The sequence below is a fragment of the Cyprinus carpio genome, chromosome B1 (assembly GCF_018340385.1).
Source record: "Cyprinus carpio isolate SPL01 chromosome B1, ASM1834038v1, whole genome shotgun sequence".
NCBI lineage: Eukaryota > Metazoa > Chordata > Actinopteri > Cypriniformes > Cyprinidae > Cyprinus > Cyprinus carpio.
In genome coordinates this window covers 32,728,134-32,783,133 of record NC_056597.1, presented here as the reverse complement: position 1 = coordinate 32,783,133, position 55,000 = coordinate 32,728,134, and the positions used below count along the sequence as shown (strand labels likewise).

Here is a 55,000-nt window from a genome sequence, read left to right as displayed (position 1 = left end):
TGAAAGGCAGTATATAGCACAGATTTATTCTGTTCATGATAAACACACCTGACAGGTAAGCTCGGTGATTTCTCTTTATGTAGAGTGTTCTGAGGTTAGCTGCACTGAGGCTGATGTTTTACCTGTGTGGTGTGCTGTTATTGATATAACAGTGATTAAAATTGACTGATTTAAGTACCAACGTTTAATATGATTTGTTTATTTTTAATGATTGTCACAGATTTTGGTTGAAAATCATGTGTGGGTTTAGCCTCGCAAAGATCAAGTCAAACATTAGCAGATTTTTCCATCATGAGCCGATCGTGATTTAGATCTTGAATTGAGACGTGACTGAGATGTCTCTGAAGTGTTTTGTAATCTTTCTCATGTCATATATGAAGCAAATGAAAATGATATTTGAATCATGAGCACTTTTGAAACTTGCATATTATTACAGTAGTTTACAGATTTACAGAAGTAGAAAACAGATGATTTAAGGTGAAATAAGTATGTGGGGCAGAGTGTGTACATTTACAGAATTACACTCATCAAAATGATCATTTCCAAGTTTAAGTCCAAGTTTAAAGTGATTTCTAGACATTGTTTCATGTTGTCAAAGTACATTGCTGAAAATCATTTTGTGTTCATATGTCACTCTCCGTTCCATCACATAGTTTATATACCAGAATATATGGATATGATTTATCCACATATGTGACCCTGGAGCACAAAAGCCATCTTAAGTCACTGGGGTATATTTGTAGCAATAGACAACAATACATTGTATGGGTCAAAATGATTGATTTCTCTTTTATGCCAAAAATCATTAGGATATTAAGTAAAGATCATGTTCCATGAAGATATTTAGTAAATACCCTACCATAAATATATCAAAACTTAATTTTTGATTAGTAATATGCATTGCTAAGAACTTCATTTGAACAACTTTAAAGATGATTTTCTCAATATTTAGATTTTTTTGCTCCCTCAGATTCCAGATTTTCAAATAGTTGTATCTCAGACAAATATTGTCCTCCTCACAAACCACACATCAATGGAGAGATTATTTATTCAGCTTTCAGATATAATTGAACATTCTAACTGGTTTTGTGGTCCTGGGTCACATATTATCTGGTTGGCTGATAGTTCAATCATAGTTCATTAAAAATGTGGTAGAATATTTTTCCAGCATCTGATGAAGTGGTTACACTTTATTTTGATGGTCCCTTTTAAGCATTGTGTTGACAGTAAGTAACTTTGCACCTACATGTCAACTAACTCTCATTAGAGTATAAGTAGGCTGTCTGATTAATATCTGCTAAATATTTATTATGACGATCTCCCAGCAGACTTTCTACAGACTATAAGTAACTTTGCAAGCAGATGTCAACTTATTCTAACCCTAACTCTACCAGTATACTAATACACTACTAACACTCTAATGAGAGCTAGATATGTGAGAGAAATATTACTTACAGTCAACAGAATGTATTAAAGGGACCATCAAAATAAGGTGAAACCGAAGTTTTATATAAAATCATGTGTTTCCATCAGATCAAATCTATTATTACTCTAAATTTACTGTTTACTAGTCAGTTTTTGAGACTGATATAGTTGTAGGAATGGCTTAAAAAAAAAGAAAAAGAAATATAGGCTATAGGCCTACCTATAACCTGCAAAGTTTCATATTATCTTCATGATTTCCTTCCTTCCCGATACACACAGACACTTATTCGCACTTCATGTTTCATAAGTCAGTCATAAGCACGAGAGGCAGAATGCCATTATTTTTGGGTTTGATTGTTCATTTGTCTTAAAGAGTGAGTGAGTGAGTGTGACTCAGGAGTGTGATGTTAAGCCTTTTTGGCATGAATAGCTGCAGCGATCTCCTCACTCAACCGGTTTAACCAGCTGTGGCTCTGTTGTGTTCAGTGTGGTACCACAGAGATGTGTGTGAGAATGTGCTGCGCTTCTGTGTTTGTAATCCAACACATGACGCCACACCACCCACAGATTATATTATATTATATTATATTATATTATATTATATTATATTTAGTATGTGATGTGATTCTGTGTTTGTAATTATATTATATTATATTATATTATATTATATTATATTTTAAGCATCATTACTTCAGTCTTCAGTGTCACATGATCTTCAGAAATCATTCTAATATGATGATTTGCTGCTCAAGAAACATTTCTGATTATTATCTATGTTGACAATAGTTGTTAATTTTATATAAAAAAAAATGTAATAAAAAAAATTATTTCAAAAGATAAAAGTATTAAAATGTGTTTGTGTGTGTGTCATTTCAGGGTTGTTTTTATCTCTTCTTCAAGCAGCTGTAAAATCTTTCTTGTAATGTATGTCATAACAAGCTGAAAGCTTGAGACTTCATTAAATTTAACAATCATCTGAGAAATAAGCATTCCATTAATCTGGCGTTGTGTCTGTTTCCCTAAGAGCTGAATTTCACAGGAGCGTCTTAGGGAAGCATATCAGGCCTCATGAGAACGCCTCTTATTTTCCTGCTCCTGTATGTGGGAGCGATGGCTTTCGGTGAGTCCACAATTATCACTTATATTTGAACACATTAATAAAAAAAAGCACACTAATCAGCAAACAGGTGCATAATGTCCATGCTATAAGTGTCTGGGAAAATGCACAGGTTGGTTATTTCATTTAAACAGCTTATTGATTGGCCAGTGTTGTCTTTTAAATACTTGATAATAATGACGTTAATAATTTCATTTATAATGTGCTCTCTCAAGTGTTTTCCTCCATAGCTGTGCTACTGTAGTTACATGTCTGACTGTCCTTCCCACAGAATTAAATCGTCCAGACTCTGATTAATATATGTGGAATCCATTTGGTAGTAGCTGTTTAATACACAGATTAAATGCAGGCTTGATCTCTCTGTCAGAGTTTATTTTGAGTTTATGTCCAGCTAAGTGTACATTATGACAGATGTAAGATATGACTCTCTGTCTCTCTCTGTTTTCAGGCACCTTGTGTTCAGTGGTGCAGAGGTGGGTGAAACACTTCAAATATTTCCATTATGTAACCTATAGAAACTTTTGAGACAAAAGGACCCATCCAGAATGCAGTCTTTCTTGTGTTTTATGTTATTGTTGTGAAATGACTTAACATTTCTGACTTTCATTCATCATGACCTATTGATCACTTTCCATTCAGCTCCATCTCCTCCCTCTGCCCACATTAATCTCATCTCATTTCATGATTTACAGTCAAACCTGTGGAACGAGTGCTGGGCTTACAGCAGAACAATGCACTGATGTGAGTTCAGACACACGCACATAAGATATTTTTAGATTGTTCTTTGTTGGAGAGTTTTGTCTGTTTGGACCAGCAGAGCTAAACAAGCACTCACCATGAACTAAACAATAATGCAAGATGAGTGAAGTTATCTAAAGAAATTGAATGCCTTTTTTAGCATTGGAATTAATAAAATGACAGAGTTCTCGGAGGTGATACAATGACTAACCAAATCCATTAACAAGACAATAGCTGAACATAACTGGAGATAGACACAAATGATAGGGGTCAATAAGATTAATATAAGAAAACACGATTCAATCTGTTTATATTGCATTGTTTTGATAAATGAAGCATTTTCTTGAAAATGTGTTTTTGTTTGTCCCCCTCCTGTTGATGTATGACTCAAGGAATATTCTGTTTAATGATACACAATAGTATACTAATATAAGTGTTGAGGTCATAAAAACAATGTTTATTACAATGTGTGTAATGTCTTTAGCAATCATTTAGCTAAACTTAACTAACCACCCTTTACACAAATGTTGTTAAAGTAGCTAAAAGTCCAGTGCCATTGTTTATAAACATTTACAAATGATGAATAGTTTCCACTTTAGATTGGGTTCTGCAAAAACATGAACAGATGATTAATAAATGATTTGTTAAGATGTGAAAATATGGTGAATTACGGTCACTTGGGACACTTTTTGCCATCAAATGACTGCTCATAAAGGTACTAATGATTAGTAAATGTTCATAAACCTTTACAATTGATGAATAGTTTCCACTTTAGATTGGGTACTGCAAAAACATGAACAAATTATCAATAAATGATTTAAGATGTGCAAATAGTAGAAGTCAACACAACAAACAAAGACCAAATATATGATCTTTACAGACTGTGATTATGAGGTAATGAATATATTAATGGGAATAGTTTGTGAAGTGCCTATAAGCTATATTTTCACAACATTTGTAAATGTAAAAATGAGCATTAGCTAATATGTGAACTGAAGTTTAATGACATCTGTAAGCATTCGACAGTACATTAAATAAATATTGTAGATATTGTATATATTGTAACCCCATCTCCTGTTGAGCTCTGAACAGTAGGATAGAGGCAAAATCTAAAATCAAGTCGTCAGATTTATTCATATAGCACTTTATATCAGGGGTTTTAAACCTTTTAGGACATGTGCCCCCCCAAGTTTGTCTAATTTCACCCCCCCCCCATTATTCACCCCGAATTACTTTTTTTAACAATGACATAAATGCAAATATCCATTAAAGCTATTAAGGCAGCGAACAATTTTTCTTTTGCTCTTTTTGATTAACATTATTTACAAAAGAAATGCACAGATCCATACATATTGATGTAAATTTGATATTTTCTTTACTGTATACTTTCACTTAAAACAACCGATCGTGCTTACAAGGATACTTGTCAAGACAACTATTGGTATTCACCTGCTGTCTGAGAAGGCTATTTGTTTGTGCACTTCACATGTGTGCGCGCGGTGCGCATATAAACGCTTTATCACAGCGCGGGAGTACTGCATTGAGATGTCTTGGGCTTAAATGGCTTAACATTACTTTAGTGTTTAAACTGACAAGACTTAAAACACGTGACACTTTCTTGAGGAAGCAGCACTGGCCTGATCGTTAAGATAGTTTTGGGGGGCTAAGGTGACAGATGGGGGGCTGAAACCCACCTAAAAAGGGTTTAGAACTGCCTCTTGGTATAGCGTGCGTAATTATACTGAAACATAAATATATAACCAGTTTACCTGATTCAGTGTGATGGCTGAGCGTGTTTCTGAGATAACAACATGCCTATCCGTGGTTGAATTTCCGACACGGCTAACTGTTAATCAGCTTACACTGTCAATAAGTGTGACTGATACTGGAGCCAACTCTGCTCTAACTGTGCCGACTAGCAGTGGGAGTCAGATTGTTGATTGGTGGATGTTTTATGATTTGTTTTCATATATTCTTTAGTGATTGTGTGTGTGTTTATTGATTATCTGGTGCTCCTTGACAGGTGCCGCACAGGTTGAAAACCCCTGCTTTATATAATAAAAAGCAGCTTTACACAAGGGAAATGTGTTGTTATTCAGATCAATTCAGTTTTGTTCTCTTCTAATAGTGTCAGTGCAGTTGAATCAATAACATGACAGAATATTAAGTATCTTTTAAAAGCCAGAGGTGACAGTAGCAAGGAACCCAAACTCCAGCCTGAAATATAAGCTTTTTTAATGCTGTTTGAGTATAAGTTGCTGTATTTAAATATGTTAAGTTGTTAGGTACGTTAATGAGTTAAACATGACAGTGGCAAGCAGTTTTTGAGATATCAGGATTTTTGAAAGGACTTAGTGTCTGATATAGATGCCCAGGGGCATTGCAAGTATGGTTGCAGAGTGAACTTCCCTTAAATGGGACTCTAACCCACATTTAATGCCGTAAACTCTCATTCTCAATCTGCGCTGTTTTTATTGGTTTCTCAGTTGGACGGTCCCACGCGGAACTTCCTGACATGTGCTGGCGTCCCATCAGAGCCTAATGCAGACCACATCCTTCACCTGAAGGGACTCATCAGCGCCGCTCTGGATGTCTACTCCTTCATGGTACACCAAAACTCACAAATACACACATATCCCATGAGCCTTCAATGCTGCGGCTCCGCCGTGACGATGTCTGTCTCGCAGCGCTCCAGTGTGGCCGGTGTGCCGGTCATGGATCTATCGGGAGGCATCAGTATGAACGAGGATCACGTGATCAGAGCGTGGCTGGACATCAAACTCACTCCTCTGCTGTCGTCCATCTCCAGAAACTTCCTCACATGCCTCAGCAACAGAAACTTCAGCTGCAGCGCCTATCAGATAGTGTATGAAAACACACACAAGTGCATTTAAAACACTAGAAGCAGAATATGAATGAGGGCTTCATTGTGTATGTGTGTGTTTGATTGTGTGTGCTTTGTTGTGTGCATAGTGTAAAGGAGTTGAGTCAGCATTTCTCCGGTCTGGATCCAGTGCGACAGAAGTGGATCTATTCTTTCTTCATGTACCCGTTTCTCTCTAGAAATACATCCTCAGGTAACACTTCATCTCTTGCACTGGAGTTTTGTGTTCTGTGAGGGTTTTTGTGCAGGTTTAAGTAGTCTGATTCTATGTTTTTGTTGTTGTAGGTTGTGTAGATCCAGAGGACAGTACTGAGGACTGGCTCATGAAGAACTTCGGATTGTTCTCGGTCATGGCTCAAGTGCGAGACTTCACATCCATCAACATGTTTTTCAGCGGGGTAGGAACACTCCATCTCACATCGGATGTTATCCTGATGGTCATTCGATGGCATCCTCAGCTCTGTGCTGATGTCCTGGAGATGTTCTGAAGTTCTTCCCTGTCTTTTCAGCTGGAGGTTTTGCACCTCTTGAGTCCAGAACAGAAGGCAGAGCTACTCCTTCATCCGGAGGAGGTGGGCTTGACAGACAGCTCCCTCGGCCTGGTGTTTCAGAGTTTGCTTTCTACTATGTTGCCCTCTGAGGATCCATGGCCTTCAAACAATGGCACAGCATATTATATGAGCACCGTTCCATCTGCCTCACCTCAGGACCCTCTTGGAAAGGCAAGAATCATGCCAGTCACAGTATCCTGGATGTAAATCATGGCTGGGCAACTTTTGATCTCAAGAACCACTTTCCTGCAGATTTCAGGTCCAACCTTAATCAAACCTACTGGAATAAGCTAGCCAAGGTCTTCAGGATTACTAGAAAGTTATACATGGTTTTGTTTGATTATTGGTGAAGATGAACTCTGCAGGAAGGTGTATCCTGAAGGCCAGGGTTGCCCAGCCCTGATGTAGATGAGTAAATAAGTAAATGTTTAAGAGACTGTGATATTGAACGATTAACCTGGTCTGATGTGTGGCTTCAGGCGCTGAATGGATTCATGACGGCATTTAGTCCTGTCAGGAGTTTTGTTAGACAGTTTGTGTCCTTGACGAAGCAGGTAACGCACAAACACACATTCTGTAAGGCATTAAAAACCCAAACCCCATCTCCTGAATTCTGCTGTCTGCTCTCTTCCTTGCAAAACTTTAGCAGCATGCGGAGCACCACTTTGGTGCAGGCCATGATCAACCTGACGCTCGCTGAGCTTGCTGCGCCATTCAAGCAGAATTCCAGCCAACAGCCGGTCACTTTTGACCCCATGAATGTTAACGACTGGTTCACGCATGTGGTTTCTCCCATACTCCGGCGATTCCTTCCTCCCGGCCAGATAGAAATCCACCCCAACCTCACGGCTGTCTTCCATAACCAGTTGTGAGTTTACTACGCTAGTACTGGCATAGTTATATCAGCTTCCTGTGATAAAGTAATGGGAACGTGTTTTCTTTAGCTACATTGAGACGGGGATGGGAACTGGAGCCCAGAATGAAAGTCAGGACATCTGCAGCGTCTTTATTGATAATAGAACTTGTGGGGTAAGCTAAACGCATGCTGGAAACATACATACACATTATTCCAAGCATGTTCTTTGCTGGCATGGCATTACGATTTCATATCATATCTCACACAGTGTGTTTGTCTTCCTAGCTGACGGACCTGGTGGAAAATGTGGCCACTGTCCTGCACTGCGCAGCACGCTCAAACCTCACGCTCAACGAGGAGACGCTCTCAAGTGTCCTCCTGCATCTCTCCCAGAACCTTAACGCTCTACTGCAGCAGCTCTCTATGACCGTAAGAACTTCCAGATCTCACATCAGCTGAGTAGAATCCAGTATTTTATTTAATTCCTGTTTGCATGTTGTTTCTTGCCCAGAACTTCAGTTCCCAGATTTCCCCCTTCAGTGACATCCTGGACCAAATGGTTCATGACACCTTCACAATGAGCAACTTGCAGGAGAGTCGTTTGTGAGATTATGGTTCCAGATCAAGTTAAAGCCTCTTCTCTCCACACTGACTCCAGAATATCTCACTTGCCTCAGTCACAAAGAGTTCAGCTGCCAGACCTTCCAGATACTGTACGTCCACTGCACGCATAAGTGCTAATCCCACCCGATGAACTCTGTTCTCAACTGACCTCCACACTCACCTGACCTACATGCTGTCCTTTCAGTGTTTCAGAACTCAGTGATAACACGCTCCTGGTGTCAGAAGAAGGTGTGCAGGATGTTTATCAGTATTTCATTAGACCCTTCCTGAGCCGACAAAATGTTTCAGGTACATCTATCCATCTATCTGTTTATCCACCCAATGTATCCATCTATCCATCTATAAATATATGTACTCAACATGTTTTCAGGTGGCTGCCCTGCAGAGAACAGCAGCATCTGGATTACTCTGAATTTTGGTGGATTTTCACAGTTTGCCACATTGAGGGAAATGTACCAGCTGAACCAAGACTTCAACGCTGTGAGTTACCCACATTGCCACTGACAAGAACATCTGCTGCATTTCAGCTTGTTCTATTCTGTTTCTAAAACAAAGATTAAGCTCTATTCTCTGTTTAATGTGATTGATAATTCTATTTCTGTTTGTCTGTTAAATGAAATGTTTCTTTGTGTATTTCAGATTGATGCACTGGTGGTTCTCTCCCCCAGACAGACAGCTGAACTCATAGTTGAGGATTTTGCAGGTCTGCCAGAGAAAAGTGTTATCATAAACATAGTTTTTGATCATATCCTTGCTTCTCCTGAAGACCGTGGACTGCTTGAGATGCTTGGATATCTCATCATGCTCGCTGGCCAGGTAAGAGCATCTATGCCAAAGACTGTCTGTCTGTGGACAGATTGCAGCACATTTAATTGCTTTGGAGTAAGGTGAATTTTTTTCCCACATTTTGCTTTTTTGTCAGATGGGTTTGGAGTGCTCATCATACCAGCAGATGTAAGTAAAACTTTTTATACTACATTTACATTTTACATTTAGTCATTTAGCAGATGCTTTTATCCAAAGCGACTTACAAATGAGGACAATGGAAGCAATCAAAATCAACAAAGGAGCAATGATATACAAGTGCTATAACAAGTCTCAGTTAGATTAAATGCAGTACATATAGCAAGGGCTTTTAAATAATATAATCAATAAAAGGCAAGGCAAGGCAATGCAAGTTTTTTTTATATAGCACATTTCGTACACAATGGTAATTCAAAGTACTTTACATAAAAGAAAGTAAAATAATCATGAATAAAAATAATAACAAAAATAAAACAAGCAATTTTAAAACTTTGGAAATGATTTAAAAATTGACTTATTTAAAATGAATTTAAAACAATTAAAAATAAAAAAATTATTTTACATAAAATATAGTGAATATGTAAAATACAGTGCAATCAGTTCGAACATCGCACAGTGCTCATTCAATAAATGCACAGCTAAACAGATGAGTTTTGAGTCTAGATTTAAGCTGTTTTAGCACATCTGATCTCTTCTGGAAGCTGGTTCCAACTGCGTGCGGCATAATAACTAAAAGCAGATTCTCCTTGTTTTGTGTGAACCCTCGGTATTTCTAACTGACTCGATCCTAATGATCTGAGTGCTCTGTTAGGTTTATATTCAGTGAACATATCTGCAATATATTTTGGTCCTAGGTCATTGAGTGATTTATAAACGAGTAAAAGTACTTTAAAATCAATCCTAAATGTAACTGGAAGCCAGTGTAAGGACCTGAGGACTGGTGTGATATGCTCAGATTTTCTGGTTCTAGTCAGAATCCTGGCAGCAGCGTTCTGGATGAGCTGCAGCTGTCTAATGGTCTTTTTGGGAAGGCCGGTAAGGAGACCATTACAGTAGTCCACCCTGCTGGTGATAAAGGCATGAACAAGTTTCTCCAAGTCTTGAGTGGAAACAAAACATCTAATTCTTGCAATGTTTTTTAGATGATAGTATGCTGATTTAGTTACTGCTTTGACATGACTACTGAAACTAAGGTCTGTCTCCAGAATCACACCAAGATTCCTGACTTGATTTTTAGTTTTTTGTCCCCTAGAGTCAAGGTATGCATTCACCTTGAGAAATTCATCTTTGTTTCCAGATGCAATAACTTCAGTTTTTTCCTTGTTTAACTGAAGAAAGTTCTGACACATCCAACTATTAATTTCATCAATACATTGGCAGAGGGAGTCAATGGGGCTGTAGTCATTTTGCTATAAGGCTAGGTAAATCTGTGTATCATCAGCATAGCTGTAATGGGCAATTTGGTTCTTTCTCATTATTTGACTTAGTGGGAGCATATACAGGCTAAACAAGAGCGGTGCAAGAATTGAGCCTTGAGGGACTCCGCATGTCATGGGTGTCCACTTAGACTTATGCTCTCCTATATTCACATAATAACCTCTCCCTTCTAAGTATGACCTGAACCATTTGAGTACCATCCCAGAAAGCCCGACCCAGTTTTCCAGTCTCTCTAGTAGTATGTTATGATCGACCGTGTCAAAAGCAGCACTTAGATCTAGTAATACCAGCACTGAAATTTTGCCAGAGTCAGAATTTAAGCAAATATCATTTATTATCTTAATGAGTGCTGTCTCTGTGCTGTGATGCAGTTGGAAACCAGATTGAAAATTGTCCAGTTATCCATTTGAGTTTAAGTATTTGTTCAGCTGATTAAAAACTACCTTTTCTATAATTTTGCCTATAAAAGGAAGATTAGATATTGGTCTAAAAAGAAAACAGATAGAATAGAAAAAGACTAGAGCAAGCTGGTGTTAGAGGTCTTTTTTTGCTTTTGTTAATTGTATGATAAATGAAAAGAAAACAGATAGATACAAAAGATACAAAAAGATTAGAAAGCTAGTTAGACGTTTTTATATAATATTACTTTTTTTCTTTTACTGTTTCTGCACTGCTTCAGTCAAGGCCCAGTTTCACATGATTTCTCTCTCTTTCAGGGTTCAGAGGCTGCAGGAGTCTGTGGTTCCTCCACACATGATGGAAACCATCAAGAACTACACAAGTCATCTGGAACAGATGGCACCTCCTGGTACAGATACATGCACACAAACAAAACAAATAAAATTATGGCAGACTAACTAAATATATTCTTAGTCAGCAAATTTAGTCTCTAAGCTACAGTTTTGATTGACACATATTTCTATGCTATAACCTTGAGATTTTACTATTGTGTTTTTAACAGGCTGTTTTCCTTCACCTGTTACGGTAAGAAACACAAGATTAAATTTCATGGATTGATATTTTCATAAACATAAAAGAAAGGTACTTAATAATCTATTATTGATTTGTGGTCATGTACTTTGCAGTGTATTTCAACATCAGTCAATGGTAAGTGAAATATTGTTTAAGCTGTAAAGTATCACAAAGAAAAAACAATGCACAGTCAATTAAAAAATGTGCTGTCTGTTTATCTTATTTTCCTTTTTAATTTACTTTTACAGAAACCTCAATTTGTAATGGAATCAGCAGGTACTGTTCATTTTGGAATTTTCACTGAGTAAAAATACAATTCAAAGTAAATAAAAATAATGAAAAGAGATTATCTGCCCCACAGTAACGAGACTCTCCTGTCCGCTGGACTCGTGAGCGCCCCATGTAGTGCGGACCTGCAGCAGTACGCTTGCTCTTCGGTAAGAAGTCCATGAATAGAAAACTCAGTTCACATGAGCTGATGTTGATGATCATCTAAGAACCTGAGTCCCTCCAAATATTCAGCTGTTTCTGGAATCGGCATAATAGTTCCTGAACGTTGATGTCCACTGCTGAAATCTGTGTTTGTAGCTCACAGGCTTCACTGCTGGAAACCTGGCTGGACTCCTGAAGTGTCAACTATCCAGCAGCAGAAGTTACTCCAAGGAGATCTGGAAACTGCTTTTCACCAAAGCAAATGATGTTCTGGACGGAGCCCTCGTCATCTTCTCCAGCGCAGCAGCAAATATGGTAAATGAGTCTTGTACATCTGTCCTCTGTTGTTCACTGGTAGACTGACTGGGAATCTGACAGTAATTCCTTCTCATTACATCATCAGTCTCAGCCAATCAGAGGTGATGTCGTGTCCCAAGTGCTGGATGTGATTGGAGAGCTGAGACTGGAGCGCATCAGTCCTGACCAATGGCGAGACCTCCCTTTCATCAGCATGTTGTTGGGTCAATATCTGAAGCCGTTTTTACCGTTTGCGTCATCGTCCCTACTGCTGTGCACTAGCAGCAAAAACCTCAGCTGCCAAACTTACCAGCACATGTAAGAAAAGATTTCCTCAACAATAGCTCAAGACTGTCATGAGCTGATAAGATGCTTGTTCAACATTATTTTCAACCATTTCTCAGTCTGTCAGAGGTCACACTCGTCAATGAGACTCAAGGAAGAAACATGGTGAACTTCTTCATTCTGCCCTTCCTCAGAAGAAACACAACCAGGTGAGGTGGAGGTTCACAGATGTTTCATATGAAGGTTCTGGAGTTCATGAAGGTGATTTCACTGTGTGTGTTGTGTGTGCCAGATGCGGGCTGTGTGTCGACTGCTAACAACAGTGTTGAGTGGCTGCAGAAGAACTTTGGCCCGTTCTCTCAGTTTGTGCCTCTCACAGATCTGCTCTCCATCAACAGACTCTTTGATCCCGTATGTCTCCACATCTTCACATGTGATTTCATCAAAGAAGGTTTATACAAATAACACTGACATCACTTCACCCGTCACCGATATTCTCTTGTTCTTCTGTGTGTGTTTAGTTGGAGACCCTGGACAATCTCACTCCAAAGCAGGTGGCTGGACTGATGGTTGAAGATCTACCTGGTCTACCAGAGAAGGAAGTCGTCATCAATACAGTGTTCGACTATCTGCTTGTGTCTCCTGTGGAGCGAGGACTTCCTGATGTTCTTCAAAACCTGCTCTCAATCTCACAGATGGTAAAATTTACACAGTTGTTCTCGATGGCTCTTTGCAAACCCTAGTCTGATGCCTCAGGGTTTCGTCTTTGCATGTGGTTTGTCTTAAATGATATTTAAAGTAAATCTGCAGTGGTCAAATACGTGAGTTTGATGAATCATATGTGTGACAACAGCACTGATGCTTGTTTGTGTGTTTCTACAGGCCATTATTCCGTGCAGCTCCTACATACTGATGTAAGTGCATTTGGTACATGATATTGAGTCTCTGGCATCTCTTGCACTGAGATCTGCTGTAATTCTGCTGTTCTTTCTCAGATTCCAGAGGCTGTTTCAGGCTTTACCTTCCCTGCCTACAGAGGTGGAGACTTTGATCTTGCACACAACTGGAGAACTCAAGCAGAATGGAGCAAGAGGTTATCCTTGATCTTCCTCACTTCTTGCTGTTGAATCCTCTAGAAGATCAGCATGTTTCTAATTACTTCAGATGGAATTAATTAATAAATGTTTGTCTTACTTTCAGACTGTTCACTTCCTGAACCTCCAACAGTAAGAGTTTGTTTTTAGCATACGTTCCATCTCTGTCTTGTTCAGTCCTACACATTTCCTCACTATGATTCACTGTTTAAAACTTTTTCACGAAACTCAAAACACACGTTGCTTTTTAAACATTTATTTTTACATTTTGTCTTTGACTTTCTTCTCCCTTTTTCATCTGTTTCAGTGTCTGGTCACTCCTGTGAATGGTAAGAGCTTTTGTAGAACATGTTAGTTTCTAAAATCAAACTAATCAGTGTGTCTAATGGAGCCTTGATGAATGTTGCAATGAACTGAATCTTCATTCCCTCTTACAGTATGTTTCCTGGCTTTACTGTTCGCCCAAATTAACCATATCTTCCTATTTTACCCCAAACTCAATTATAAACTTTGCCGTATAAATCTTGGGATCATATGACCTGGGAATATGCCAATGACTTCCTCTAACCATGAAGTCAACAAGAAAAAGAAGGAATCTGTCCACAAATCTGAACAAGCTTTGTTGGTCAATTTCTTCTACATCTGTTACTTCCTCTTAACCTGGTTGACTATTGCATTGTGATATACGGGTGTTGTACTGAGATAGAAATGAAATCCGGTAGCACTAATTAATGTTTTCTGATGGATTTAACAGCTACCAGAGTTTGTTCAGGAGTCAACAGGTACGAGCAAACACTCTTTTTCTCCACTTTAACACTGTGACATCATCTGTGGGACAGGAAGTGCTCATGAAATTCTGATGTGTTCCACAGTAACGAGACTCTCCTGTCCGCTGGACTCGTGAGCGCCCCCTGTAGTGCGGACCTGCAGCAGTACGCTTGCTCTTCGGTAAGAAGTCCATGAATAGAAAACTCGGTTCACATGAGCTGATGTTGATGATCATCTAAGAACCCGAGTCCCTCCAAATATTCAGCAGTTTCTGGAATCGGCATAATAGTTCCTGAACGTTGATGTCCACTGCTGAAATCTGTGTTTGTAGCTCACAGGCTTCACTGCTGGAAACCTGGCTGGACTCCTGAAGTGTCAACTATCCAGCAGCAGAAGTTACTCCAAGGAGATCTGGAAACTGCTTTTCACCAAAGCAAATGATGTTCTGGACGGAGCCCTCATCATCTTCTCCAGCGCAGCAGCAAATATGGTAAATGAGTCTTGTACATCTGTCCTCTGTTGTTCACTGGTAGACTGACTGGGAATCTGACAGTAATTCCTCCTCATTACATCATCAGTCTCAGCCAATCAGAGGTGATGTCGTGTCCCAAGTGCTGGATGTGATTGGAGAGCTGAGACTGGAGCGCATCAGTCCTGACCAATGGCGAGACCTCCCTTTCATCAGCATGTTGTTGGGTCAATATCTGAAGCCGTTTTTACCGTTTGCGTCATCGTCCCTACTGCTGTGCACTAGCAGCAAAAACCTCAGCTGCCAAACTTACCAGCACATGTAAGAAAAGATATCCTCAACAATAGCTCAAGACTGTCATGAGCTGATAAGATGCTTGTTCAACATTATTTTCAACCATTTCTCAGTCTGTCAGAGGTCACACTCCTCAATGAGACTCAAGGAAGAAACATGGTGAACTTCTTCATTCTGCCCTTCCTCAGAAGAAACACAACAGGTGAGGTGGAGGTTCACAGATGTTTCATATGAAGGTTCTGGAGTTCATGAAGGTGATTTCACTGTGTGTGTTGTGTGTGTCAGATGCGGGCTGTGTGTCGACTGCTAACAACAGTGTTGAGTGGCTGCAGAAGAACTTTGGCCCGTTCTCTCAGTTTGTGCCTCTCACAGATCTGCTCTCCATCAACAGACTCTTTGATCCTGTATGTCTCCACATCTTCACATGTGATTTCATCAAAGAAGGTTTATACAAATAACACTGACATCACTTCACCCATCACCGATATTCTCTTGTTCTTCTGTGTGTCTTTAGTTGGAGACCCTGGACAATCTCACTCCAAAGCAGGTGGCTGGACTGATGGTTGAAGATCTACCTGGCCTACCAGAGAAGGAAGTCGTCATCAATTCAGTGTTCGACTATCTGCTTGTGTCTCCTGTGGAGCGAGGACTTCCTGATGTTCTTCAAAACCTGCTCTCAATCTCACAGATGGTAAAATTTACACAGTTGTTCTCGATGGCTCTTTGCAAACCCTAGTCTGATGCCTCAGGGTTTCGTCTTTGCATGTGGTTTGTCTTAAATGATATTTAAAGTAAATCTGCAGTGGTCAAATACGTGAGTTTGATGAATCATATGTGTGACAACAGCACTGATGCTTGTTTGTGTTTCTACAGGCCATTATTCCGTGCAGCTCCTACATACTGATGTAAGTGTATTTGGTACATGATATTGAGTCTCTGGCGTCTCTTGCACTGAGATCTGCTGTAATTCTGCTGTTCTTTCTCAGATTCCAGAGGCTGTTTCAGGCTTTACCTTCCCTGCCTACAGAGGTGGAGACTTTGATCTTGCACACAACTGGAGAACTCAAGCAGAATGGAGCAAGAGGTTATCCTTGATCTTCCTCACTTCTTGCTGTTGAATCCTCTAGAAGATCAGCATGTTTCTAATTACTTCAGATGGAATTAATTAATAAATGTTTGTCTTACTTTCAGACTGTTCACTTCCTGAACCTCCAACAGTAAGAGTTTGTTTTTAGCATACGTTCCATCTCTGTCTTGTTCAGTCCTACACATTTCCTCACTATGATTCACTGTTTAAAACTTTTTCACGAAACTCAAAACACACGTTGCTTTAAACATTTATTTTTACATTTTGTCTTTGACTTTCTTCTCCCTTTTTCATCTGTTTCAGTGTCTGGTCACTCCTGTGAATGGTAAGAGCTTTTGTAGAACATGTTAGTTTCTAAAATCAAACTAATCAGTGTGTCCAATGGAGCCTTGATGAATGTTGCAATGAACTGAATCTTCATTCCCTCTTATGTTTCCTGGCTTTACTGTCTGTTTGCCCAAATTAACCATATCTTCCTATTTTACCCCAAACTCAATTATAAACTTTGCCGTATAAATCTTGGGATCATATGACCTGGGAATATGCCAATGACTTCCTCTAACCATGTAGTCAACAAGAAAAAGAAGGAATCTGTCCACAAATCTGAACAAGCTTTGTTGGTCAATTTTCTACATCTGTTACTTCCTCTTAACCTGGTTGACTATTGCATTGTGATATACGGGTGTTGTACTGAGATAGAAATGAAATCCGGTAGCACTAATTAATGTTTTCTGATGGATTTAACAGCTACCAGAGTTTGTTCAGGATTCAACAGGTACGAGCAAACACTCTTTGTCTCCACTTTAACACTGTGACATCATCTGTGGGACAGGAAGTGCTCATGAAATTCTGATGTGTTCCACAGTAACGAGACTCTCCTGTCCGCTGGACTCGTGAGCGCCCCCTGTAGTGCGGACCTGCAGCAGTACGCTTGCTCTTCGGTAAGAAGTCCATGAATAGAAAACTCGGTTCACATGAGCTGATGTTGATGATCATCTAAGAACCCGAGTCCCTCCAAATATTCAGCAGTTTCTGGAATCGGCATAATAGTTCCTGAACGTTGATGTCCACTGCTGAAATCTGTGTTTGTAGCTCACAGGCTTCACTGCTGGAAACCTGGCTGGACTCCTGAAGTGTCAACTATCCAGCAGCAGAAGTTACTCCAAGGAGATCTGGAAACTGCTTTTCACCAAAGCAAATGATGTTCTGGACGGAGCCCTCGTCATCTTCTCCAGCGCAGCAGCAAATATGGTAAATGAGTCTTGTACATCTGTCCTCTGTTGTTCACTGGTAGACTGACTGGGAATCTGACAGTAATTCCTCCTCATTACATCATCAGTCTCAGCCAATCAGAGGTGATGTCGTGTCCCAAGTGCTGGATGTGATTGGAGAGCTGAGACTGGAGCGCATCAGTCCTGACCAATGGCGAGACCTCCCTTTCATCAGCATGTTGTTGGTTCAATATCTGAAGCCGTTTTTTACCGTTTGCGTCATCATCCCTACTGCTGTGCACTAGCAGCAAAAACCTCAGCTGCCAAACTTACCAGCACATGTAAGAAAAGATTTCCTCAACAAAGACTGTCATGAGCTGATAAGATGCTTGTTCAACATTATTTTCAACCATTTCTCAGTCTGTCAGAGGTCACACTCGTCAATGAGACTCAAGGAAGAAACATGGTGAACTTCTTCATTCTGCCCTTCCTCAGAAGAAACACAACAGGTGAGGTGGAGGTTCACAGATGTTTCATATGAAGGTTCTGGAGTTCATGAAGGTGATTTCACTGTGTGTGTTGTGTGTGTCAGATGCGGGCTGTGTGTCGACTGCTAACAACAGTGTTGAGTGGCTGCAGAAGAACTTTGGCCCGTTCTCTCAGTTTGTGCCTCTCACAGATCTGCTCTCCATCAACAGACTCTTTGATCCCGTATGTCTCCACATCTTCACATGTGATTTCATCAAAGAAGGTTTATACAAATAACACTGACATCACTTCACCCGTCACCGATATTCTCTTGTTCTTCTGTGTGTCTTTAGTTGGAGACCCTGGACAATCTCACTCCAAAGCAGGTGGCTGGACTGATGGTTGAAGATCTACCTGGCCTACCAGAGAAGGAAGTCGTCATCAATTCAGTGTTCGACTATCTGCTTGTGTCTCCTGTGGAGCGAGGACTTCGTGATGTTCTTCAAAACCTGCTCTCAATCTCACAGATGGTAAAATTTACACAGTTGTTCTCGATGGCTCTTTGCAAACCCTAGTCTGATGCCTCAGGGTTTCGTCTTTGCATGTGGTTTGTCTTAAATGATATTTAAAGTAAATCTGCAGTGGTCAAATACGTGAGTTTGATGAATCATATGTGTGACAACAGCACTGATGCTTGTTTGTGTTTCTACAGGCCATTATTCCGTGCAGCTCCTACATACTGATGTAAGTGTATTTGGTACATGATATTGAGTCTCTGGCATCTCTTGCACTGAGATCTGCTGTAATTCTGCTGTTCTTTCTCAGATTCCAGAGGCTGTTTCAGGCTTTACCTTCCCTGCCTACAGAGGTGGAGACTTTGATCTTGCACACAACTGGAGAACTCAAGCAGAATGGAGCAAGAGGTTATCCTTGATCTTCCTCACTTCTTGCTGTTGAATCCTCTAGAAGATCAGCATGTTTCTAATTACTTCAGATGGAATTAATTAATAAATGTTTGTCTTACTTTCAGACTGTTCACTTCCTGAACCTCCAACAGTAAGAGTTTGTTTTTAGCATACGTTCCATCTCTGTCTTGTTCAGTCCTACACATTTCCTCACTATGATTCACTGTTTAAAACTTTTTCACGAAACTCAAAACACACGTTGCTTTAAACATTTATTTTTACATTTTGTCTTTGACTTTCTTCTCCCTTTTTCATCTGTTTCAGTGTCTGGTCACTCCTGTGAATGGTAAGAGCTTTTGTAGAACATGTTAGTTTCTAAAATCAAACTAATCAGTGTGTCCAATGGAGCCTTGATGAATGTTGCAATGAACTGAATCTTCATTCCCTCCTATGTTTCCTGGCTTTACTGTTCGCCCAAATTAACCATATCTTCCTATTTTACCCCAAACTCAATTATTTCCCTCTTGTGTTTTATGTCTTTGGTTTTTGTGAAATTTGAATATGCCAATGACTTCCTGTATAAATGTTGTCAACAAGAAAAAGAAGGAATCTGTCCACAAATCTGAACAAGATGATTTGTTGGTCAATTTTCTACATCTGTTACTTCCTCTTAACCTGGTTGACTATTGCATTGTGATATACGGGTGTTGTACTGAGATAGAAATGAAATCCGGTAGCACTAATTAATGTTTTCTGATGGATTTAACAGCTACCAGAGTTTGTTCAGGAGTCAACAGGTACGAGCAAACACTCTTTTTTCTCCACTTTAACACTGTGACATCATCTGTGGGACAGGAAGTGCTCATGAAATTCTGATGTGTTCCACAGTAACGAGACTCTCCTGTCCGCTGGACTCGTGAGCGCCCCCTGTAGTGCGGACCTGCAGCAGTATGCTTGCTCTTCGGTAAGAAGTCCATGAATAGAAAACTGCGGACCTGCAGCAGTACGCTTGTTATCATCTAAGAACCTGAGTCCCTCCAAATATTCAGCAGTTTCTGGAATCGGCATAATAGTTCCTGAACGTTGATGTCCACTGCTGAAATCTGTGTTTGTAGCTCACAGGCTTCACTGCTGGAAACCTGGCTGGACTCCTGAAGTGTCAACTATCCAGCAGCAGAAGTTACTCCAAGGAGATCTGGAAACTGCTTTTCACCAAAGCAAATGATGTTCTGGACGGAGCCCTCGTCATCTTCTCCAGCGCAGCAGCAAATATGGTAAATGAGTCTTGTACATCTGTCCTCTGTTGTTCACTGGTAGACTGACTGGGAATCTGACAGTAATTCCTCCTCATTACATCATAAGTCTCAGCCAATCAGAGGTGATGTCGTGTCCCAAGTGCTGGATGTGATTGGAGAGCTGAGACTGGAGCGCATCAGTCCTGACCAATGGCGAGACCTCCCTTTCATCAGCATGTTGTTGGGTCAATATCTGAAGCCGTTTTTTTTACCGTTTGCGTCATCATCCCTACTGCTGTGCACTAGCAGCAAAAACCTCAGCTGCCAAACTTACCAGCACATGTAAGAAAAGATATCCTCAACAATAGCTCAAGACTGTCATGAGCTGATAAGATGCTTGTTCAACATTATTTTCAACCATTTCTCAGTCTGTCAGAGGTCACACTCGTCAATGAGACTCAAGGAAGAAACATGGTGAACTTCTTCATTCTGCCCTTCCTCAGAAGAAACACAACAGGTGAGGTGGAGGTTCACAGATGTTTCATATGAAGGTTCTGGAGTTCATGAAGGTGATTTCACTGTGTGTGTTGTGTGTGCCAGATGCGGGCTGTGTGTCGACTGCTAACAACAGTGTTGAGTGGCTGCAGAAGAACTTTGGCCCGTTCTCTCAGTTTGTGCCTCTAACAGATCTGCTCTCCATCAACAGACTCTTTGATCCTGTATGTCTCCACATCTTCACATGTGATTTCATCAAAGAAGGTTTATACAAATAACACTGACATCACTTCACCCATCACCGATATTCTCTTGTTCTTCTGTGTGTCTTTAGTTGGAGACCCTGGACAATCTCACTCCAAAGCAGGTGGCTGGACTGATGGTTGAAGATCTACCTGGCCTACCAGAGAAGGAAGTCGTCATCAATTCAGTGTTCGACTATCTGCTTGTGTCTCCTGTGGAGCGAGGACTTCGTGATGTTCTTCAAAACCTGCTCTCAATCTCACAGATGGTAAAATTTACACAGTTGTTCTCGATGGCTCTTTGCAAACCCTAGTCTGATGCCTCAGGGTTTCGTCTTTGCATGTGGTTTGTCTTAAATGATATTTAAAGTAAATCTGCAGTGGTCAAATACGTGAGTTTGATGAATCATATGTGTGACAACAGCACTGATGCTTGTTTGTGTTTCTACAGGCCATTATTCCGTGCAGCTCCTACATACTGATGTAAGTGCATTTGGTACATGATATTGAGTCTCTGGCATCTCTTGCACTGAGATCTGCTGTAATTCTGCTGTTCTTTCTCAGATTCCAGAGGCTGTTTCAGGCTTTACCTTCCCTGCCTACAGAGGTGGAGACTTTGATCTTGCACACAACTGGAGAACTCAAGCAGAATGGAGCAAGAGGTTATCCTTGATCTTCCTCACTTCTTGCTGTTGAATCCTCTAGAAGATCAGGCATGTTTCTAATTACTTCAGATGGAATTAATTAATAAATGTTTGTCTTACTTTCAGACTGTTCACTTCCTGAACCTCCAACAGTAAGAGTTTGTTTTTAGCATACGTTCCATCTCTGTCTTGTTCAGTCCTACACATTTCCTCACTATGATTCACTGTTTAAAACTTTTTCATGAAACTCAAAACACACGTTGCTTTAAACATTTATTTTTACTTTTTGTCTTTGACTTTCTTCTCTCTTTTTTTATCTGTTTCAGTGTCTGGTCACTCCTGTGAATGGTAAGAGCTTTTGTAGAACATGTTAGTTTCTGAAATCAAACTAATCAGTGTGTCCAATGGAGCCTTGATGAATGTTGCAATGAACTGAATCTTCATTCCCTCTTATGTTTCCTGGCTTTACTGTTCGCCCAAATTAACCATATCTTCCTATTTTACCCCAAACTCAATTATAAACTTTGCCGTATAAATCTTGGGATCATATGACCTGGGAATATGCCAATGACTTCCTCTAACCATGAAGTCAACAAGAAAAAGAAGGAATCTGTCCACAAATCTGAACAAGCTTTGTTGGTCAATTTTCTACATCTGTTACTTCCTCTTAACCTGGTTGACTATTGCATTGTGATTTACGGGTGTTGTACTGAGATAGAAATGAAATCCGGTAGCACTAATTAATGTTTTCTGATGGATTTAACAGCTACCAGAGTTTGTTCAGGAGTCAACAGGTACGAGCAAACACTCTTTTCTCCACTTTAACACTTTGACATCATCTGTGGGACAGGAAGTGCTCATGAAATTCTGATGTGTTCCACAGTAACGAGACTCTCCTGTCCGCTGGACTCGTGAGCGCCCCCTGTAGTGCGGACCTGCAGCAGTACGCTTGCTCTTCGGTAAGAAGTCCATGAATAGAAAACTCGGTTCACATGAGCTGATGTTGATGATCATCTAAGAACCTGAGTCCCTCCAAATATTCAGCAGTTTCTGGAATCGGCATAATAGTTCCTGAACGTTGATGTCCACTGCTGAAATCTGTGTTTGTAGCTCACAGGCTTCACTGCTGGAAACCTGGCTGGACTCCTGAAGTGTCAACTATCCAGCAGCAGAAGTTACTCCAAGGAGATCTGGAAACTGCTTTTCACCAAAGCAAATGATGTTCTGGACGGAGCCCTCGTCATCTTCTCCAGCGCAGCAGCAAATATGGTAAATGAGTCTTGTACATCTGTCCTCTGTTGTTCACTGGTAGACTGACTGGGAATCTGACAGTAATTCCTCCTCATTACATCATCAGTCTCAGCCAATCAGAGGTGATGTCGTGTCCCAAGTGCTGGATGTGATTGGAGAGCTGAGACTGGAGCGCATCAGTCCTGACCAATGGCGAGACCTCCCTTTCATCAGCATGTTGTTGGGTCAATATCTGAAGCCGCTTTTTTACCGTTTGACGTCATCAGCACTACTGCTGTGCACTAGCAGCAAAAACCTCAGCTGCCAAACTTACCAGCACATGTAAGAAAAGATATCCTCAACAATAGCTCAAGACTGTCATGAGCTGATAAGATGCTTGTTCAACATTATTTTCAACCATTTCTCAGTCTGTCAGAGGTCACACTCGTCAATGAGACTCAAGGAAGAAACATGGTGAACTTCTTCATTCTGCCCTTCCTCAGAAGAAACACAACAGGTGAGGTGGAGGTTCACAGATGTTTCATATGAAGGTTCTGGAGTTCATGAAGGTGATTTCACTGTGTGTGTTGTGTGTGCCAGATGCGGGCTGTGTGTCGACTGCTAACAACAGTGTTGAGTGGCTGCAGAAGAACTTTGGCCCGTTCTCTCAGTTTGTGCCTCTCACAGATCTGCTCTCCATCAACAGACTCTTTGATCCTGTATGTCTCCACATCTTCACATGTGATTTCATCAAAGAAGGTTTATACCAAATAACACTGACATCACTTCACCCGTCACCGATATTCTCTTGTTCTTCTGTGTGTCTTTAGTTGGAGACCCTGGACAATCTCACTCCAAAGCAGGTGGCTGGACTGATGGTTGAAGATCTACCTGGCCTACCAGAGAAGGAAGTCGTCATCAATTCAGTGTTCGACTATCTGCTTGTGTCTCCTGTGGAGCGAGGACTTCGTGATGTTCTTCAAAACCTGCTCTCAATCTCACAGATGGTAAAATTTACACAGTTGTTCTCGATGGCTCTTTGCAAACCCTAGTCTGATGCCTCAGGGTTTCGTCTTTGCATGTGGTTTGTCTTAAATGATATTTAAAGTAAATCTGCAGTGGTCAAATACGTGAGTTTGATGAATCATATGTGTGACAACAGCACTGATGCTTGTTTTGTGTTTCTACAGGCCATTATTCCGTGCAGCTCCTACATACTGATGTAAGTGCATTTGGTACATGATATTGAGTCTCTGGCATCTCTTGCACTGAGATCTGCTGTAATTCTGCTGTTCTTTCTCAGATTCCAGAGGCTGTTTCAGGCTTTACCTTCCCTGCCTACAGAGGTGGAGACTTTGATCTTGCACACAACTGGAGAACTCAAGCAGAATGGAGCAAGAGGTTATCCTTGATCTTCCTCACTTCTTGCTGTTGAATCCTCTAGAAGATCAGCATGTTTCTAATTACTTCGGATGGAATTAATTAATAAATGTTTGTCTTACTTTCAGACTGTTCACTTCCTGAACCTCCAACAGTAAGAGTTTGTTTTTAGCATACGTTCCATCTCTGTCTTGTTCAGTCCTACACATTTCCTCACTATGATTCACTGTTTAAAACTTTTTCACGAAACTCAAAACACACGTTGCTTTAAACATTTATTTTTACATTTTGTCTTTGACTTTCTTCTCCTTTTTTTTATCTGTTTCAGTGTCTGGTCACTCCTGTGAATGGTAAGAGCTTTTGTAGAACATGTTAGTTTCTAAAATCAAACTAATCAGTGTGTCTAATGGAGCCTTGATGAATGTTGCAATGAACTGAATCTTCATTCCCTCCTACGTTTCCTGGCTTTACTGTTCGCCCAAATTAACCATATCTTCCTATTTTACCCCAAACTCAATTATAAACTTTGCCGTATAAATCTTGGGATCATATGACCTGGGAATATGCCAATGACTTCCTCTAACCATGAAGTCAACAAGAAAAAGAAGGAATCTGTCCACAAATCTGAACAAGCTTTGTTGGTCAATTTTCTACATCTGTTACTTCCTCTTAACCTGGTTGACTATTGCATTGTGATATACGGGTGTTGTACTGAGATAGAAATGAAATCCGGTAGCACTAATTAATGTTTTCTGATGGATTTAACAGCTACCAGAGTTTGTTCAGGAGTCAACAGGTACGAGCAAAACACTCTTTTCTCCACTTTAACACTGTGACATCATCTGTGGGACAGGAAGTGCTCATGAAATTCTGATGTGTTCCACAGTAACGAGACTCTCCTGTCCGCTGGACTCGTGAGCGCCCCCTGTAGTGCGGACCTGCAGCAGTATGCTTGCTCTTCGGTAAGAAGTCCATGAATAGAAAACTCAGTTCACATGAGCTGATGTTGATGATCATCTAAGAACCTGAGTCCCTCCAAATATGCAGCAGTTTCTGGAATCGGCATAATAGTTCCTGAACGTTGATGTCCACTGCTGAAATCTGTGTTTGTAGCTCACAGGCTTCACTGCTGGAAACCTGGCTGGACTCCTGAAGTGTCAACTATCCAGCAGCAGAAGTTACTCCAAGGAGATCTGGAAACTGCTTTTCACCAAAGCAAATGATGTTCTGGACGGAGCCCTCGTCATCTTCTCCAGCGCAGCAGCAAATATGGTAAATGAGTCTTGTACATCTGTCCTCTGTTGTTCGCTGGTAGACTGACTGGGAATCTGACAGTAATTCCTCCTCATTACATCATCAGTCTCAGCCAATCAGAGGTGATGTCGTGTCCCAAGTGCTGGATGTGATTGGAGAGCTGAGACTGGAGCGCATCAGTCCTGACCAATGGCGAGACCTCCCTTTCATCAGCATGTTGTTGGGTCAATATATGAAGCCGTTTTTTACCGTTTGCATCATCATCCCTACTGCTGTGCACTAGCAGCAAAAACCTCAGCTGCCAAACTTACCAGCACATGTAAGAAAAGATGTCCTCAACAATAGCTCAAGACTGTCATGAGCTGATAAGATGCTTGTTCAACATTATTTTCAACCATTTCTCAGTCTGTCAGAGGTCACACTCGTCAATGAGACTCAAGGAAGAAACATGGTGAACTTCTTCATTCTGCCCTTCCTCAGAAGAAACACAACAGGTGAGGTGGAGGTTCACAGATGTTTCATATGAAGGTTCTGGAGTTCATGAAGGTGATTTCACTGTGTGTGTTGTGTGTGTCAGATGCGGGCTGTGTGTCGACTGCTAACTACAGTGTTGAGTGGCTGCAGAAGAACTTTGGCCCGTTCTCTCAGTTTGTGCCTCTCACAGATCTGCTCTCCATCAACAGACTCTTTGATCCTGTATGTCTCCACATCTTCACATGTGATTTCATCAAAGAAGGTTTATACAAATAACACTGACATCACTTCACCCATCACCGATATTCTCTTGTTCTTCTGTGTGTCTTTAGTTGGAGACCCTGGACAATCTCACTCCAAAGCAGGTGGCTGGACTGATGGTTGAAGATCTACCTGGCCTACCAGAGAAGGAAGTCATCATCAATTCAGTGTTCGACTATCTGCTTGTGTCTCCTGTGGAGCGAGGACTTCGTGATGTTCTTCAAAACCTGCTCTCAATCTCACAGATGGTAAAATTTACACAGTTGTTCTCGATGGCTCTTTGCAAACCCTAGTCTGATGCCTCAGGGTTTCGTCTTTGCATGTGGTTTGTCTTAAATGATATTTAAAGTAAATCTGCAGTGGTCAAATACGTGAGTTTGATGAATCATATGTGTGACAACAGGCACTGATGCTTGTTTGTGTTTCTACAGGCCATTATTCCGTGCAGCTCCTACATACTGATGTAAGTGTATTTGGTACATGATATTGAGTCTCTGGCGTCTCTTGCACTGAGATCTGCTGTAATTCTGCTGTTCTTTCTCAGATTCCAGAGGCTGTTTCAGGCTTTACCTTCCCTGCCTACAGAGGTGGAGACTTTGATCTTGCACACAACTGGAGAACTCAAGCAGAATGGAGCAAGAGGTTATCCTTGATCTTCCTCACTTCTTGCTGTTGAATCCTCTAGAAGATCAGCATGTTTCTAATTACTTCAGATGGAATTAATTAATAAATGTTTTTCTTACTTTCAGACTGTTCACTTCATGAACCTCCAACAGTAAGAGTTTGTTTTTAGCATACGTTCCATCTCTGTCTTGTTCAGTCCTACACATTTCCTCACTATGATTCACTGTTTAAAACTTTTTCACGAAACTCAAAACACACGTTGCTTTAAACATTTATTTTTACATTTTGTCTTTGACTTTCTTCTCCCTTTTTCATCTGTTTCAGTGTCTGGTCACTCCTGTGAATGGTAAGAGCTTTTGTAGAACATGTTAGTTTCTAAAATCAAACTAATCAGTGTGTCTAATGGAGCCTTGATGAATGTTGCAATGAACTGAATCTTCATTCCCTCCTACGTTTCCTGGCTTTACTGTTCGCCCAAATTAACCATATCTTCCTATTTTACCCCAAACTCAATTATAAACTTTGCCGTATAAATCTTGGGATCATATGACCTGGGAATATGCCAATGACTTCCTCTAACCATGTAGTCAACAAGAAAAAGAAGGAATCTGTCCACAAATCTGAACAAGTTTTGTTGGTCAATTTTCTACATCTGTTACTTCCTCTTAACCTGGTTGACTATTGCATTGTGATTTACGGGTGTTGTACTGAGATAGAAATGAAATCCGGTAGCACTAATTAATGTTTTCTGATGGATTTAACAGCTACCAGAGTTTGTTCAGGAGTCAACAGGTACGAGCAAACACTCTTTTTTCTCCACGTTAACACTGTGACATCATCTGTGGGACAGGAAGTGCTCATGAAATTCTGATGTGTTCCACAGTAACGAGACTCTCCTGTCCGCTGGACTCGTGAGCGCCCCCTGTAGTGCGGACCTGCAGCAGTACGCTTGCTCTTCGGTAAGAAGTCCATGAATAGAAAACTCGGTTCACATGAGCTGATGTTGATGATCATCTAAGAACCTGAGTCCCTCCAAATATTCAGCAGTTTCTGGAATCGGCATAATAGTTCCTGAACGTTGATGTCCACTGCTGAAATCTGTGTTTGTAGCTCACAGGCTTCACTGCTGGAAACCTGGCTGGACTCCTGAAGTGTCAACTATCCAGCAGCAGAAGTTACTCCAAGGAGATCTGGAAACTGCTTTTCACCAAAGCAAATGATGTTCTGGACGGAGCCCTCGTCATCTTCTCCAGCGCAGCAGCAAATATGGTAAATGAGTCTTGTACATCTGTCCTCTGTTGTTCACTGGTAGACTGACTGGGAATCTGACAGTAATTCCTCCTCATTACATCATCAGTCTCAGCCAATCAGAGGTGATGTCGTGTCCCAAGTGCTGGATGTGATTGGAGAGCTGAGACTGGAGCGCATCAGTCCTGACCAATGGCGAGACCTCCCTTTCATCAGCATGTTGTTGGGTCAATATCTGAAGCCGTTTTTACCGTTTGCGTCATCATCCCTACTGCTGTGCACTAGCAGCAAAAACCTCAGCTGCCAAACTTACCAGCACATGTAAGAAAAGATTTCCTCAACACAATAGCTCAAGACCGTCATGAGCTGATAAGATGCTTGTTCAACATTATTTTCAACCATTTCTCAGTCTGTCAGAGGTCACACTCGTCAATGAGACTCAAGGAAGAAACATGGTGAACTTCTTCATTCTGCCCTTCCTCAGAAGAAACACAACAGGTGAGGTGGAGGTTCACAGATGTTTCATATGAAGGTTCTGGAGTTCATGAAGGTGATTTCACTGTGTGTGTTGTGTGTGCCAGATGCGGGCTGTGTGTCGACTGCTAACAACAGTGTTGAGTGGCTGCAGAAGAACTTTGGCCCGTTCTCTCAGTTTGTGCCTCTCACAGATCTGCTCTCCATCAACAGACTTTTTGATCCCGTATGTCTCCACATCTTCACATGTGATTTCATCAAAGAAGGTTTATACAAATAACACTGACATCACTTCACCCGTCACCGATATTCTCTTGTTCTTCTGTGTGTCTTTAGTTGGAGACCCTGGACAATCTCACTCCAAAGCAGGTGGCTGGACTGATGGTTGAAGATCTACCTGGCCTACCAGAGAAGGAAGTCGTCATCAATTCAGTGTTCGACTATCTGCTTGTGTCTCCTGTGGAGCGAGGACTTCCTGATGTTCTTCAAAACCTGCTCTCAATCTCACAGATGGTAAAATTTACACAGTTGTTCTCGATGGCTCTTTGCAAACCCTAGTCTGATGCCTCAGGGTTTCGTCTTTGCATGTGGTTTGTCTTAAATGATATTTAAAGTAAATCTGCAGTGGTCAAATACGTGAGTTTGATGAATCATATGTGTGACAACAGCACTGATGCTTGTTTGTGTTTCTACAGGCCATTATTCCGTGCAGCTCCTACATACTGATGTAAGTGCATTTGGTACATGATATTGAGTCTCTGGCGTCTCTTGCACTGAGATCTGCTGTAATTCTGCTGTTCTTTCTCAGATTCCAGAGGCTGTTTCAGGCTTTACCTTCCCTGCCTACAGAGGTGGAGACTTTGATCTTGCACACAACTGGAGAACTCAAGCAGAATGGAGCAAGAGGTTATCCTTGATCTTCCTCACTTCTTGCTGTTGAATCCTCTAGAAGATCAGCATGTTTCTAATTACTTCAGATGGAATTAATTAATAAATGTTTGTCTTACTTTCAGACTGTTCACTTCCTGAACCTCCAACAGTAAGAGTTTGTTTTTAGCATACGTTCCATCTCTGTCTTGTTCAGTCCTACACATTTCCTCACTATGATTCACTGTTTAAAACTTTTTCATGAAACTCAAAACACACGTTGCTTTAAACATTTATTTTTACATTTTGTCTTTGACTTTCTTCTCCCTTTTTCATCTGTTTCAGTGTCTGGTCACTCCTGTGAATGGTAAGAGCTTTTGTAGAACATGTTAGTTTCTGAAATCAAACTAATCAGTGTGTCCAATGGAGCCTTGATGAATGTTGCAATGAACTGAATCTTCATTCCCTCCTACGTTTCCTGGCTTTACTGTTCGCCCAAATTAACCATATCTTCCTATTTTACCCCAAACTCAATTATAAACTTTGCCGTATAAATCTTGGGATCATATGACCTTGGAATATGCCAATGACTTCCTCTAAACCATGTAGTCAACAAGAAAAAGAAGGAATCTGTCCACAAATCTGAACAAGCTTTTTTGGTCAATTTTCTACATCTGTTACTTCCTCTTAACCTGGTTGACTATTGCATTGTGATTTACGGGGTGTTGTACTGAGATAGAAATGAAATCCGGTAGCACTAATTAATGTTTTCTGATGGATTTAACAGCTACCAGAGTTTGTTCAGGAGTCAACAGGTACGAGCAAACACTCTTTTCTCCACCTTAACACTGTGACATCATCTGTGGGACAGGAAGTGCTCATGATATTCTGATGTGTTCCACAGTAACGAGACTCTCCTGTCTGCTGGACTCGTGAGCGCCCCCTGTAGTGCGGACCTGCAGCAGTACGCTTGCTCTTCGGTAAGAAGTCCATGAATAGAAAACTCAGTTCACATGAGCTGATGTTGATGATCATCTAAGAACCTGAGTCCCTCCAAATATTCAGCAGTTTCTGGAATCGGGTCCATGAATAGAAAACGTTGATGTCCACTGCTGAAATCTGTGTTTGTAGCTCACAGGCTTCACTGCTGGAAACCTGGCTGGACTCCTGAAGTGTCAACTATCCAGCAGCAGAAGTTACTCCAAGGAGATCTGGAAACTGCTTTTCACCAAAGCAAATGATGTTCTGGACGGAGCCCTCGTCATCTTCTCCAGCGCAGCAGCAAATATGGTAAATGAGTCTTGTACATCTGTCCTCTGTTGTTCAATGGTAGACTGAATGGGAATCTGACAGTAATTCCTCCTCATTACATCATCAGTCTCAGCCAATCAGAGGTGATGTCGTGTCCCAAGTGCTGGATGTGATTGGAGAGCTGAGACTGGAGCGCATCAGTCCTGACCAATGGCGAGACCTCCCTTTCATCAGCATGTTGTTGGGTCAATATCTGAAGCCGTTTTTACCGTTTGCGTCATCATCCCTACTGCTGTGCACTAGCAGCAAAAACCTCAGCTGCCAAACTTACCAGCACATGTAAGAAAAGATTTTCCTCAACAATAGCTCAAGACTGTCATGAGCTGATAAGATGCTTGTTCAACATTATTTTCAACCATTTCTCAGTCTGTCAGAGGTCACACTCGTCAATGAGACTCAAGGAAGAAACATGGTGAACTTCTTCATTCTGCCCTTCCTCAGAAGAAACACAACAGGTGAGGTGGAGGTTCACAGATGTTTCATATGAAGGTTCTGGAGTTCATGAAGGTGATTTCACTGTGTGTGTTGTGTGTGCCAGATGCGGGCTGTGTGTCGACTGCTAACAACAGTGTTGAGTGGCTGCAGAAGAACTTTGGCCCGTTCTCTCAGTTTGTGCCTCTCACAGATCTGCTCTCCATCAACAGACTCTTTGATCCTTATGTCTCCACATCTTCACATGTGATTTCATCAAAGAAGAGTTTATACCAATAACACTGACATCACTTCACCCGTCACCGATATTCTCTTGTTCTTCTGTGTGTGTCTTTAGTTGGAGACCCTGGACAATCTCACTCCAAAGCAGGTGGCTGGACTGATGGTTGAAGATCTACCTGGCCTACCAGAGAAGGAAGTCGTCATCGATTCAGTGTTCGACTATCTGCTTGTGTCTCCTGTGGAGCGAGGACTTCCTGATGTTCTTCAAAACCTGCTCTCAATCTCACAGATGGTAAAATTTACACAGTTGTTCTCGATGGCTCTTTGCAAACCCTAGTCTGATGCCTCAGTGTTTCGTCTTTGCATGTGGTTTGTCTTAAATGATATTTAAAGTAAATCTGCAGTGGTCAAATACGTGAGTTTGATGAATCATATGTGTGACAACAGCACTGATGCTTGTTGTGTTTCTACAGGCCATTATTCCGTGCAGCTCCTACATACTGATGTAAGTGCATTTGGTACATGATATTGAGTCTCTGGCATCTCTTGCGCTGAGATCTGCTGTAATTCTGCTGTTCTTTCTCAGATTCCAGAGGCTGTTTCAGGCTTTACCTTCCCTGCCTACAGAGGTGGAGACTTTGATCTTGCACACAACTGGAGAACTCAAGCAGAATGGAGCAAGAGGTTATCCTTGATCTTCCTCACTTCTTGCTGTTGAATCCTCTAGAAGATCAGCATGTTTCTAATTACTTTGGATGGAATTAATTAATAAATGTTTGTCTTACTTTCAGACTGTTCACTTCCTGAACCTCCAACAGTAAGAGTTTGTTTTTAGCATACGTTCCATCTCTGTCTTGTTCAGTCCTACACATTTCCTCACTATGATTCACTGTTTAAAACTTTTTCACGAAACTCAAAACACACGTTGCTTTAAACATTTATTTTTACATTTTGTCTTTGACTTTCTTCTCCCTTTTTCATCTGTTTCAGTGTCTGGTCACTCCTGTGAATGGTAAGAGCTTTTGTAGAACATGTTAGTTTCTAAAATCAAACTAATCAGTGTGTCTAATGGAGCCTTGATGAATGTTGCAATGAACTGAATCTTCATTCCCTCCTACGTTTCCTGGCTTTACTGTTCGCCCAAATTAACCATATCTTCCTATTTTACCCCAAACTCAATTATAAACTTTGCCGTATAAATCTTGGGATCATATGACCTGGGAATATGCCAATGACTTCCTCTAACCATGTAGTCAACAAGAAAAAGAAGGAATCTGTCCACAAATCTGAACAAGTTTTGTTGGTCAATTTTTCTAAATCTGTTACTTCCTCTTAACCTGGTTGACTATTGCATTGTGATATACGGGTGTTGTACTGAGATAGAAATGAAATCCGGTAGCACTAATTAATGTTTTCTGATGGATTTAACAGCTACCAGAGTTTGTTCAGGAGTCAACAGGTACGAGCAAAACACTCTTTTCTCCACTTTAACACTTTGACATCATCTGTGGGACAGGAAGTGCTCATGAAATTCTGATGTGTTCCACAGTAACGAGACTCTCCTGTCCGCTGGACTCGTGAGCGCCCCCTGTAGTGCGGACCTGCAGCAGTACGCTTGCTCTTCGGTAAGAAGTCCATGAATAGAAAACTCGGTTCACATGAGCTGATGTTGATGATCATCTAAGAACCTGAGTCCCTCCAAATATTCAGCAGTTTCTGGAATCGGCATAATAGTTCCTGAACGTTGATGTCCACTGCTGAAATCTGTGTTTGTAGCTCACAGGCTTCACTGCTGGAAACCTGGCTGGACTCCTGAAGTGTCAACTATCCAGCAGCAGAAGTTACTCCAAGGAGATCTGGAAACTGCTTTTCACCAAAGCAAATGATGTTCTGGACGGAGCCCTCGTCATCTTCTCCAGCGCAGCAGCAAATATGGTAAATGAGTCTTGTACATCTGTCCTCTGTTGTTCACTGGTAGACTGACTGGGAATCTGACAGTAATTCCTCCTCATTACATCATCAGTCTCAGCCAATCAGAGGTGATGTCGTGTCCCAAGTGCTGGATGTGATTGGAGAGCTGAGACTGGAGCGCATCAGTCCTGACCAATGGCGAGACCTCCCTTTCATCAGCATGTTGTTGGGTCAATATCTGAAGCCGTTTTTACCGTTTGCGTCATCATCCCTACTGCTGTGCACTAGCAGCAAAAACCTCAGCTGCCAAACTTACCAGCACATGTAAGAAAAGATTTCCTCAACAATAGCTCAAGACTGTCATGAGCTGATAAGATGCTTGTTCAACATTATTTTCAACCATTTCTCAGTCTGTCAGAGGTCACACTCGTCAATGAGACTCAAGGAAGAAACATGGTGAACTTCTTCATTCTGCCCTTCCTCAGAAGAAACACAACAGGTGAGGTGGAGGTTCACAGATGTTTCATATGAAGGTTCTGGAGTTCATGAAGGTGATTTCACTGTGTGTGGTTGTGTGTGTCAGATGCGGGCTGTGTGTCGACTGCTAACAACAGTGTTGAGTGGCTGCAGAAGAACTTTGGCCCGTTCTCTCAGTTTGTGCCTCTCACAGATCTGCTCTCCATCAACAGACTCTTTGATCCCGTATGTCTCCACATCTTCACATGTGATTTCATCAAAGAAGATTTATAAAAATAACACTGACATCACTTCACCCATCACCGATATTCTCTTGTTCTTCTGTGTGTGTTTAGTTGGAGACCCTGGACAATCTCACTCCTAAGCAGGTGGCTGGACTGATGGTTGAAGATCTACCTTGCCTACCAGAGAAGGAAGTCATCATCAATTCAGTGTTCGACTATCTGCTTGTGTCTCCTGTGGAGCGAGGACTTCCTGATGTTCTTCAAAACCTGCTCTCAATCTCACAGATGGTAAAATTTACACAGTTGTTCTCGATGGCTCTTTGCAAACCCTAGTCTGATGCCTCAGGGTTTCGTCTTTGCATGTGGTTTGTCTTAAATGATATTTAAAAGTAAATCTGCAGTGGTCAAATACGTGAGTTTGATGAATCATATGTGTGACAACAGCACTGATGCTTGTTTGTGTTTCTACAGGCCATTATTCCGTGCAGCTCCTACATACTGATGTAAGTGCATTTGGTACATGATATTGAGTCTCTGGCATCTCTTGCACTGAGATCTGCTGTAATTCTGCTGTTCTTTCTCAGATTCCAGAGGCTGTTTCAGGCTTTACCTTCCCTGCCTACAGAGGTGGAGACTTTGATCTTGCACACAACTGGAGAACTCAAGCAGAATGGAGCAAGAGGTTATCCTTGATCTTCCTCACTTCTTGCTGTTGAATCCTCTAGAAGATCAGCATGTTTCTAATTACTTCAGATGGAATTAATTAATAAATGTTTGTCTTACTTTCAGACTGTTCACTTCCTGAACCTCCAACAGTAAGAGTTTGTTTTTAGCATACGTTCCATCTCTGTCTTGTTCAGTCCTACACATTTCCTCACTATGATTCACTGTTTAAAACTTTTTCACGAAACTCAAAACACACGTTGCTTTAAACATTTATTTTTACATTTTGTCTTTGACTTTCTTCTCCCTTTTTCATCTGTTTCAGTGTCTGGTCACTCCTGTGAATGGTAAGAGCTTTTGTAGAACATGTTACTTTCTGAAATCAAACTAATCAGTGTGTCCAATGGAGCCTTGATGAATGTTGCAATGAACTGAATCTTCATTCCCTCTTATGTTTCCTGGCTTTACTGTTCGCCCAAATTAACCATATCTTCCTATTTTACCCCAAACTCAATTATAAACTTTGCCGTATAAATCTTGGGATCATATGACCTTGGAATATGCCAATGACTTCCTCTAACCATGTAGTCAACAAGAAAAAGAAGGAATCTGTCCACAAATCTGAACAAGTTTTTTTGGTCAATTTTCTACATCTGTTACTTCCTCTTAACCTGGTTGACTATTGCATTGTGATTTACGGGTGTTGTACTGAGATAGAAATGAAATCCGGTAGCACTAATTAATGTTTTCTGATGGATTTAACAGCTACCAGAGTTTGTTCAGGAGTCAACAGGTACGAGCAAACACTCTTTTTCTCCACTTTAACACTGTGACATCATCTGTGGGACAGGAAGTGCTCATGATATTCTGATGTGTTCCACAGTAACGAGACTCTCCTGTCTGCTGGACTCGTGAGCGCCCCCTGTAGTGCGGACCTGCAGCAGTACGCTTGCTCTTCGGTAAGAAGTCCATGAATAGAAAACTCAGTTCACATGAGCTGATGTTGATGATCATCTAAGAACCTGAGTCCCTCCAAATATGCAGCAGTTTCTGGAATCGGCATAATAGTTCCTGAACGTTGATGTCCACTGCTGAAATCTGTGTTTGTAGCTCACAGGCTTCACTGCTGGAAACCTGGCTGGACTCCTGAAGTGTCAACTATCCAGCAGCAGAAGTTACTCCAAGGAGATCTGGAAACTGCTTTTCACCAAAGCAAATGATGTTCTGGACGGAGCCCTCGTCATCTTCTCCAGCGCAGCAGCAAAATATGGTAAATGAGTCTTGTACATCTGTCCTCTGTTGTTCACTGGTAGACTGACTGGGAATCTGACAGTAATTCCTCCTCATTACATCATCAGTCTCAGCCAATCAGAGGTGATGTCGTGTCCCAAGTGCTGGATGTGATTGGAGAGCTGAGACTGGAGCGCATCAGTCCTGACCGATGGCGAGACCTCCCTTTCATCAGCATGTTGTTGGGTCAATATCTGAAGCCGTTTTTACCGTTTGCGTCATCATCCCTACTGCTGTGCACTAGCAGCAAAAACCTCAGCTGCCAAACTTACCAGCACATGTAAGAAAAGATTTCCTCAACAATAGCTCAAGACTGTCATGAGCTGATAAGATGCTTGTTCAACATTATTTTCAACCATTTCTCAGTCTGTCAGAGGTCACACTCCTCAATGAGACTCAAGGAAGAAACATGGTGAACTTCTTCATTCTGCCCTTCCTCAGAAGAAACACAACAGGTGAGGTGGAGGTTCACAGATGTTTCATATGAAGGTTCTGGAGTTCATGAAGGTGATTTCACTGTGTGTGTGTTGTGTGTGTCAGATGCGGGCTGTGTGTCGACTGCTAACAACAGTGTTGAGTGGCTGCAGAAGAACTTTGGCCCGTTCTCTCAGTTTGTGCCTCTCACAGATCTGCTCTCCATCAACAGACTCTTTGATCCCGTATGTCTCCACATCTTCACATGTGATTTCATCAAAGAAGGTTTATACAAATAACACTGACATCACTTTCACCCGTCACCGATATTCTCTTGTTCTTCTGTGTGTCTTTAGTTGGAGACCCTGGACAATCTCACTCCAAAGCAGGTGGCTGGACTGATGGTTGAAGATCTACCTGGCCTACCAGAGAAGGAAGTCGTCATCAATTCAGTGTTCGACTATCTGCTTGTGTCTCCTGTGGAGCGAGGACTTCCTGATGTTCTTCAAAACCTGCTCTCAATCTCACAGATGGTAAAATTTACACAGTTGTTCTCGATGGCTCTTTGCAAACCCTAGTCTGATGCCTCAGGGTTTCGTCTTTGCATGTGGTTTGTCTTAAATGATATTTAAAGTAAATCTGCAGTGGTCAAATACGTGAGTTTGATGAATCATATGTGTGACAACAGCACTGATGCTTGTTTGTGTTTCTACAGGCCATTATTCCGTGCAGCTCCTACATACTGATGTAAGTGTATTTGGTACATGATATTGAGTCTCTGGCATCTCTTGCACTGAGATCTGCTGTAATTCTGCTGTTCTTTCTCAGATTCCAGAGGCTGTTTCAGGCTTTTACCTTCCCTGCCTACAGAGGTGGAGACTTTGATCTTGCACACAACTGGAGAACTCAAGCAGAATGGAGCAAGAGGTTATCCTTGATCTTCCTCACTTCTTGCTGTTGAATCCTCTAGAAGATCAGCATGTTTCTAAATACTTCAGATGGAATTAATTAATAAATGTTTGTCTTACTTTCAGACTGTTCACTTCCTGAACCTCCAACAGTAAGAGTTTGTTTTTAGCATACGTTCCATCTCTGTCTTGTTCAGTCCTACACATTTCCTCACTATGATTCACTGTTTAAAACTTTTTCACGAAACTCAAAACACACGTTGCTTTAAACATTTATTTTTACATTTTGTCTTTGACTTTCTTCTCCCTTTTTCATCTGTTTCAGTGTCTGGTCACTCCTGTGAATGGTAAGAGCTTTTGTAGAACATGTTAGTTTCTAAAATCAAACTAATCAGTGTGTCTAATGGAGCCTTGATGAATGTTGCAATGAACTGAATCTTCATTCCCTCCTACGTTTCCTGGCTTTACTGTTCGCCCAAATTAACCATATCTTCCTATTTTACCCCAAACTCAATTATAAACTTTGCCGTATAAATCTTGGGATCATATGACCTGGGAATATGCCAATGACTTCTTATTACCATGTAGTCAACAAGAAAAAGAAGGAATCTGTCCACAAATCTGAACAAGCTTTGTTGGTCAATTTTCTACATCTGTTACTTCCTCTTAACCTGGTTGACTATTGCATTGTGATTTACGGGTGTTGTACTGAGATAGAAATGAAATCCGGTAGCACTAATTAATGTTTTCTGATGGATTTAACAGCTACCAGAGTTTGTTCAGGAGTCAACAGGTACGAGCAAACACTCTTTTCTCCACCTTAACACTGTGACATCATCTGTGGGACAGGAAGTGCTCATGATATTCTGATGTGTTCCACAGTAACGAGACTCTCCTGTCCGCTGGACTCGTGAGCGCCCCCTGTAGTGCGGACCTGCAGCAGTACGCTTGCTCTTCGGTAAGAAGTCCATGAATAGAAAACTCAGTTCACATGAGCTGATGTTGATGATCATCTAAGAACCTGAGTCCCTCCAAATATTCAGCTGTTTCTGGAATCGGCATAATAGTTCCTGAACGTTGATGTCCACTGCTGAAATCTGTGTTTGTAGCTCACAGGCTTCACTGCTGGAAACCTGGCTGGACTCCTGAAGTGTCAACTATCCAGCAGCAGAAGTTACTCCAAGGAGATCTGGAAACTGCTTTTCACCAAAGCAAATGATGTTCTGGACGGAGCCCTCGTTATCTTCTCCAGCGCAGCAGCAAATATGGTAAATGAGTCTTGTACATCTGTCCTCTGTTGTTCACTGGTAGACTGACTGGGAATCTGACAGTAATTCCTCCTCATTACATCATCAGTCTCAGCCAATCAGAGGTGATGTCGTGTCCCAAGTGCTAGATGTGATTGGAGAGCTGAGACTGGAGCGCATCAGTCCTGACCAATGGCGAGACCTCCCTTTCATCAGCATGTTGTTGGGTCAATATCTGAAGCCGTTTTTACCGTTTGCGTCATCATCCCTACTGCTGTGCACTAGCAGCAAAAACCTCAGCTGCCAAACTTACCAGCACATGTAAGAAAAGATATCCTCAACAATAGCTCAAGACTGTCATGAGCTGATAAGATGCTTGTTCAACATTATTTTCAACCATTTCTCAGTCTGTCAGAGGTCACACTCGTCAATGAGACTCAAGGAAGAAACATGGTGAACTTCTTCATTCTGCCCTTCCTCAGAAGAAACACAACAGGTGAGGTGGAGGTTCACAGATGTTTCATATAAAGGTTCTGGAGTTCATGAAGGTGATTTCACTGTGTGTGTGTTGTGTGTGCCAGATGCGGGCTGTGTGTCGACTGCTAACAACAGTGTTGAGTGGCTGCAGAAGAACTTTGGCCCGTTCTCTCAGTTTGTGCCTCTCACAGATCTGCTCTCCATCAACATACTCTTTGATCCCGTATGTCTCCATATCTTGTTCAAAGAACAGAGATGATGAAAAGAAATACATTTACAATACCAACATCATCAGTTTTATATGTAGAACTTTTCCACTCATTGTTATTCTCTTGTTCTTCTGTGTGACTTCAGCTCGAAACCCTGTCCAATCTCACTCCAGAGCAGATGGTTGGACTGATTGTTAATACTCAACCTGGTGTACCACAGAATTTCATCATCAATACAGTGTTTGATCATCTTCTCGTGTCTCCTGTGGAAAGAGGACTTCCAGATGTTCTTGAGCTCCTGTATATTTTCTCCACAATGGTGAGAAGTGTTTCAGAGACAAGGCTGGAGGTCTTTGGCAGTTTCTAGAACTGTGTATTTCATGAGTTCACACTTAGATATAATTAACTGAAGTTTATATAATGCATATTTGGGGTGCTGTCTGGAGGGAGGGCTCCGAGCTCGGAGTTCGGCCCGAACCCAGAGTACTCCCCCCAAAAAGCTGAAGAGCAGAGGACAGCCGCCGAACTAAAGACCAACCAATGACACTTTTTAGCGACTTACCTAAAAATGTATTTGCAACGCGGCCTGTGACGCTGCGGCCGGAAGAGTCACGGTAAAAGGTTGAGTCGAAGCGGGAAGCCAGTGACGCTTTGCTGCGGTGAGATCGGCGGCGCGGCCCAGGCTCGCTGGAGGCCTGCTGCTGCGAGCCAGCGCTTAAGGAGAGCTGGGTTTTGTGCGCCACGGGTCAATGGAGGTGTCGAGCGAGGCGAGTTCAGGGCCTTGCGAGTTTTGCCCGATATATTGGCCGCCCTGTTGTTGTGGATTTAGGAGTGAGGTTTGGCGGATTGCTGGGAGACTAATAACTTATATCGTACAGATCCGCTTTGTTTACCTTTGCGAGGACGGAGCGTCAGAATTAATTGCCGTTTCCCTCAGGATTAAATGCGGGAAGTCCACTTCCCGCTTGTAGGAATTGTAGGCACAGCCTAAAGATAAAAGCCGGGGAAAAATTGGACGGTTAAGCCTCGGCCTCGTGGGGATCGTGTGGCTGGTCGAGCAGAGCAGCTGCCGCAATAGAGCACGGAGCTCGCGGCGGTGTCTGGCAGAGAAGGCGCGATCCTGGGCCCGGGAGATTGGCCAGAGAACTGAAAAATCCTCAATATAGACCTCGTCTTCTAAATGAGAGAAGCTGAGTCTCTCCAGAGGGTTAATATTTATTAAGCCAAATTTGGGGTCTGTATCTCAAATTCAGTAGTGGAAACAACAGCTCAAAGTTACTCATTTTATCTTTTGATCCAATAATGTAGAAACACAATGCTCTATCGAATTACACCAGTTGTATAAATTTACTTTTTTTTTCTTTACGTTTTTGACATTTCTGCAATTCATCTGTAACTGATCCTATTGTATTATCAAAGTGTGCTATTAAGCTTTCAGTCATGTTTATAATGCTTGGTCTGCTTGAATGAAATTCAAGGCATTAATGTTTGCCTACAAAACCACCACTGGCTCTGCACCCCTTTACCTAAATTCATTACTTCACACTGTAAAAAGTGATACTCTATATTTACTCAATAAAATTGTGGCAACAGATTACAAGCAATATTATTAATTAAATTTAACACATTAGAATTAATTAGAATTAATCAAATGAGATACTTACAAGCAATCATTCAAAATGAGTAAAATAACATGAAAAAAATAAGTAAAAATGTATACAAAAATATTGGTTTTGTTGGACAAAAAAACGAGAAGCACCTGGCTGCAGCCTGCATATAGAGGCGGGGTTGCACGTTAACCCACCCCATACCTACTCTGATTGGTTCGATCATCTTTCATAGGCATACATGATAGGAAATGTGTGCGTAGTTGGTGTGCACTGTTAAAAAAATAATACACTATATTTACTTAATAAAATTGTGGCAACAGATTACAAGCAATATTATTAATTAAATTTAACACATAAGAATTCATTAGAATTAATCAAATGAAATGTTTAGAAATTAACCATTCAAAATGAGTCAAATAGCACAAAAAAAATAAGTAAAGTTTAAAAAAAAAAAAAAATTCTTTGAGAAAGAAAAAACAAACCACTATGCTAATGAATACTATGTTATGCATACCAGGCCAGTAGTTGGTGATTAAGAAACACAGCCCAAAAATGTAATTCACAAATTCATGTTTTTGTTGCTTACATGGAGATGATACAGGCATTTGTGTTCAAAAGCTTATGTTTTCAAGCCCCCAAAATCAGAGTTATTGAAGACACCTGATGTTAACAAACAGAATCACTGAAGTAGAATAATCTACATTTTGGTTACCATTACGGTGGTCAGTGTTTTCTTTAGTTGAGCTCTTGACCCTTAAACTTTTAAACAATTTTTTTGGTTGCTTTAATTGTAATACAGTAGTTAGACAAGCCAAAGAAGAATGAGATCAGGTGGTGTTGGTTGTTTTGACATCATTTGATCTAGATTTCTGAGTTGGTTGTATCTTGTCAGCAACAGGCGTCCTTTAGCTGAACAGTGTAAGGTCTGGTATTTTCAGCACAATCAGAGAGATTCTTAGAAGCACTTCTGATCACAACATTAAAAAAAAGATTTTTTTTTTTCATTTAGGCACACAGACATCAAGAATCAGGCTGAGAACCTCAACAATGGTGACCATCAAAAAGCATGTTGCACTGCATTCTGGGTTCCACCAATCAAAACTCAATTTTTAGTAGCTTGTTTTGTGATGCTTACAGTTCATCCGTTAATCTGAATATGCTGTTTGTCACCATTCTTGAGATTCATACGCTGGTTCTTGATGTCACTGTGTGCCTAAAATAAGTCTTCCCTCTCCCACTACATTTTTTTTTCTTAATCAGAATTCTTAAACTCTGGATTTTACAGAAAATTTTGGGTATTCTATTGTTGAATTACAGTGGCTGCAATATTGAATGCTAATTTAACTCCGAGAACAAGCTCTACTTGTAACACTCAGGCCAAACAATGATTATGTAAAATCATAACCAACACCACCTGATCTTCTTTACTCTTAGCATGTCTAGCTGTTATAATTCAGTTCCAACAGCCATACTAAATGTAATATTAAAAAGTCAAGGGTCAAGAGCCCAACTAAAGCAAACACTGACCACTATAATGGTAACCCTATAAATTTACCCTTTTCTCCTTCATTGATTCTGTTTGTGAACTTTAGGTGTCTTCAATAACTCTGTTTTGGGGGGCCTTAAGACACAAGCTTTTGAACATGATGCCTGTATCATATCTATATAAGCAACAAAAATGTGAATTGTAAAAAAGGCTGACATCATGTGCATGCATATAATGTTTTCACTGGGTGTTTCATGATCGCCAACAACTGGCCTGACATGTATAACATAGCATTCTTTAGCATAGTGTTTTTTGTTGTTGTTGTTGTTGTTGTTGTTTTTTTTTTTTCAATGAAATCAATATTTTTGTGTAAATGTTACTTAATTTTTTCATGTTCTTCTACTCATTTTGAATGGTTGCTTGTAAGTATCTAATTTGATTATTTCTAATTAATTCTAATGTGTTAAATTTAATTAATAATATTGGATGTAAAATTTTAAACAATTTTATTGAGTAAATAAAGTGAATCATTTTTTACAGTGCAGACTTATGTGCCTCTAGAAGCTTTCGTTTTGCAAGTGAACGTCGCTTTATTGTTCATCCCAAAGAGGCACAAAATCACTTTCAGGGACTTTTAAATTTAATGTTTCCTCCTGATGGAATGACCTGCCCAATCTGAGCGTTGTTTTTTTAGAAGCTTTAGTATATTTTCTTTTTATTTGTTGTAAGAATTAATGAATGCAAAAATAGCTTGCTTTATTCTTTTTCTATTCTGTTTTCTTTGTATTTATTATATAATAAAAAAATAAACCTTGCTACGTGTACTGCATTGAGCTAACTGAGACTTGTTATAGCACTTATATATCATTGCTCTTTTGTTGTTTTGATTTCTTCCATTGTCCTCATTTGTAAGTCACTTTGGATAAAAGTGTCTGCTAAATGACTAAATGTAAATGTAAATGTTCTACTGCCCTCACCCTGTTTTTGCTGCTTAGAGTTCTATTCCTCTGAATGGAAATAAATAAATGACTTCTACTGGTTTTCTTTTGTAGAATCCACTCAGCTGTCAAACCAACCAGATAATGTAAGTGTTAGTTTATTAATAACCATAAGATTCAGCTGCATTAATGACCACATCTTCTTGACTACTTCTGTACTTCTGTGAATCAGCTTCACGAGGCTGGAGCAGATCTTGAGCTCAGGAGCGAGTGATCTGGAGCCCGTCATCTGGAAGAGCCTTTATAACTTCAGCGGCACGGCTCCTGCAGGTCAGCGGCGTATCATCTGTCTCTCTGTCAGCCGTTACGTTCTTTTCCTGCATTCCTTATTAATGCTGTTTTTGACTTTCTCACAGACTGCACTCTTCTCCCAGTCGTGAATGAGGTATGTTTGTTATTTCAAATCCTAAAAAACACTTTCTTTACGTCTGTTCTGTACATTTCACGCTACATTTGTCTTTTCTTCTGCAGTGTCCCGTGACTCCATTCAACGGTATTCAGTGATTCCCTTTCAGCATTAACATTTACACTTTTAGCAGACGCTTTTATCCAAAGCAAAAATGCTGCTATAATTTGATGATCATGTGTGAGTGTGCAGTAATGTGTCTCTTTGTGTGTGTTTCAGAGACTCGGGTGTGCAGTGGAGTGGACAGGTACCACAGACCTTTGATTACGGCTTCATTTTCCTGTTTTGTTTTTCCCAGCTTTGACTAACTTTGTCCTCTCTGTCCAGTTCTGCTGCACAGCAGTGCTTGAACGAAGGACGGATTTGTGGCTTCAGTATTGCAGCACATGCATGCGCCCCGGTAATCACACATGAGTCTATATCCCAGAATGCGGCTCTGTAATCAGACATGAAATGGTGGTGTAAACAGGCGTGTTGTGGTGTGTTCATGTGTGTGTTCAGGTGCTGAATGTGAGCGCGGACTATCTGGTCACACTACTGAACTCTCATCTGTCTGTGGATGACATGAGCTCAGCTGAGAGCTGGAAACTCTTCCTGACCAGAGTCTCACACCTGCTGGACATCGCCCTCATCCAGCTCTCCAACCAGGTACAGGACAGACTCGTTCCTGTCTGTAAGAGCTTCTGATTCAGAACAACTAAAACCATAAACATGGTAAAATTTTACAATAAGGTCCAATTAGTTAACTGTAGTTCATGTATAACCTACCATTAACTAACAATGAAAAATACATTTATTACAGTATTTTTTTTACTAAAAACTAAAATTGAAATAAAATAAAGTATGATAACACTTTATTTTGAGTCCACTTTAGACATTCTACTAACAGTAAGTAACTTTGCAACTACATGTCAACTAGCAGTGATTAGAGTATTAGTAGACTGTCTGACTATAATTTAAATCTTTATTTTGATGGGTCCACAACACACTGACTATGAACTTATTCTACTAACCCTGAACCTAACCTAAGAGTCTACTCTGAGAGTTAGTTGACATGTAGTTGCAAAGTTGCTTATAGTTAGTAGAATGTCTAAAGTGGACTATCAAAATGAAGTGTAACCCAAAAGATTCACCTATTGTACTTGCCAGGACAGCATTTTTCTAAATATTACTAAAAACTTTAGTAGTATATCAATGACACTAGAAAAACAGAGATTCAGAATCACTCAGTCTATAACAAGTCAAGTCATCATTATTTATGTAGTGCTTTTTATAATGCAGATTGTGTCAAAGCAGATTTACAGTATTAAACAAGAAAATAATAACAAACAATGCTACATCAGTGCTTCATGAACACAGGACCTGAGAGACTCAGAGTGACTGCAAACATCACAGTAGTGCTGCATTCATTCATTCTCAATCATGAACATTAGCAGAGACTTGGAGTAGTCGTGCTGTGTGCTGAAACCTCCTGTATAATGGTGTTTCTTTCCTTGTGCTGGTGCGGATGATCTTCTGTGTGTAGTCGGTGTGGTGGAGCAGCAGCTCTGCCTCTGTGGTTCTGGACGTCCTGCGGGAGCTGCGGCTGGACAGACTCACGGATGAGAGCACCGCTGCGCTGTGGCTCGATGAACACCTGCGAGCGTTCTGCCGAGCGCGTCCGGGACGTTCCTGCAGTGTCTGCGCAGCCAGAACCTCAGCTGCCAGAGCTTCCAGAGAGTGTAAACAGCCCAGATCTTCCTCACTTTCTCTTTAAACATTTAAAACCAGTCAAACATACTGAGTGAGCAGTGTGTGAATTTCTCAGTGTTTTATGGAACTGAGTATTAGTGAATCAGTTGAGATTTGGAGTCTGAGTGTTGTGATATTGACGTGTGTGTGTGTGTGTGTGTGTGATGAAGGGTTGGAGCGTTCGATGCAGGATTTTCCCGTATGAATGACGTTCAGCGCCGAACAGCCGTGTCACACTTCATCGTCCCGTTCCTCTGGAGAGCAGGTACTGATCAGACGCTCCTCTGAGTGTCGTTCATCTGTCTGGGTCAGATCAGCTCATTAATAACTCTGTATTGCTGTGTGTTTGTGTGTTCAGGTGCGACGTGTGTGTCCAACGACAGCTCTCAGTGGCTCATCAGTAACTTTGGCCAGTTCTCTGCCCTCGTTCCTCTGAATCAGCTGATCTCGCTCAACCCACAGTTCAACCCGGTACAGTCAATGAATCACGTTTACACCACAAACAGTCAATGCATTCATCAGGATTTACTCTAAAACAGTGGTTCCCAATCCTGGTCCTGGAGAACCCAACACTGCACGCTTTTGGTGTCTCTCTTATCTGACGCACACATTTGAGGTCTCGGAGTCTTCACTAATGAGCTGATGAGTTGAATCAGGTGTGTTTGAACAGGGAGACATCTAACATGTGCAGTGGTCAGGACCAGGATTGGGAACCACTGCTCTAAAACATGGTAGTGTTACCTGAGAAGCAAACCTGAGAAAGATACTGAGGTGTTTTTCTCGTTCGAAGCATAAACTGATACATTGATGTGGGCGTGGCTCGCAGATTTTATATTAATAAGTGAAATGTATGTACAGATGACCTGCTCACAATAAGATCTATTACTTGTATTTAGAAAAAGAGTTGAATTTTCCTTGCGTGCTGACTTTAGCACAAGAAGTAAGAAATCCAGTTCAAGATTCTCTTAGAACAGGATACAGTATCTTCCACAGTTTTGCTTCTCGTGGTATTTTACTGGAAAACAAGCTTCCTCTTGCTCTTGAAGTGTGGAAGAGTTTTAACTTGATATTTCCTCCTTTTCTTCTCTGTTTCCAGATGAGCAGCCTGCTCTATCTCTCTCCAGAGCAGCTGGTCGGGCTGATGTTTGATGATGTTCCTGGTCTTCCAGAGAAAAGTGTGGTCATCAGTGCAGTGTTCGATCACCTGACCGCGTCTCCACAGAGAGAGAGGATCGTCTCCACGCTTCCCATCATGGTGGAGTCATCAAAGATGGTAAGAGAGTTTTTCAGTCTGTTTTGCATCTGTTTCTCATTGCTGTCCCACCATTGACACCTGGACGTGTTTCTCTCTGACAGAGGAACGTCTCCTGCGCCTCATATCAGATCATGTGAGTGTCGTCATGTACTGAATGTGTTTCATGTGCTGAACCTCACGGTCTCGTGCTCATGCGTCTGTCTGTCCGTCTGTTTGCTAGCTTCCACCGCCTGGATCATCTGATGGTCAGCGTGCCGGTGGATCTGGAGTCAGTGATTCTGAGGACTAAATCAGCTCTTCTTCAGAACGTGCCGCAGGGTGAGACCAGAGCACTTGCACTCTCATGAGAAGTTTGCTTTAAGTCACATGTTCACCTGAATTAGGTTCCCTGCTGTGTGAATATATATAAGACATGTGATATAAATGATCAAACACACACACACACACACACACACACACACACACACACACACACTCATGAGTGTGTGTTTCTCTCTCTGTCTCAGGTTGTGTGAGCTCCAGCAGACAGGTGAGTGTTGAAGGTGTCCTGGGGAATAAGACGAGTGCATAATTGTATTGATAGTGCAGTTGTAGTGTACTTCAAATCTTTAAAAAAAAAAAAAAATGTGCTTAAAGAGAGACACTTTCATGACTATGTTTCTCGACACACTTAAGTACACTTTTAAACTTTTAATTTGTAAACAAACTTTAAGTACATTTAAAAGTGCGTTTCAAAACATTATGGTTTAATAATATTTTGTTATGTTTCAAAGAAGTGCACTTATTTTGATGTGCTGACTAACATACTAGAGCACGTTAAGTACTTGATTATAATTTTTGTGTTATTTTACCTAACTAGTTGCAACTTCATCATTACAAATATATTTAAATACATGATATACAATAGAAATGACATTAAAGTGTATTTAGTTGACCTAGTGTATTCAATAGAATTTTAAACTGTGATGCATTTTTATTTAACTGGAATTATCCTGCAGGTAAGTGAAAATATTGCATTCTCTTTGCACTTAAATATATTATTTTAATTGTATTATTTGCATAATAAGTACTCTTTTTAAAAGTATGCTGATGATTTAAGCTCATGTGATGCTCACGTGTGTCTCTTCTGTGTCTTCAGTGTGGCGCCACACCAGTGAACGGTTAGTGATCGTCTCTGATTGGTTAGTTTGGTTCTATCTGTCTGTAGTCATGTGCTATGTGAGCTTACTCTCTCTCTCTCTCTCTCTCTCTCTCTCTCTCTCTCTCTCTCTCTCTATCTCTCAGAAACCACAGTGTGTGGGAGCACCAACAGGTGTGTCAAACATCTTCAATGAGCCTTCAGATGATTTTAAATCTCAAATGGACATACTTTCAATTGATTATTTAAAGAAATAAACTGATTAATTGATTATCAAAATAATCACTCGCTTCAGCGCTAAGTTTGATCGGCCATCTGTGGAGTATTTGTGCTCTGATAGGCTGTTTGAAGTTTCTGTCATACTCATAAGTGTGTGTGTGTGTGTTCCAGCTCTGTTGTGTCGGCGTATCTCGGCTCGTCTCATGATGGCGGTCGGCTCTGTGAATTCAGCATCACACAGTACGCTTGTGCACAGGTACGTGAAACACACAGTACACAGACGTGTAAACACACACGCACACTCTCGCTCTGTAAACATGTGTTTAGTGTGTGTGTGTTCAGTTGACAGATCTGAGCTCACAGGACCTGGCGACGGTGTTGTCATGCGGACTCGACGGGAATGACAACGTGTCCGAGGAGACGTGGAAGCTCTTCACGCAGAAGGTCAACCCTGTGCTGGGTCCAGCGCTTGACCTGCTCGCAGACACGGTACACAACAGCACACTCGCCCCGCTGTCTGTTATATGCAGTACAGGAGACATCAACATCAATAATTCAACACATAAATTAACAACATAATATTTTTTTTTTAATTAAAACCAAAGTCAAACAAGAAAGTAACATTGAACTGTGTGTGTCTCTGTCAGAGGCTGAATAAGTCCCGCCCCGCAGTCTTATTCTTGAATGTGATTGGAGAAGTCACTCTGAGCTCTTTCAGCTCCACCAATCTGAGAGATGATTCGTTCGTCCAGCGCTGGTTTGACTCCAGGCTCCGCCCATTTTTACCCCACGCCTCTGAGACGTTCCTGTCCTGTCTGTCCACCAGAGACTTCAGCTGTGACACCTACAGGAGCGTGTGAGTTACACACACACTCAGACACACACACACACACACACTCACTCACTCACTCACTCACGTACACCCACTCTCACACACACATGCACACACACACACAGTCACCCACTCTAACACACACATGCACACACACACACAGTCACACACACACACACAGTCACACACTCTCACACACAGTCACACACACTCACACACACACACACACACACACACACACACACACACACTCAGACACACACACTCAGACACACACACACACTCACTCACTCACTCACTCACGTACACCCACTCTCACACACACATGCACACACACACACACACACTCAGACTCTCACACACACACACACACACACACACACACACACACACACACACACACTCATGTCATATGTTGATGCAGCTCTGAGGTTTGGTCTCTTTCACAGTGTCAGGAGCTTCAGTCAGAGTTTTGATGTAATGTCCACCGATACACAGGCTAACGTCTACGTTGACTTCATCAAAGTCTTCCTCTCTCAGAACAGCACTGCAGGTTGGACACACACACACACACACACACACACATAGGGATCTGTAGGGTGTGCTCAGTTGTGACGTGTTGCTCTGTGTTTAGGGTGTGTGAACGTCTCTCAGAGCAGCTCTGATTGGCTGATCAGCAGCTTTGGACGTTTCTCTGTTTTCACCACAGTCACTGACCTGCAGACACTCAACTCCAACTTCAATGTGGTATGAACACACACGAACACACACACACACACACATACACTTAGCGTGTACAGATGCATGTGTTGATGTGCTCCTCTGTCTTTGTGCAGCTGGACACTCTGAGTCTGTTGAGCCTGAGGCAGTTAGTGGAGCTGTCCAGCACTCCTGGATTCCTGTCCAGCGCCGCTGCGGTCGATAATCTACTGCTCTACGTGCCGGACGCTCAGATCACTGCGTTCTTCTCATCCCTCTCTTTTACACTACAGGTGACACACACACATACCTAACACATACTATTCATCAACAGGGAAACTCTCAGATGCTCTGCTCTTCTCTCTGATTGGATGCATGTGGTGTATCTGTGTTCTGATTGGTTGATTAATCGATTATCAAAAAGAAACAGTAGTTCTAAATAGCCATTTGTGCTGTATGAATGTGGAATAACAATTTATTTTATTTATTTTTCAAAAAAATATGGAAGATTAAATCTGGCTTTTTATCCAATCAAAAGATTATTCGCAGACACACCTGGTCGATTAATCAATTATCAAAATAATCATTAATTTGTTGTGCATAAATGGGATGTTTTTTCACCATTAAATCAAAGTAAAATCTGTCATTTTACCCAATAGATTGATTATTGACAGAAGCAATCGTTTAACTGTGTTTCCGAAAGAATCATTCATTTAAAGTCTTGATTCTGTTGGCTCATTCATGCTGCATGAATGTGGAATAACATGTTTTTTCCCAATAATATATATATATCTATATATATATATACTCTGTTTTTTGAATGGCTGTCTGAGGTGTGACTGTGTTCTGATTGGCCGCCTGAGGTGTGTCTGTGTTATGATTGGCCATCTGAGGTGTATCTGTGTTCTGACTGGCTGTCTGAGGTGTTTCTGTCTTCTGATTGAAAGTCTGAGCTGTGTCTGTGTTCTGATTGGGCATCTGAGGTGTGTCTGTGTTCTGATTGGCTCTCTGAGGTGTATCTGTGTTCTGATTGGCCGCCTGAGGTGTGTCTGTGTTATGATTGGGCATCTGAGGTGTGTCTGTGTTCTGATTGGGCATCTCTGTTTTTTGAATGGCTTGATTGGCCATCTGAGGTGTATCTGTGTTCTGATTGGCTGTGGTCTGTGTCTGCCAGACGCAGGGCGTGGTTCTCCCGTCCCCCGTGCAGGAGGCGGTTCTGCAGCAGGTGTTTGACAGGGCCAATCTGACCACATTACCAGACGCTGATCTGCAGATCTGGATCCTGAACATACTGCCGTCCTTCATAGCCAACATTACAGTCCAACACGTGACGTCCTACTTCAGCATCGTCCAGCAGCGACCCTGTCCCATCAGCCAGCAGGCGTAAGACTCTCACACACACACACACACACACACACACACACAACCCGTCTGTGTGCTCACTGATGTTTGCTCTTCCAGGGTGCAGCTGTTGAACTCGTCCAGCTCCACCTTCCAGCCGGAGACACAAGATCAGATCTACCAGCTGATCCTCGGCTCTCTCACAGGTGTCCATCCATCCGTCCATCCATACATGTATTCATCCCTCCATCCACTTATCCATCATTCCTCTGTCTCCACAGGCCCCGCCCCACTGCGCTGCTATGGTAACCAGAGCTACTACGCTTTCCTGAGCTCCTCCTTCATGAGTTTTCAGTTCCCCAATCTGACCACCTTCCTGTCGCTGATGCCGCCAGCCCGCGTGCCAGAGGTCAGAGACGTCAGAACGCCTCCATCTGCCAAATACTGATCCAATATAGAGTCTGTGAATGAGTCAGTTGTTGAAGATTATAGATGATTAAAGGGGAGCCTCTGAATGCTATTGTGGGCAATGGGAGTCAATAGGTTGAGAACCGTTGCTTTGGAGAACAACATTTTAAATGTGCACCAGATCACAAAGCGCACACCTTTAACTCTTCGTGTTGTAAGTTCTGCTGTTGTTTGATGTGCGTGTTGTCTCACAGCTGATGGAGTCGGTGTCTCCAGCGGAGGTCAGCAGTCTTCTCAACCGGCCGAATGCTGTGGACGATGTGACCCAAATCTGCCAGCTTTTCAGAAATTACCCAAAGACACCCCAGTACTTACAGACGGTAAGAACATCTTTCACTCATCTTACAAACTAATGGAATGACCATCTAGATTAAAATCTGATAATATCTGGTTCTGACAATCGTATATTAGCCGCTTCACATAGTTCTGTACATACAGTACTGTGAAGTGGCCAAAGCAGCGCAGATCCATGGTCCTGACTGTGATGCAGGAGCAGTAAATGAAGAAGCGTCTCTCTGTGTGTCCCGCAGGAGCCGCTGTTGCCCGTGGGTTTGGCCCGGCAGGTGTTGTCCTGCGTCTGGCCTCAGGTTCTGAAGGTGGACGTCCAGTCTGAGGTGAATCAGTGGTTTGATCATCGACTGGTTCAGTACCTGCCTCTCCTCACCTCACAGTTCATCGCTCCAGACGTCATGCTAAACACCTCCTGTCTCTCCTTCAAGAAGTTGTGCGTAGCTTGTTTTCAACATTACATTGTGAATCAACAGATACAGGCATAAAGTACAGTCACATTAGAGAGATTCTGGAGAGATTTTGCACACAAAAAGCCCATTGTCTATTTTCAGTGGTGTTGTAATGTATGAAGCACAGCTCACACAGAAGTCCCTTTCGAACCAAGCAGCTTTAGGTAGCACAGAAGTTTCGGTAGGTGATTTTTGAGTGAGATTTATTATAGAATCAGTTTTTTTATAGGATCTATGGTTTTTGCGGATGTGTGTTTAATTACTATGTTTTTCAGTTTAGTATGTGCTTTGTTCTTCAAACTCCAGAAACAAACTCCAAGTGAACTTTGTTTTGGCCTGATTTTGTTGTCACATCTCAGAAGACATCTAACGATGATGGCTTCTGTGCGTTTCTCTGTTTAGTGTTTCAGCGATGGCTACATACAACTATACTGCAGTGGAGTTTTCTCAGAGCGACATCTACAACACCATCCTGGTCTACCTCAACACCTGTGAGTCGCTCTGATCGACTGCATGAGTGATTCTGATGTCCAGTGGTAATGAGGGTTTGTCTGATGGTGAGCCACGTTTGTCTTTGTGTTCTCAGCCTCAGATTCAACTCCTAAATGCTATAACACCTCCAACCCGGATCTCAGCTCCACCGCCTGGTTTGCAGACTACATCTCAGACTTCTTGAGCTTCGTCACACTGGACGACCTCCTCCAGTTTGGCTCCATTCAGGTGTGTCAGCCCACGTCTTGAAGGACTCTTGAAGATCTATTTTCTGTTGTTTGTATCCGTTCATCTTCTACTTACCCTCATGTCATCATGTTTAAACTCAAAAACCTCTTTCAGCCGTTCCTCGTGAACCTGGAGAACCTGCAGCTCTTCGGTCAGACCAGCGTTCCTGATGAAGTCTTGGAATACTACGTGTCTCTGCTGTTCGAGATGAATCCGTCCTTCAGTGCCTACTAGTGAGAGACACCAACAACGATCTCAATAATCACGTTACTAAACTACACTCTTAAAAATAAAGGTTCCAAAAGGAGGATTTCTCATATAGAACAACCATCTGGGTTTCCCAAAGAACAGTTTTTAAAGGAACCGTCTTTTCTTAGTGTGAAGTATAGTTTCAGATCACTTTTCCGTTATGCAGAATCATTTGTTCGATGGAAAGATTCCGCTGGATGTTAAAGGTCCTTCATGGGACCAGCGACATCAATATAGAACCTTCATTTTTAGGAGTGTACATGATGAGTCATTTAAATTTGTGGAGTCGATTAACGCGTATACGCGTTTTGGGGTATTTTCTCCTGATAACCCCGAAAAGAACTGAAATTACACTTTCAGTTTTGATCGTACAGATAAGTGCAATACATCAATCGAATCTGTAAAGGGTCTACTTTTTTTTGTATACAGACATAATAACAACAAACCTTTGTGCACTTATAAAATAAAGATAACAAAAAAGGAGTGCTGTCTGCAGCCTTTGTCTGCGCTGATCTTCAGATACAAATGCGTCATTAAAATGAACTGTAACTCAGTGAATACTCAACGAAGAGACATGAGAGAGATATCTATAGAAAGCCTGACATGTCTACTTTTAAACTAAACAAGTGCTGCTGAAAACAAATATTCTGTGATAAAGTAATCCATATGAAAACAACGCGATGTCCGTTTTTTTCACGTCTCCCTTCATTATTTTCTAATGTGACCACGCCCCCGCGCCGAGCGCGCTTTTGAGATTCAAATGTTTCACTGAAGCGCGCGGCTTGAATTCGCCCACACAACAGAAGACAACGCAGCGAGATTGTTCTTCAAGTTTTTTTTTATTTTACTGTTTGCTTCGCGATGAGAGGAATAAGACATAATTCACCCCAAAAAGATGTGATGTGGTTGAGGATTTGAGATTTGGATTTCCTCAGAAAAAAGAATGAATCACTTTATTCAGCAGAGTTCATAAACATGATTAAGTCTCTTATTTATTTATTTATATACTTGTACTAGTTTTTCACATAACGTGTAAACATTTTACTAGTTAGACTTTTTCCAAAGACTTTTTTCCAAACTATAATTCCTGACTAAATGTATAATCAAGTAAAAAAAATATTATGAAGTTTCAATAACAATATACACTACTATACCATTCAAAAGCTTGATGTAAATAATAGAAATGTAACAATAAATGTAACTGTAACAAATGTAACAATCATTGCTGTTCTTTCAATTTATCCCCCCTAAAAAACCTAAAAAAAAATATTCTCAGCTCTTTTCAACATTAATAATAATAATAATAATAATAATAATAATAATGATGATGATGATAAAATAACCATAAATGTTTTTTTTGTAGAAAATAAGATTGTTAAAAGGATTTCTGAAGGATTGTGTGACTGGAGTAATGATGCAAAAAATTCAGTTTGAAAGTCAGCTTTGATTTTTCCTACTAAACTGTTTAACTGCACTCACAAGTGAATATTAAATTATGTTGTGGGATAATTAAATATATTCTAAATAAACTACAAACATAAAATTATATAGATTTATTTTGTCCTCACATTCTTTTCTTGTAACTCATCCCTCTCAGTGACACAGCTGACTGAATGGCTCATTATGCAGCTCATTATGCAGGTCTTTGTCTTCTCAGGTGTGAATTCATGATAGTTGACGCCTACTCGCATATGACTTTTACCAACAAAAAGTGTGTCTTAGAAAAATTTTAATCAATATATTGGTTTTCTGTAAGTGAGTAAACAGATGATTTTCACATCATTTAGAAAAAAAAAATTCTAGGCTACAAGCTCCAGTTCTCAAAATTCCTGGGAACCAATTTTCTATAGTTGTGTTTTTATTGCCTTTTTCAAGTGATTTAACATTTTTAGTTTTTCACTAAGCACGCATGACAATTTTTTTCTTTAAAAAACACAATCATGTACATACATGCTGCTCACATATTATTATAGCCTAGTTTGTGCTGATTACAGTGAGATTAGACTTTAGCCATTTAGATATTTATAAGAAACTGAAAAAAGCACAAATGTCAGGCATGACAAAACTTCTCCAGGCCCCAAAAATACCCTTAGGACTCCAGAGGGGCAGCGACATCAATATAGAACCTTCATTTTTAGGAGTGTACATGATGAGTCATATTTATCTAGATATTATCG

The 55,000-nt window shown here is 41.1% G+C and overlaps 4 protein-coding genes and 2 long non-coding RNA genes across 6 annotated transcripts; all 6 read left to right on the top strand.

Annotated features, from left to right (window-relative positions):
* Positions 1 to 2,307: 2,307 nt before the first annotated feature.
* On the top strand, positions 2,308 to 6,922 carry LOC122135798. The gene is made up of 8 exons (XM_042716048.1): positions 2,308 to 2,545; positions 2,991 to 3,015; positions 3,235 to 3,283; positions 5,767 to 5,886; positions 5,968 to 6,146; positions 6,254 to 6,357; positions 6,450 to 6,562; positions 6,674 to 6,922. The coding sequence occupies exons 1-8, from the start codon at positions 2,494 to 2,496 to the stop codon at positions 6,920 to 6,922; spliced, it is 891 nt and encodes a 296-aa protein (XP_042571982.1). The 5' UTR covers positions 2,308 to 2,493.
* A 434-nt stretch (positions 6,923 to 7,356) lies between these two features.
* Positions 7,357 to 12,635, top strand: LOC122135797. The gene is made up of 16 exons (XM_042716047.1): positions 7,357 to 7,583; positions 7,660 to 7,744; positions 7,857 to 8,000; positions 8,083 to 8,284; positions 8,380 to 8,483; positions 8,566 to 8,675; positions 8,835 to 9,011; positions 9,118 to 9,149; positions 11,153 to 11,244; positions 11,398 to 11,420; positions 11,522 to 11,543; positions 11,657 to 11,684; positions 11,770 to 11,845; positions 11,997 to 12,155; positions 12,244 to 12,455; positions 12,542 to 12,635. Exons 6-16 carry the CDS (start codon positions 8,646 to 8,648, stop codon positions 12,633 to 12,635), a joined length of 945 nt encoding a protein of 314 aa, XP_042571981.1. The 5' UTR covers positions 7,357 to 7,583; positions 7,660 to 7,744; positions 7,857 to 8,000; positions 8,083 to 8,284; positions 8,380 to 8,483; positions 8,566 to 8,645.
* A 15-nt stretch (positions 12,636 to 12,650) lies between these two features.
* Positions 12,651 to 15,556, top strand: LOC109087270. Its single transcript, XM_042716046.1, has 12 exons — positions 12,651 to 12,833; positions 12,944 to 13,120; positions 13,305 to 13,336; positions 13,418 to 13,515; positions 13,623 to 13,648; positions 13,824 to 13,845; positions 14,271 to 14,298; positions 14,389 to 14,464; positions 14,616 to 14,774; positions 14,863 to 15,074; positions 15,161 to 15,249; positions 15,333 to 15,556. The coding sequence occupies exons 1-12, from the start codon at positions 12,651 to 12,653 to the stop codon at positions 15,503 to 15,505; spliced, it is 1,275 nt and encodes a 424-aa protein (XP_042571980.1). The 3' UTR covers positions 15,506 to 15,556.
* A 4,662-nt stretch (positions 15,557 to 20,218) lies between these two features.
* Positions 20,219 to 20,635, top strand: LOC122135948. Its single transcript, XR_006153800.1, has 3 exons — positions 20,219 to 20,295; positions 20,382 to 20,470; positions 20,554 to 20,635. It is a non-coding gene; the product is annotated as an uncharacterized LOC122135948 (long non-coding RNA).
* Positions 20,636 to 22,853: 2,218 nt separating this feature from the next.
* LOC122136086 lies at positions 22,854 to 23,283 on the top strand. Its single transcript, XR_006153910.1, has 3 exons — positions 22,854 to 22,906; positions 22,993 to 23,081; positions 23,165 to 23,283. It is a non-coding gene; the product is annotated as an uncharacterized LOC122136086 (long non-coding RNA).
* A 21,675-nt stretch (positions 23,284 to 44,958) lies between these two features.
* Positions 44,959 to 52,808, top strand: LOC109101793. The gene is made up of 23 exons (XM_042716045.1): positions 44,959 to 45,152; positions 45,333 to 45,427; positions 45,521 to 45,633; positions 46,259 to 46,435; positions 46,519 to 46,550; positions 46,638 to 46,735; positions 46,924 to 46,946; positions 47,556 to 47,577; positions 47,702 to 47,729; positions 47,946 to 48,030; positions 48,117 to 48,263; positions 48,422 to 48,630; positions 49,056 to 49,159; positions 49,241 to 49,353; positions 49,443 to 49,598; positions 50,480 to 50,688; positions 50,767 to 50,852; positions 50,928 to 51,055; positions 51,309 to 51,434; positions 51,645 to 51,838; positions 52,257 to 52,345; positions 52,441 to 52,574; positions 52,689 to 52,808. The coding sequence occupies exons 2-23, from the start codon at positions 45,364 to 45,366 to the stop codon at positions 52,806 to 52,808; spliced, it is 2,457 nt and encodes an 818-aa protein (XP_042571979.1). The 5' UTR covers positions 44,959 to 45,152; positions 45,333 to 45,363.
* Positions 52,809 to 55,000: the final 2,192 nt, after the last annotated feature.

Bases quoted from the DNA above. Each gene is read 5' to 3' on its own strand.
- LOC122135797 (XM_042716047.1), top strand. From the start codon at position 8,646: ATGTACCAGCTGAACCAAGACTTCAACGCT. The intron at 11,846-11,996 runs GTAAGAAGTCCA...CTGTGTTTGTAG, and splicing joins AGCAGTACGCTTGCTCTTCG to CTCACAGGCTTCACTGCTGG. The intron at 12,456-12,541 runs GTAAGAAAAGAT...ACCATTTCTCAG, and splicing joins TGCCAAACTTACCAGCACAT to TCTGTCAGAGGTCACACTCG.
- LOC122135798 (XM_042716048.1), top strand. From the start codon at position 2,494: ATGAGAACGCCTCTTATTTTCCTGCTCCTGTATGTGGGAGCGATGGCT. The intron at 3,284-5,766 runs GTGAGTTCAGAC...TTGGTTTCTCAG, and splicing joins CAGCAGAACAATGCACTGAT to TTGGACGGTCCCACGCGGAA. The intron at 5,887-5,967 runs GTACACCAAAAC...TCTGTCTCGCAG, and splicing joins TGGATGTCTACTCCTTCATG to CGCTCCAGTGTGGCCGGTGT.
- LOC109087270 (XM_042716046.1), top strand. From the start codon at position 12,651: ATGTTTCATATGAAGGTTCTGGAGTTCATGAAGGTGATTTCACTGTGT. The intron at 13,121-13,304 runs GTAAAATTTACA...GTGTTTCTACAG, and splicing joins TGCTCTCAATCTCACAGATG to GCCATTATTCCGTGCAGCTC. The intron at 15,075-15,160 runs GTAAGAAAAGAT...ACCATTTCTCAG, and splicing joins TGCCAAACTTACCAGCACAT to TCTGTCAGAGGTCACACTCC.
- LOC109101793 (XM_042716045.1), top strand. From the start codon at position 45,364: ATGAATGACGTTCAGCGCCGAACAGCCGTGTCACACTTCATCGTCCCG. The intron at 47,578-47,701 runs GTTAGTGATCGT...TCTATCTCTCAG, and splicing joins TGGCGCCACACCAGTGAACG to AAACCACAGTGTGTGGGAGC. The intron at 50,853-50,927 runs GTGTCCATCCAT...CTGTCTCCACAG, and splicing joins GATCCTCGGCTCTCTCACAG to GCCCCGCCCCACTGCGCTGC.